General features: G+C 37.2%; 2 protein-coding genes and 1 pseudogene across 2 annotated transcripts; 2 read left to right on the top strand and 1 right to left on the bottom strand.

The window, feature by feature from the left end:
* The first annotated feature begins 10,958 nt into the window (after positions 1-10,958).
* On the top strand, positions 10,959-11,710 carry LOC136222604 (UDP-glycosyltransferase 88B1-like; annotated as a pseudogene).
* A 27,521-nt stretch (positions 11,711-39,231) lies between these two features.
* LOC136221592 (histone H4) lies at positions 39,232-39,791 on the top strand. The gene has a single exon (XM_066008972.1). The coding sequence runs from the start codon at positions 39,303-39,305 to the stop codon at positions 39,612-39,614; it is 312 nt and encodes a 103-aa protein (XP_065865044.1). The 5' UTR covers positions 39,232-39,302; the 3' UTR covers positions 39,615-39,791.
* Positions 39,792-41,254: 1,463 nt separating this feature from the next.
* On the bottom strand, positions 41,255-48,079 carry LOC136224162 (calcium-transporting ATPase 1, endoplasmic reticulum-type-like). The gene is made up of 9 exons (XM_066012425.1): positions 47,831-48,079; positions 46,156-47,614; positions 45,807-45,876; positions 45,588-45,709; positions 44,778-45,059; positions 44,274-44,651; positions 43,631-43,740; positions 42,134-42,362; positions 41,255-42,053 (listed from the first exon to the last, which is right to left on the bottom strand). Exons 2-9 carry the CDS (start codon positions 47,566-47,568, stop codon positions 41,469-41,471), a joined length of 3,189 nt encoding a protein of 1,062 aa, XP_065868497.1. The 5' UTR covers positions 47,569-47,614; positions 47,831-48,079; the 3' UTR covers positions 41,255-41,468.
* Positions 48,080-72,089: the final 24,010 nt, after the last annotated feature.

Raw genomic sequence — 72,089 nt, 5'->3', positions numbered from 1 at the left:
AAACTCTCTCTGATAACTGCATTTGTTGTTTGCCTTATTTACTCAGCATATAAATTGTTTAAGCTGATCCTGAGTAAGTAAGTGGTGCTGAGTTAGAAGCTGACCTTCAAGAGTGTCAATTCCTAACTCTCAAGGAAACAACCTTGGTCAACATCTGACTAAAGCTGTCCTGTGATATATCTCACCAAGCTGACCAAAGGTTGAGTTAATAAACTCTCAAAATAACTTCTGGTCAGCTCAGTTAGAACACGAAAAAATTATATTAGTTCCTAACCCCCCCTTGGAACTAATTACCAGGGACCAACAAGTGGTATCAGAGCTAAAGCTCACTACTCAAAGATTTAACAATCTTGAGCTGATCCCTAAAAATGGGTGAGAATAGCACTCGTTTCCTTCCTGGAAACCAAACAACACAGATACTCCCTGAGGGATTATCAATCACTAGACCACCCCTATTCTTTGGATCAAATTATACATTCTGGAAGAATAGGATGAAGAACTTTATTCAAGCCACAAACATGAGTGCATGGCTTGCAATTGTGCAAGGTCCACATGTGCCATACAAAACTATTAACAATGAGAAAATTGTTAAAAGTGAGGATGAGTGGACAGAGGATGACCTCAGAAAACTACAAAATAATGTTTCGGCTATAAACATGCTTCACTGTGCGTTAGATGCTGCAGAATACAATAAGATTTCAGGTTGTGAGTCAGCACATGAGATTTGGAAGAAGCTTGAAGTAACCTATGAAGGCACAAGCAAAGTTAAGGAATCTAAAGTCAATCAACATATGAGACTCTATGAGCTGTTTGAGATGAAGGAGAATGAAGACATCTCAGAAATGAACGCAAGGTTCACAAACATTATAAATGAACTAAAAAGGCTTGGAAAGAACTTCACTGAAGAAGAACAAGTGAAGAAAATTCTGAGAAGTCTGCCCAAGAGCTGGCAAGCAAAGAAAACAGCCGTAGAAGAAGCCCAAGACTTGACTACCTACAAATATGATGAGCTGATCGGATCCTTGCTGACCCATGAAATCTCTATGAAAAACTTTGAAACTAAAGAAAAAGAAAAATCAGAAGATAAGAAACAAAAATCTCTTGTCATGAAAGCAGACTCAACTGAAGCGGAGTCAACCGATGATGAGGAATTAGCCATGTTCACCAGAAAGATGAAAAAGCTATTCAGGAGAAATGACAGAAATGGCAAAAGATCATTTAGAAGAAATGATAGGTACAAAGCTGAGTCAAGTGACAAGTACAAGAAAGACAGTTCAAAATCTGTCACATGTTTTGAGTGTCATCAAACCGGGCACATCAAGTCAAGCTGTCCCAACCTCAAAAAAGAGAAGAAGGGAAGCAAAAAGGCTATGGTAGCTACATGGAGTGACAGTGATGAGTCAACATCATCTGAAGCTGAGCAAAATGAAACAGCCAACCTATGTTTTATGGCAGATGATGGAGCTGACCAATCCCAATCTGAGCATGATGACCTTTCTGATGAAACTGACCAAGAAAATCACAACAATGAGGTAACATCTTTACTTTTGCTTAGAAATGAAATGGTGAATGCCCTGAGTGACTTATATACACTAACTAAGAAGTGTAACGAAAAGATTAAGGCACTCAGCAGGTGCTGTGATGAGATTGAAGAGGTCAAGCTGAGTGACCTCCGAAATCTTCTCCAGGACAACTCTGACTTGCATACCAACATGCAAATCTTACATAAGTTTGTCACGGAGGTTCAATCTGAGTCAAAGAAACTTAGAAAGGATATCACAACATTACAGAGTCAAGGGAAGGGCTCAATCAGAAATAAAGCTCATGCTGAGTACGCAAATAATAGTCAGCATAAGCAAGTCACTCAATGTGAATGTTGTGGAAAACGGGGACACACAAAGGATGTGTGTTGGCATAACAAGCGGACTGTCCAATGTGACTTCTGCGGAAGAAAAGGGCATACCATAAAAGTATGTTGGCATGCCCAACACAATAATGTTGACTATACTCGGTTTAACCCACAAAGGGTACCTTTTTGTGACTTCTGTGGTAAACCAGGCCACACCATAATAGTTTGCCGTCATAAGTTAAAACATGACTTTGCACCTGTCTATACTAACAAGAAAGGACCCAAAAGAAATTGGGTACCTAAAAATGAATAGTTTAAACTGCAGGTCAGCTTGACATGCGTGGATAAGTCAAAACTATGGTATATAGACAGCGCATGCTCAAGGCATATGACAGGTGATGAAACTCAGTTCATCACACTAGAGCTTAAACGAGGTGGAAGTGTAAGCTTTGGAGACAACAAGAAGGGTAAGATAGTCGGCTCAGGTACTATCGGAGGTAACCCAACTATTGAGTCTGTCTCCTTAGTTGAAGGTCTCAAATAGAATCTGCTGAGTGTAGCTCAGCTTTGCAAGAGCGGCAGAAGGGTTGTATTTGATGATACTAAGTGTCAAATACTCGAGGGAAATACAAATGAATTCATTTTAACTGCCCCTCGTGTAGAAAATGTATACATGTTAAACTTAGAAAAACAGTTTTCTAAAAACATATGCTTAGTGTCTAAAGATGACAACTCCTGGCTATGGCATAGAAGACTTGGGCATGTCAGCATGGACCTTCTTGCCAAATTAGCTAGAAAGCAATTAGTTGAGGGATTACCCAAACTAAAGTTTGAAAAAGATCAACTATGTAAAGCCTGTCAGCAAGGCAAACAAACTAAAAAGTCATTCCATAGTAAAAACATCGTCTCAACCAAAAGGCCATTGGAATTATTACACTTGGATCTTTTCGGACCTATCCAGCCACTCAGCTTGGGAGGTAAGAAATTTTCCTTGGTTATTGTAGATGATTTCTCTCGGTACACTTGGATCATCTTGCTAAATAGCAAGGATGAAACCTTTGAGATGTTCACCACATTGATCAAAAAGCTTGAAAATGACAAAGACCTAAAAGTAGCTCACATTAGAAGCGACAATGGTGGAGAATTCAAAAACCAACAGTTTGATGAATTCTGTGAAACTTGTGGTATTGACCACAACTTCTCTGCTCCTAGAACACCTCAACAGAATGGGGTTGTTGAAAGGAAAAATAGAACCATTGTCGAAATAGCTAGGACAATGCTGAGTGAAAATAGGCTTCCAAAGTACTTCTGGGGTGAAGCTGTTCACACGGCATGTTATATACTGAATAGGGCTCTAGTAAGACCTATACTCAAGAAAACCCCATATGAAATTTGGAAAGGTCGAAAGCCCAACATTGGATACTTTCGTGCCTTTGGTTGTAAATGTTTTATACTCAATACAAAAGACAATCTTGCTAAATTTGATGCCAAAGCTGATGAGGCGATCTTTTTAGGGTACTCAGCAAACAGTAAAGCATATAGAGTATTTAATAAAAGAACCCAGATTGTAGAAGAGTCTGTACATGTTGAGTTCGATGAAACTAACCCTACAGGTAAGTTAGTTCAGCCTGAAGAAGATGAACCAGGCTCAGCTTCCGCTGATCAACCAGAAGCCACAGTGTCTAACATACAGGAGCTGACTCAAGGTAAGCAATAAATTGAAATATCATTTGCTGACCAATCTATTCCTGTAAAGATTGTAGAAACACCTCTTCCAAACAACTCAACATTGCCCAAGGAAGTAAAGATCCCAAGAGGTCATACAGAACAAGCCATTCTTGATGCCGCCAACAACAAACTGATGACCAGGGATCAACTTAGAAAATACCTCAGCAATGTTGCATTCGTATCAATACATGAGCTAAAGAATTTTGCTGATGCTGAGCAAGATGAGTATTGGATCAATGCTATGCAAGAAGAGCTTGATCAATTCACCAGAAATGAGGTATGGGCTTTAGTACCTAAACCTAGGAATCAAAAGCCCATAGGAACTAAGTGGGTCTTTAAAAATAAGCTAGATGAACATGGAAATGTGATTAGAAACAAAGCCCGACTTGTAGCCCAATGCTATAGTCAGCAAGAGGGTATAGACTATGGAGAAACATTTGCTCCTGTTGCTAGATTAGAAGCTATACGTATATTGTGTGCCTATGCAAGTTACATGAATTTTAAACTATACCAAATGGATGTAAAAAGTGCATTTCTTAATGGCTTTATAAACGAAGAGGTATACGTTAATCAACCTCCTGGATTTGAAGATTCAAAATTTCCAAATCACGTTTATAAACTCAAAAAGGCCCTATACGGTCTGAAACAAGCCCCAAGAGCTTGGTACGAAAGGTTGACCAACTTCCTGCTGACCAGGAACTATGTCAGGGGAAAAGCTGACAAAACCTTGTTCATTAAGAAAAAGGGTAAACATACCCTACTTGCACAGATATATGTTGATGATATAGTCTTTGGTGCTACTGACGAATCCTTGTGCAAAGAATTTAGCCAACAGATGAAAACTGAGTTCGAAATGTCCATGATGGGTGAACTCAACTTCTTCCTTGGACTCCAAATCAAGCAAGATAAGAATGGCATATTTATAAGTCAGTCTAAGTACACCAATGAAATGTTAAAGAAATTCAGCATGGAAGATTGCAAACCAATTTCAACCCCCATGGGTACTGATACTGTCTTGTGCAAGGATGAAAAGAGTAAGTCAGTTGATAGTAAACTCTATCGAGGTATGATAGGTTCATTACTCTATCTCACTGCTAGCAGACCAGATATTCAATACTCAGTATGCTATTGTGCTAGATATCAAGCTGACCCCAGGGAATCTCATCTAACTGTTGTAAAAAGAATTTTTAGATACTTGCAAAGCTCAGTTGATGCAGGTCTATGGTATCCAACCTCAAATGACTTCACACTCATTGGATATACTGATGCTGACTACGGACGAGATAAGCTAGAACAAAAAAGTAGTTCAGGAGGATGTCATTTCCTCGGAATCTGTCTAGTATCTTGGTTTAGCAAGAAGCAATCATCTGTAGCTCTGTCTACAACTGAAGCTGAGTACGTGGCTGCTGGAAGCTGTGTTGCACAAGTCCTACGGATAAAACAACAGCTTGAGGATTACGGAGTCAAAACAAAGACTATAGAGATCAAATGCGACAACAAAAGTGCCATTGATCTATCTAAAAATCTAGTCCAACACAGCAGGATGAAGCATGTTAGCATAAGGCATCACTTCATCAGAGATCACGTACTAAAAGATGAGATCAAGCTGACCTACTTGCCAACAAACGATCAGCTTGCAGATATCTTCACAAAGCCCTTGGCACGAGATCAATTCAACATACTAAGGAAAGCAATTGGTATGTCAAATCCACTCTAACCAAATCTGTATTGAATAATTGCCATGTAAGTGGAACTTTGAATGATTGTGCAAATACCGTGTTAAGTGAAATATCTATTCCCTACTAAAGCTTAAAAATGACTCTATAGTAACGATACTGAGTAGGCATAAAAGTTGAGTAAACATCCCATGCTGAGTAGATAAACAAATCACTCCATGCTGAGTAAAAACACATGCTGAGTATGTAACCTATGCCGAGTCAATAGGAGATAGAAAAATTGTCTTAACAAATGCTAGGCACTCAATATCATAGACGCTTCGAATCCCAGCAAAAACCCATTCGCATAAAGCAAATCTACACGTGTAAACTCTGACACATTGGGAAGACGCACATTAATGGCAAAAACCCATGCGCCGAAGATGTCATAATTAACAGGATATCTGTCGATTGAACGTCCCTAGGAGAAAGACGGCAAGATAATGATTTTGGGTCTTCATTAATATAAAATAGAAGATCCCCCACTCGTCTTTCCTCACGCTTAGAATCCCTGAAACTCAAACTTCTTCCTCTCTAAAAACTTCAAAATCATCAAAAATGTCTCCCAGCAAAAAGAAAACCCCAGAAGCTCAAAACACAGACAAACCCACTGACCACGCTGATCCTTCAATGGAAAGGGAGAGGACAATGATCAAGGTACACTCGAAGGTTAACAATCTGGAGGTGTTAAAATGCTGATGGTTCTCTCCAAGCTTCGTGCCGTCTGAAACACCATTCTGTGAATGGATCAAGAAAAACAACTGGAAAGGCCTCTTTTCTCTTCCAGGAACAGCCTACCCAAGGTTAGTTCGAGAGTTCTACTCAAATTTACGGGTTGATGCAGACGACTCAGATTATTTGGAGACCACTGTGAAAGGTCAGAAAATCGTCATAACTCCTGCCTATCTAGCCACACTATTAGAGATACCAGACGAAGGAATCCAATTTATAACAACAAAGGAGAAGATACCAAAAGCCACATCTGAGAAGCTAAAGGGGTTCTGTAAACCCAAGGATCATAAAGGGGAAATACCCAGTACCTGTATGGGTAAAGATCAAAAGATGGTCCACTTCATGCTGACTAACTTCATCTTTCCCAAACTCAGCTCAGCCTCCTCCGCATCTAACTTCGAACAGTGCTTTATCTGGCACATGTTGACCTCCACTCCATTCAATCTTCCTGTGTTTCTAGTTGGAGCCCTTCAACGAAGTGGTAGGAAACTACGTTTGGGTTCACTTATTACGAAAATTATACAGGACAAGCAAATAGAGACCGTGGAGTGACAGTGATGAGTCAACATCATCTGAAGCTGAGCAAAATGAAACAGCCAATATATGCTTCATGGCAGATGATGGAGCTGACCAATCTCAGTCTGAGCAAGCTGACCTCTCTGGAGATTCTTGTTGAAACACCTTTCCACAAGATTTTGATTTGACAAAATCATCCATGATTAAGAGGCAGTTAAATTTAAATGTTTTGATTTAATTGTACTAATGTGTTTGTTCAATATTGAATGCAAAAATATATATACAAAGTAAGACAAGTCAGAAGTCAGCATAAGCTAAAGCTGAGTTAAATGGAACTCAGCATGAAATTATGAGATGCTGAGTGGAGTAGAACTTAGCATCAGAAGCTTCCTTCAAAGTCGCCAGAACGAAGCTGACTAAGAAGGAACTCAGCATGGAAGTAGAACATTCGAAGATAAGGAATGAAGCTGAGTGACAGTCAGGACAGTATGAAAGATCCGTTCACTAAAGGACAAAGTCTGCCAATCTTCTGCACCAATAATTGAAGCCTAAAGAATACAAAGAAGACTAATTCCAAGAATCATGGGTCAATGGATTATTGGTAAAAGACAACTGGCACAAAAAGACAAGTCTGATGCAATAAGACAAAACCTGACGCCTGAAGAAAACAGAGGAAGGGAATGGCGGAACAGACTGAAGCTGACTAGAATCTGTCCCCCAAAAGAGCCGTTTTGGTATTAACGGTAACAACAATTCAAACGATCCAAATCTGTAGTTTTCCTTCTATAAAAGGACAATGAAGAACCTTGGATAACAACCGAAGTATTAAGAGAAAAATACAAAGAGAGAAAATCTTGAAAGCACTCAAATACAAAAAGATCTTACACCAACTTTTCTATTTTCTGTGTAAATGCTAGATTGATTGCTTTGTATTCATCTAAAGTGTTCTTTAGTTGAAAAAGAACAAGTTTGTGATCAATAGGAATGTTGAGAGTGTTAAGCTGAGTGCTTGCCTGTAAGCATTCAGTGGTAGTGAAATCTAGGTGCTGGGTTGTAGCACTTAGTAGGAGTTGAGTAGACGAATAGAGGAAGGTACTCTTGCATATTCAACTGCCTTGTAATTGGTTTGTGCTCTACCGTTAAAGAGCTCAATATTGGATTCAAAAAGCCCGGAGGACTCTGGGGACTGGACGTAGGCAGAGAGGCCGAACCAGGATAAGTGATACTGAGTAATCTCTGAACTCTCTCTTATATTGCATGTGTTGTTTGCTTTATTTACTCAGCATATAAATTGCCTAAGCTGACCTTGAGTAAATAAGTGGTGATGAGTTAGTAGCTGACCTCCAAAAGTGTCAATTCCTAACTTACAAGAAAACAACCTTAGTCAACATCTGACTAAAGCTGTCTTGGAACATATCTCACCAAGCTGACCAAAAGCTGAGTTAACAAACTCCCAACATAACTTCTAGTCAGCATAATTAAACGCGAAAAAGTTATATTAGTTCCTAACCCCCCCTTGGAACTAATTACTAGGGACCAACAAGTGGTATCAGAGCCTAAGCTCTCTACTCAAAGATCTAACAATCTTGAGTTGATCCCTAAAAATGGGTGAGAATAGCACTCGACTCCTTCCATGAAACCAAACAACACAGATACTCCCTGAGGGATTATCAATCACTAGACCTCCCCTATTCTTTGGGTCAAATTATACATTCTGGAAGAATAGGATGAAGAACTTTATACAAGCCACAAACATGAGTGCATGGCTTGCAATTGTTCAAGGTCCACACGTGCCATACAAAACTGTTAACAATGAGAAAATTGTTAAAAGTGAGGCTGAGTGGACAGAGGATGACCTCAGAAAATTACAAAATAATGCTTCGGCTATCAATATGCTTCACTGTGCTTTAGATGCTGCAGAATACAATAAGATTTCAGGTTGTGAGTCAGCGCAGGAGATTTGGAAGAAGCTTGAAGTAACCTATGAAGGCACAAGCAAAGTTAAGGAGTCTAAAGTCAATCAGCATATGAGACTCTACGAGCTGTTTGAGATGAATGAGAATGAAGACATCTCAGAAATGAACGCAAGGTTCACAAACATTATAAACGAGCTCAAAAGGCTTGGAAAGAACTTCACTAAAGAGGAACAGGTGAAGAAAATCCTGAGAAGTTTGCCTAAGAGCTGGCAAGCAAAGAAAACAGCTGTAGAAAAAAGCTCAAGACTTGACTACCTATAAATATGATGAGCTGATCGGATCCCTGCTGACCCATGAAATCTCTATGAAAAACTTTGAAGCTAAAGAGAAGTCAGAAGATAAGAAACAAAAGTCACTTGTCATGAAAGCTGACTCGACTGAAGCGGAGTCAACTGATGATGAGGAAATAGCCATGTTCACCAGAAAGATGAAAAAGCTGTTAAGGAGAAATGATAGAAACGGCAAAAGGTCATTTAGAAGAAATGACAAGTATAAAGCTGAGTCAAGTGAAAAGTACAAGAAGGACAACTGGAAGTCTGTCACATGTTTTGAGTGTCATCAAACTGGGCACATCAAGTCAAGCTGTCCCAACCTCAAGAAAGAGAAGAAGGGAAGCAAAAAGGCTATGGTAGCCACGTGGAGTGACAGTGATGAGTCAACATCATCTGAAGCTGAGCAAAATGAAACAGCCAATATATGCTTCATGGCAGATGATGGAGCTGACCAATCTCAGTCTGAGCAAGCTGACCTCTCTGGAGATTCTGAGCAAGAGGAAAACAACAATGAGGTAACATCCTTACTTTTGCTTAGAAACGAAATGGTAAATGCCCTGAGTGACTTATATACACTAACTAAGAAGTGTAACAAAAAGATTAAGGCACTCAGCAGGCGATGTGACGAGATTGAAGAGGTCAAGTTGAGTGACCTCCGATATCTCCTCCAGGACAACTCAGATTTACATACGAACATGCAAATCTTACATATTTTGTCACGGAGGTTCAAACTGAGTCAAATAAACTTAGAAAGGATGTCATAATTTTACAGAACCAAATAAAAGGTTCAACTAAGAATAAACCCGATGCTGAGTACTCAGGTACTAGTCAACATAAACAGCTTACTCAATGTAGCTGTTGTGGGAAGAAAGGACACACAAAAGCTGTGTGCTGGCATAACAAACAGACTGTCCAATGTGACTTTTGTGGTAAGAAAGGTCATACTACCAAGATATGCTGGCATGCTCAGCATAATAATGCTAACCACACTCATCATCACCCTCAAAGGTTAACTATGTGTGGCTTCTGTGGTAAAAGTGGCCATACTACAAATGTATGTCGTCACAAGTTAAAATATGACTTTGCACCTGTCTACACTAACAAGAAAGGACCCAAAAAGAATTGGGTACCTAAAAACGAATAGTTTAAAATGCAGGTTAGCTTGACATGCGTGGAGAAATCAAAACTTTGGTATATAGACAGCGTATGTTCAAGACACATGACAGGTGATGAAACTCAGTTCATCACACTAGAGCTTAAACGAGGTGGAAGCGTAAGCTTTGGAGACAACAAGAAGGGTAAGATAGTCGGCTCAGGTACTATCGGAGGTAACCCAACCATTGAGTCTGTCTCCTTAGTTAAAGGTCTCCAATACAATCTGTTGAGTGTAACTCAGCTTTGCAAGAGCGGCAGAAAGGTTGTATTTGATGATACTGAGTGTCAAATACTCGAGGGAAATACAAATGAATTGATTTTAACTGCCCCTCGTGTAGAAAATGTATACATGTTGAACTTAGAAAAACAGTTTTCTAAAAACATATGCTTAGTGTCTAAACAGGACAACTCCTGGCTATGGCATAGAAGACTTGGGCATGTCAGCATGGACGGGTAAATTACATACGTGGTGTACAGTCTTTACCTATTTTCACACTTTGGTGTACAACCTTCAATTTTGCACATTAAAATGTACAACCTTTTGGTGACCTCCCACTAAAGTGTACAGTAGGTAATTGTGACCGGTCAACCCGAAGTCAACGTGCCACCTCAGCAATTTAACTTTTCTAAAAATAAAAAATTAACCCAATAAATATAACATTACTTTTATATCCTTTATAAAATCTTCTTCTTCAACCTTCACCCTTATTTTCTTTCTACTTCATTTTCAAAAAATTATTTCTCTCTCTTCAATCTTCATACTTGTTTTCTTTGTACTCCATTTTCAAAAATTATTTCTGTCTAACTCTCATTCTCTCTCTAACTCTCATCTCTCTTATTTTCTCTCTCATCTCTATCATCACTTCTCTCTCTAACTCTTAATAAAGTTGACAAATTTGAATAATCTGACGCAGGATTAATCTAAATTTCTCAACGCCAATTCAATACACAAGAATATACTTATCCTATATAAAGCTAAACTACTGCTCTCCTCTCTCACTAAGCTTAAAAAACAATGGCACAAGACACCATTGTTTTATATCCTTCTCCTGGAAAAGGACATATTTTCTCTATGATAGAACTAGCAAACAATATAACCAAACACCACCCTTCTGTCTCAGTTACCATCATAATTTTCACTTCACCCGACGACACAACTAATTATTCATCCCCGACTCCATCAATAAAATTTGTTCACCTCCCCGCCGTCCCTCTCCCGGCAGCCGTATTCTCCTCTTTTAAAGACGTTGTAGCTTCCTTCTTCGAATTCCCTGAGCTCAACAACGATAATCTTCATCAAGCCCTGACTGAACTTTCCAACTCCACTAATATCAAAGCTTTAGTGATTGATTTCTTCTGCAACTCCGCCGTCGGTGTTTTCTCTAGCCTGAATTTTCCGATTTACTATTATTACACTTGTAATGCTGCAGCTCTCTGTTGTTTACTTTATTGGCCGAAAATCGATAAGAATGTCGCCGAGGGATTCAAAGTTGTGGATATTCCAGGGGCGCCGGAGAGACTTTCATCGGAAGATTTACCTGTGGTAATGCTGGATAGATCTCATAGAGTTTACGATTATTTCATTGATACGGCGAATCAGATGGCGAAATCTGCTGGAATCATCTTGAATTCATTTCAATCTTTAGAGCCTAGAGCTGTTAAAGCTTTAGTAGAAGTTAATTGCACTCCTGATTCGCCGATTCCCCAACTTACTTCGTAGGTCCTGTTGTGTCCATTAGGAAAGAAGAATATGAATGCCTGAGTTAGAGAGAGAAGTGATGAGAGAGAAAATAAGAGAGATATGAGAGTTAGAGAGAGAAATAATTTTTAAAAATGGAGTACAAAAAAAACAAGTATGAAGGTTAAAGAGAGATAATTTTTGAAAATGGAGTAGAAAGAAAATAAGGGAGGAGGTTGAAGAAAAAGATTTTATAAAGGGTATAAAAGTAATGTTATATTTATTGGGTTAATTTTTTATTTTTAGAAAAGTTAAATTGCTGAGGTGGCGCGTTGACTTCAGGGTTGACCGGTCATAATTACTTGTTGTACACTTTAGTGGGAGGTCACCAAAAGGTTGTACATTTTAGTGTGCAAAATTGAAGGTTGTACACCAAATTGTGAAAATAGGTAAAGGTTGTACACCACGTATGTAATTTACCCCAGCATGGACCTTCTTGCCATATTAGCTAGAAAGCAATTAGTTGAGGGATTACCCAAGTTAAAGTTTGAAAAAGATCAACTGTGTAAAGCCTGTCAGCAAGGCAAACAAACTAAAAAGTCATTTCATAGCAAAAATATTGTCTCAACCAAAAGACCATTGGAATTACTACACTTGGATCTTTTCGGACCAATTCACCAGAAATGAGGTATGGGATTTAGTACCTAAACCTAGGAATCAAAAGCCCATAGGGACCAAGTGGGTCTTTAGAAATAAGTTAGATGAGCATGGAAATGTGATTAGAAACAAAGCTCGACTTGTACAGCAAGAGGGTATAGACTATGGAGAAACATTTGCTCCTGTTGCTAGATTAGAAGCTATACGTATATTGTGTGCCTATGCCAGTTACATGAATTTTAAACTATATCAAATGGATGTGAAAAGTGCATTTCTTAATGGCTTTATAAACGAAGAGGTATATGTTAATCAACCTCCTGGGTTTGAAGATCTAAAATTTCCAAACCACGTTTATAAACTCAAAAAGGCCATGTACGGCCTAAAGCAAGCTCCAAGAGCTTGGTATGAGAGGTTGACCAACTTCCTACTGACCAGGAACTATGTCAGGGGAAAAGCTGACACAACCTTGTTTATTAAGAAAAAGGGTAAACATGCCCTACTTGCACAGATATATGTAGATGATATAATTTTTGGTGCTACTGACGAATCTTTGTGCAAAGAATTTAGCCAACAGATGCAAACTGAGTTCGAAATGTCCATGATGGGTGAACTCAACTTCTTCCTTGGACTTCAAATCAAGCAAGGTAAGAATAGCATCTTTATAAGTAAGTCTAAGTACACCAAGGAAATATTAAAGAAATTCAGCATGGTAGATTGCAAACCAATATCAACCCCCATGGGTACTGATACTGTCCTATGCAAGGATGAGAAGAGTAAGTCAGTTGATAGTAAACTCTATCGAGGTATGATAGGTTCTTTACTCTATCTCACAGCCAGTAGACCGGATATTCAATACTCAGTATGCTATTGTGCTAGATATCAAGCTGACCCCAGGGAATCTCATCTAACTGCTGTAAAAAGAATTTTTAGATACTTGCAAAGCTCAGTTGATGCAGGTCTATGGTATCCAACCTCAAATGACTTCACACTCATTGGATATACTGATGCTGACTATGGACGAGATAAGCTAGAACGGAAGAGTACTTCAGGAGGATGTCATTTCCTTGGAAGTTGTCTAGTATCTTGGTTCAGCAAGAAGCAATCATCCGTAGCTCTGTCTACGACTGAAGCTGAGTACATGGCTGCTGGAAGCTGTGTTGCACAAGTCCTATGGATAAAGCAACAGCTTGAGGATTACGGAGTCAAAACAAAGACAATAGAGATCAAATGCGACAACAAAAGTGCCATTGGTCTATCTAAAAATCCAGTCCAACACAGTAGGATGAAGCATGTTAGCATAAGGCATCACTTCATCAGAGACCATGTACTAAAAGATGAGATCAAGCTGACCTACGTGCCAACAAATGATCAGCTTGCAGATATCTTCACTAAACCCTTAGCACGAGAACAATTCAACACACTAAGGGAAGCAATTGGTATGTCAAATCTACTCTAAATAATTCTGTATGATTGAATGATTGCTAGACTGAGTGGAAATTTGAACGAATGTGCAAATGCCATGCTAAGTAAATTAACAATAAATATCTACTCTCTACTAAGTTTAAAAATAGAAAAATAACCTCATGCTAAATAGACATAAACATTGAGTGTTTATACTGAGTAGATACAAATGTTGAGTAAATATCCCATGCTGAGTAGATAGACATATTGAGTCTTCATCTTATGCTGAGTAGAAGCACATACTGAGTGCTCAAACGTATGATGAGTTATTTAGAGATAGACAAAACATTGACACTTAACATCACGAATGCTTCGAATTCTAGAAAAATAAAAAAGAAACCCACTCGCGTAAAATGAACCTACACGTGTAACCTCTGACACCTTGGAAAGACGCACATTAATGGCAAATCCCATGCGCCGAAGATGTCATAAATGACAGAATCTTTGTCGGTTGAACGTCCCTAGGTAAAAACGGCTAGTTAATGAATAAGGGTCGTCGTAAATTTATATAAAAAGTGGAAGAATCCCCACTCTTCACTCCTTACGCTTGAAATCTCCTGAAATCGAACTTCTTTCTCTCTCTAAAAACCTCAAAACCTTCAAAAATGGCTCCCAACAAAAACAAAACCCCTAAAACTCAAACCTCAAACAAACCCACTCAGGCTGACCACGCGGGTCCTTCGACGGAAATAGAAAGGAAAATGATCAAAGTACACACAAAGGTCAACAATCTGGAGGTTTTAAAATGCCGATGCTTTTCTCCAAGTTTTGTCTCGTCTGAGAAACCATTCTGTGAATGGATCGAGAAGAACAAGTGGAAAGGTCTCTTTTCTCTTTCAGGAACAACCTATCCCAGGTTAGTACGGGAATTCTACTCGAATCTACGTGTTGATGCAGATGACTCTGACTATTTGGAGACCACAGTTAAAGGTCAGAAAATCATCGTAACCCCTGCATATCTAGCCACCTTACTAGATTTACCAGACGAAGGAATTCAGTATAGAACGACGAAGGAGAAAGTGCCAAAAGACACGGCTGAGAAGCTCAAGGGGTTCTATAAACCTAAGGATCATAAGGGCGAGATACCCAGCACTTGTATGGGAAAAGAACAGAAGATGGTCCATTACATGCTGACCAACTTCATCTTCCCCAAACTCAACTCAGCTTCATCCGCATCAAACTTCGAACAGTGCTTCATCTGGCACATGTTGACCTACACTCCGCTCAATCTTCCCGTCTTCCTCGTTGGCGCTTTTCAACGAAGTGGTAAGAAACTCCGCTTGGGCTCTCTCATTACAAAAATTATTCAGGATAAGCAAATAGAGACGGTGGATGAAACAAGTACACTGGGGAGTGAAATCACTACAGTTCTACTGGATGGACTATTGTACAATCAACCCTTAAAGGGATATGAAGGAGCTGGAGATGCTGAGGATGATGAAGAAGCTGAGCAACCAGAAATTGAGCTTGAAACTGAGCCTGCAAAAGATGTTGAGACTCATGCTGAGTCACCTGAGACAGCTCAGCCTGAGAGAAGGAAGAAGAGAAAGGCTGTAGAAACCTGCTCAAAAGACATTCATGTTGTCCCAAAGAAAGTAAGGCTTTCATCAAAAGAAAAAGCTAAAGCTGACAAGGCTAAGGAGCAAGCTGAGTTAGCTGAGAAAAGAAAAAGGCAAGAAGAGCCTGAGGATGAGGAAGAAGAAACTTCAGAATCCTCCTTAAAGAAAAGGACAAAGGGTAACTCCTTAAAGATAGTGGAAGCTGTCCCACTAGCCTCTACTGAACCTGAAGGTCATGGAACTGACCAAGAAAAGGAAGCTGTAGAAGAAACTGAGCAACATGTTGAGCACCAAGAAGCTAATACTGAGCAGGAAAAATATCCCAATGTTGAGAAATCTCAGGATGATGCTGAGCAGAGAGAAAAAGAAAACAATGTTGTTGAGGGTCCTATTGAGCAACTTGTAGAAGAGGAGACAGTTGCTACTGAGTCCAGTGAAGGTATTCGAACTGATCATTCACCACCAAGATCTGAGACACGGCGAAGACTCAAAAAGAAAGCGCAAAAGCAAATTGATCTCATGGACGACTTTCCCATTGATGAGCTTGAAACTGACCTCTCTACAATCCAGTTCCAGTACTTCTCAAATGAAACTGAGTCACCACCAGAAAATCCAGCAGAAAAACAAGCCTCTGTTACTCAGGATGAGGAACAAGCCAAAAACCCTGCAGATCCAATTCAAACTACTCAAGTTGAGCCAACTCCTGCCTCAACTCCACCTCCAACACAACATGTTGATGACTCAGCTCATCCAATCAATCAAAGTCCAGGTACCAATCAAGGTACTCAATCTGGCAGAGAACCAACTCCTCCACCACCATCAAACTCTGTACCAGCCTCTGAGTCTAATACTGCTAAGTTTGCATACTTGAATGCTACTGAGTCTGGCCGACGTGTCATTGCTTCTGCTCAGTCCTTGCTTCAAGATTTCAATGCTACTCAAGCTGATGGTCACCAATCTACTCAAACTGAGTCCTCCCACCTGTCAAGTATTACTCATCTTCTGAATGAACTTCGAGGACTAAAGGATCTGGTTAGCGTTATCACTACGATTAAAACTCAGTAACCGAATCAAGGGCAAATAGCAAAACTAACTGAACTAGTACTTACAATGGCCACCCATATGAATTCGCTTGAAGGCAAAATTCACCAACTGTCAGAAGTCAATCCAGGGTATGTCACTTCCACTGAGCTTCAAAGCTATTTTGCTAAGCTAACAGCGGAACTGACCACCTCCAGTGCAACTGTCAATCCTGAGTCTGCTACATCTGCTGAGTTGCAAGACTGCTTTACCAAGCTGAATGCTGAGCTAACCAAATCAAGTCCACCCGGTAATGCTGAGTTTGCCACCTCTGCCGAACTTCAACAATGCTTCACCAAGCTTCATACTGAGTTGACCAGTACACGTGACTTAGTATCCTCCTCTTTTCAGTGTACTATTGACCAATTAAGTGAAGCAGTCAGACTACTCAACATCGACAGAGCCCAGATGGATGTTGATCCAATCTCCAACACTGAACTCATGAGCTTTTCACAAGCTATCATGAAGGCAATGCGCATCAACAATGCCCAGCACATGTTTTATGATTCTGCTCTGCTCAAACTGTTCCATCAAGCTTTTGGTCAGCTCACAAGCTCACTCACCTGCCTGAGCAAATCTCATGAATGCCTTCTCAGCATGATCAGCAGCTCCCTTCGGGTTCCTAGGCATATCCAGGACGATAGTGTACCAGTCATTGATGGCTTGGGTGAAAGTACCAAAAGGCTTCAGCGCTACTCCCATTATCTCTCCTCTGCAGCACGAAATGAAACCTTCCTCTACAAACCCGATGATGGCAAAACGGGGGAGACAAGTCAATGAGGAACTCAGCGTCAAGGAGGAACTCAGCCTCAGTCTGTAGGTAATGCTTCTGGAAGCAAAGAGAAAGAGAAAGGCAAAGGAATTGCCCAAGCTGATCATTCGGCTCAGAAAAAGAAGAAGTAGAACTAGCTCAGCCAATATCTAGGACTTAGCTTTATATCCTGTCTTTAAATGTATGTGTGTTTGTTGTTTAGGTCAATATGTTTTTTTGTTTAGATCAATATAACAAGTATCAGTTTCCTTCCTGACCTGACTAATAAAATTTGAACAAACAAATCAAAAAGATTAAACACACTCAGTATGCATTAACACCAAAACAACTTATGCAATAAACTGAGAGACAACATACTTCCAAAACTGACTTAAATCCAAACAAGCTGAAAACTAAAACTAAGTCAGTATACACAAATGTCTTAAGATCTTGGAAGGTTTAGAATTAAGTTAAAGACAATATGTGTGCAACCCTTACGGGGGAGTCATTTCAAAAATATCAATCATGGGGTAACTTATAACTGAGTTCCATAATTATGTATTTTGCCAACATCAAAATGGGGGAGTTTGTTGAAACACCTTTTCCACAAGATTTTGATTTGACAAAATCATCCATGATTAAGAGGCAATTAAATTTATATGCTTTGATTTGATTGTACTAATATGTTTGTTTAATATTGAGTACAAAAATATATAAAGTAAAGACAGGACAAAAGTCAGCATAAGCAAAGCTGAGTGGAAAGCAACTCAGAATGGAAGCTGAGTGGAGTAAAACTCAGAAGCAAAACGAAGATGACTAAAGTTGAGGATTTCTTCAGAAGCGGTTACACAGAACGGAGCTGACCAAGTATGCACTTAGCTTAGAAGTCGAACATCCGAAGATTACGAAGAAATCTGAATGTCAGTCAGGAAAGCATGAAGGATCTGTTCACTAAAGGACAAAGTCTGCCAATCTTCTGCACCAATAATTGGAACCTCAAAGACACCTAAAAGACTAATTCCAAGAGTCATGGGACGTTGGATTATTGGTAAAAGACAACTGGCACAAAAAGACAAGCCAGACGCAAGAAGACAAACCTGACGCCTGAAGAAAACAATGAAAGGGAATGGCGGAGCAGTCTGAAGACTAACCAGAAATTGTTCCCCAAAAGAGCCATTTTGGTGTTAACGGTAACAACAATTCAAGGATCCAAATCTGTAATTTCCTTCTATAAAAGGACAATGAAGAACCTTGGATTATCACCGAAGTATAAAGAGAAAAATAAAAAGAGAGAAAATCTTGAAAGCATTCAAATACAAAAGGATCTTACACCCACTTTTCTATTCTCTGTGTAAATGCTAGTTTGATTATTGTGTAATCATCTAAAGTGTTCTTTAGCATAAAAAGAACAAGTTTGTGATCAATAGGAATATTGAGAGTGTTAAGCTGAGTGCTTGGTTGTAAGCATTCAGTGGTAGAGAAATCTAGGTGCTGGGTTGTAGCACTTAGTAGGAGTTGAGTAGACGAATAGAGGAAGGTACTCTTGCATATTCAACTACCTTGTAATTGGTTTGTGCTCTACCATTAAAGAGCTCAGTATTGGATTCAAAAAGCCCGGAGGACTCTGGGGACTGGACGTAGGCAGAAAGGCCAAACCAGGATAAGTGATACTGAGTAATCTCTGAACTCTCTCTTATATTGTATGTGTTGTTTGCTAAATTTACTCAGCATATAAATTGGCTAAGCTGACCTTGAGTAAATAAGTGGTGCTGAGTTAGAAGCTGACCTCCAAGAGTGTCAATTCTCAACTCACAAGAAAACAATTTTAGTCAACATCTGACTAAAGCTGTCTTCAAACATATCTCACTAAGCTGGCCAAAAGCAGAGTTAATAAACTCTCAAAATTACTTCCATTCAGCTTAATTAAAACGCGAAAAAGTTATATTAGTTCCTAACCCCCCCTTGGAACTAATTACCAGGGACCAATAGTATTGACCACAATTTCTCTACTCCTAGAACACCTCAACAGAATGGGGTTGTTGAAAGGAAGAATAGAACTATTGTCGAAATTGCTAGAACCATGCTGAGTGAAAATAGGCTCCCAAAGTACTTCTGGGGTGAAGCTTGTTGGTCCCTAGTAATTAGTTCCAAGACAGCTTGGTGAGATATGTTCCAAGACAGCTTTAGTCAGATGTTGACTAAAGTTGTTTTCGTGTAAGTTAGGAATTGACACTTTTGGAGGTCAGCTACTAACTCAGCACCACTTATTTACTCAAGGTCAGCTTAGGCAATTTATATGCTGAGTAAATAAAGCAAACAACACATGCAATATAAGAGAGAGTTCAGAGATTACTCAGTATCACTTATCCTGGTTCGGCCTCTCTGCCTACGTCCAGTCCCCAGAGTCCTCCGGGCTTTTTGAATCCAATATTGAGCTCTTTAACGGTAGAGCACAAACCAATTACAAGGCAGTTGAATATGCAAGAGTACCTTCCTCTATTCGTCTACTCAACTCCTACTAAGTGCTACAACCCAGCACCTAGATTTCACTACCACTGAATGCTTACAGCCAAACACTCAGCTTAACACTCTCAACATTCCTATTGATCACAAACTTGTTCTTTTTCAACTAAAGAACACTTTAGATGATTACAAAGCAATCAATCTAGCATTTACACAGAGAATAGAAAAGTTGGTGTAAGATCTTTTTGTATTTGAGTGCTTTCAAGATTTTCTCTCTTTGTATTTTTCTCTTAATACTTCGGTTATTATCCAAGGTTCTTCATTGTCCTTTTATAGAAGGAAAACTGCAGATTTGGATCGTTTGAATTGTTGTTACCGTTAATACCAAAACGGCTCTTTTGGGGGACAGATTCTGGTCAGCTTCAGTCTGTTCCGTCATTCCCTTCCTCTGTTTTCTTCAGGCGTCAGGTTTTATCTTCTTGCATCAGACTTGTCTTTTTGTGCCAGTTGTCTTTTACCAATAATCCATTGACCCATGATCCTTGGAATTAGTCTTCTTTGTATTTTCGAGGCTTCAATTATTGGTGCAGAAGATTGGCAGACTTTGTCCTTTAGTGAACGGATCTTTCATGATGTCCTGACTGTCACTCAGCTTCATTCGTTATCTTCGAATGTTCTACTTCCATGCTGAGTTCCTTCTTAGTCAGCTTCGTTCTGGCGACTTTGAAGGAAGCTTCTGATGCTAAGTTCTACTCCACTCAGTTTCTCATACTTTCATGCTGAGTTCCATTTAACTCAGCTTTGGCTTATGCTGACTTCTGACCTGTCTTACTTTGTATATATATTTTTGCACTCAATATTGAACAAACACATTAGTACAATTAAATCAAAGCATTTAAATTTAACTGTCTCTTAATCATGGATGATTTTGTCAAATCAAAATCTTGTGGAAAGGTGTTTCAACAAACTCCCCCATTTTGATGTTGGCAAAATACATAATTATGGAACTCAGTTATAAGTTACCCCATGATCGATATTTTTGAAATAACTCCCCCGTAAGGGTTGCACATATTGTCTTAACTTAAACCTTCCAAGGTTTAATTGAATTATCTTTAAGACACTTGTGTATGCTGACTTAGTTTAATGTTGGATTTTTCAAGATCTGATCTTTTTGAATTTTAAGTCAGCTTTCAAAAATATTAGAAGTATGTTGTTACTCAGTTTATTACCTAAGTGTTTTAGTGTTAATGTATACTGAGTATTTTTTTACTTCTTAATTTGTTTGTTCAATTTTATCGACTATATTGAGAAAATAGTACTTGGCATAGATTGAACACAGAAAAGCAAACACATAAAAGCAAACACATATGTGGAGGTTTCTATGCTAAGTTCTAAACATTTACTACACTATATCTAGTTCTTCTTTTTCTTCTTCTGAGCTTGGTGGTCATCTTGGGCTATTCCTTTCCCTTTGTCTTTACTTCCTGAAGCATTACCTGCAGGCTGAGTTCCTCCTTGACTTGTCTCCCCTGTTTTGCCATCATCGGGCTTATAAAGGAAGGTTTTATTTCGAGCTGCAGTGGAGAGATAATGGGAGTAGCGCTGAAGCCTCTTCGTGCTTTCACCCAAACCATCAATAACAGGAACACTGTCATCCTGGACATGCCGAGGAACCTGGAGGGAGCTGCTGATCATGCTAAGTAGGCATTCATGGGATTTGCTCAGCCAGGTGAGCGAGCTTGTGATCTGACCAAAAGATTGATGGTACATCTTTAGCAAGGCAGAATCATAAAACATGCGCTGGGCATTGTTGATGCGCATTGCCTTCATTATAGCTTGTGAAAAGCTCAAGAGTTCACTGTTGGAGACTGGATCAACATCCATCTGTGCTCTGTTGATGTTGAGTAGGCTGACTGCTTCACTCAGTTGGTCAATTGTACACTGAGAAGAGGAAGATACAAAGTCACGTGTACTGGTCAGCTCAGCATTAAGCTTGGTAAATCATTGTTGAAGTTCGGCAGAGGTGGCAAACTCAGCATTGCCAGGTGCGCTCGATTTGGTCAGTTCTTCAGTTAACTTGGTAAAATATCCTTGAAGTTCAGTAGAAGTGGCATACCCTGGATTGACTTCCGTCAGCTGTTGAATTTTGCCTTCATGCGAATTCATATGATTCACCATTGTGAGCATCAATTTGGTCAGTTTTGCTATTTGATCTTGATTGGGTTGCCGAGTTTGAACCGTAGTTATGATACTGACCAGATCCTTCAGTCCTCTGAGTTCATTGAGAAGTTGAGTGATACCTGACAATTGGGAGGACTCAGCTTGAGTAGATGGATTAGCATCAGCTTGAGGAAGGTTGAAATCTTGAAGCAAGGACTGAGCAGAAGCAATGATACGGCGTCCTGACTCAGTGGCATTCAAGTATGTGAATGTAGCAGCATGAGACTCAGAGGCTGGTATTGAGCTTGATGGTGGTGGAGGAGTTGGCTCTTTGCTAGATTGAGTACCTTGATTGGTATCTAGACTTTGATTGATTTCAGGAGCTGGGTCGTCAACATGCTCAGTGGGAGGTGGAGTTTGATTAGGCATGTTGACCTGCTCAACTTGAATGGGTGAAGTGGAGGCAGGATTTGATCCATCGTGAGCAGCTTGGATTGGATCGTCAGGGGTTTTGGCTTGTTCCTCATCCTGAGTAACAGAGGCTTGCTTTTGTACGGGATCTGCTGGAGGTGACTCAGTCTCAGCATCATTCGAGAAATACTGGAACTGGATTTTGGAGAGGTCAGTCTCAATCTCATCAACAGGAAAGTCGTCCATAAGACCAATTTGTTTTTGTGCCTTCTTTTTGAGTATTCGTCGTGTCTCAGCTCTTGGCGGTGAAGGGTCAGCTTGAATACCTTCACTGGACTCAGTATCAACTGTTTCCTCTTCCACAGTTGGATTCTCCTATTGCTCAGCCTGATCCTCAACAGCAACACTTTTTCCTTCTTCAACTCTCTGCTCAGCATCATCCTGAGGTTGCTCAACATTAGTAGGTTCTTTCTGTTCAGTATGAACTTCATCCTCAGTATGAGTTTCCGCTTCCCTTTCTTTCTCAACTTGTTTTTCTAGGTCAGTTCCATGACCTTCAGAGACAGCCCAATCTAGGGGATCAGCTTCAACTGTCTTTAAGGTATTAACCTTCTTCCTGTTCATCAAGAGGGATTCTAGAGTTTCCTCTTTTTCATCTTCAGGCCCTTCTGGCCTCTTTCTCTTCTCTGCTGACTCAGCTTTTTCCTTAGCCTTGTCCGCTTTAACCTTTTCTTGAGACAATAGCCTCACTTTCTTTGGAACAGCATGAATGTCTTTGGAGCAAGTCTCAAGAGCCTTCCTCTTCTTCTTCTTCTTCTCGGGCTGAGCTATCTTAGGGGACCCAGCATGAGCCTCCTCTTCTCTTTCTGGCTCTGTTTCAAGCTCAACTTCTAGTTGCTCAGCTCCTTCATTTTCCTCAGCATCTCCAACTTCTTCATAGCCTTTCAAGGGTTGATTGTACAATAATCCATCCAGCAGAACTGCAGTGATTTCACTCCCCAAGCTACTTGTTTCATTTATCATCTCGATCTGCTTGTCCTCGAGAATTTTTGTGATTAGAGAGCCCAAGCGGAGTTTCTTACCACCTCGTTGAAGAGCTCCAACTAAGAAGACGGGAAGATTGAGCGGAGTGTAGGTCAGCATGTGCCATATGAAGCACTGCTCAAAGTTAGAGGCAGATGAAGCTGAGCTGAGTTTGGGGAAGATAAAGTTGGTCAGCATGTAGTGGACCATCTTCTGTTCTTTCCGCATATAGGTGCTGGGTATTTCACCTTTATGATCCTTGGGTTTACAGAACCCCTTGATTTTCTCAACCTTATCTTTTGGCACTTTCTCCTTTGTTGTTCTAAACTCTATTCCTTCGTCTAGTAAATTTAGCAAGGTAGCTAGATAGGCAGGGGTTATTGTGATTTTCTGACCTTTGATCGTGGTTTCCAGATAATCGAAATCATCTTCATCAACATATAGGTTCGAGTAGAATTCCCGTACTAACCTAGGGTAGGTTGTTCCCGAGAGAGATAAGAGACCAGTCCACTTGTTCTTCTCGATCCAGTTACAGAACGGTTTCTCAGAGGTGACGAATCCTGGAGAGAACCATCTGCATTTCAGAACCTCTAGATTGTTGACCTTTTTGTGTACTTTGATCATCTTTCTTTCTATTTGCGTCGAAGGACCTACGGGGTCAGCCTGAGTGGGTTTGCTTGAGGTTTGAGTTGTGAGTTTAGGGGTTTCGTTCTTCCCAAAAGCCATTGTTAAGGATGAAGGTTTTGAGGTTTAAGGGAGAGAGAGGAGTTCGATTATAGAAGTTCGTAGGCGTAAAGAGTAGTGAGTGGGGATCCTACCACTTTTTATATTAGATTTTCGGCGGCCCTATTCAATTAACTAGCCGTTTTGCCTAGGGACGTTCAACCGACAAGGATTCTGTCATTTATGACATCTTCGGCGCATGGGATATGTCATTAAAGTGCGTCTTTCCAAGGTGCTAGTAGTTACACGTGTAGGCATTTATTTTACGCGAGTGGGTTTCTACGGGGTTTCCCTAGAATTTGAAACATTCGCGATGTTGAGTGCCTGGCTTTCATGAATTTTCTATCTCTAAATAACTCAACATACGTCAATCACTCAGCATGTTCATCAACTCAGCATAGGGTGATTACTCAATATGTTTATCTACTCAGTATAGGATATTTACTCAACATTTGTATCTACTCAGTATAGTCACTCAATGTATATGTCAATTCAGCATGCGGTTATTTTTCTATTTTTAAGCTTAGTAAGGAGTAGATATTAATTGTTAATTTACTTAGCATGGCATTTGCACAATAATTCAAGTTTCCACTCAACATAGCAATCACTCAATCATTCAATTATACAGTTTTATTTAGAGTGGATTTGACATACCAACGGCTTCCCTTAGTGTATTGAACTGTTCTCGTGCCAAGGGCTTAGTGAAGATATCTGCAACTGATCATTTGTTGGCACATAGGTCAGCTTGATCTCATCTTTTAGTACATGGTCTCTGATGAAGTGATTTCTTATGCTAACATGCTTCATCCTGCTGTGTTGGACTGGATTCTTAGATAGATCAATGGCACTTTTGTTGTCACATTTGATCTCTTTTGTCTTTGTTTTGACTCCATAATCCTCAAGTTGTTGCTTTATCCATAGGACTTGTGCAACACAGCTTCCAGCAGCCACGTACTCAGCTTCGGTTGTAGACAGGGCTACGGAGGATTGCTTCTTGCTGAACCAAGATACTAGACAGCTTCCGAGGAAATGACATCCTCCCGAAGTACTCTTCCGTTCTAGCTTATCTCGTCCATAGTCAGCATCAGTGTATCCGATGAGTGTGAAGTCATTTGAAGTTGGATACCATAGACCTGCATCAACTGAGCTCTACAAGTATCTAAAAATTCTTTTTACAGCAATTAAGTGAGATTCCCTTGGGTCAGCTTGATATCTTGCACAATAGCATACTGAGTACTGAATATCAGGTCTACTAGTTGTGAGATAGAGTAAGGAACCTATCATACCTCGATAGAGTTTACTATCAACTAACTTACTCTTCTCATCCTTGCATAGGACAGTATTAGTACCCATGGGGGTTGATATTGGTTTGCAATCTACCATGTTGAATTTCTTTAACATTTCCTTGGTGTACTTAGACTGACTTATAAAGATGCCATTCTTACCTTGCTTGATTTGAAGTCCAAGGAAGAAGTTGAGTTCACCCATCATAGACATTTCAAACTCAGTTTGCATCTGTTGGCTAAATTCTTTGCACAAAGATTCGCCAGTACCACCAAATATTATATCATCTACATATATCTGTGCAAGTAGGGTATGCTTACCCTTTTTCTTAATAAATAAGGTTGTGTCAGCTTTTCCCCTGACATAGTTCCTGGTCAGCAGGAAATTGGTCAACCTCTCATACCAAGCTCTTGGAGCTTGCTTTAGGCCGTACAAGGCCTTTTTGAGTTTATAAACGTGGTTTGGAAACTTTGGATCTTCAAACCCAGGAGGTTGATTAACATATACCTCTTCGTTTATAAAGCCATTAAGAAATGCACTTTTTACATCCATTTGGTATAGTTTAAAATTCATAAAACTAGCATAGGCACACAATATACGTATAGCTTCTAGCCTAGCAACAGGTGCGAATGTTTCTCCATAGTTTATACCCTCTTGCTGACTATAGCCTTGGGCTACAAGTCGAGCTTTGTTTCTAATCACATTTCCATGCTCATCTAGCTTATTTCTAAAGACCCACTTGGTTCCTATGGGCTTTTGATTCCTAGGTTTCGATACCAAATCCCATACCTCATTTCTGGTGAATTGGTCAAGTTCCTCTTGCATAGCATTGATCCAATACTCATCTTGCTCAGCATCGGCAAAGTTCTTTGGCTCATATATTGAGACGAATGCAACATTGCTGAGGTATTTTCTAACCTGATCTCTGGTATCAACTTGTTGTTGGCAGCATCAAGAATGGCATGTTCTGTATGTCCTCTTGGGATCTTTATTTCCTTGGGCAATGTTGAGTCGTTTGGAAGAGGTGTTTCTACAATCTCTACAGGAATAGATTGGTCAGCAAATGATATTTCAATTTCTTGCTTACCTGGGGTCAGCCCTTGTATAGATGACACATAGGCTTCTGGTTGATCAGCGGAAGCTGAGCTTGGTTCATCTTCTTCGAGCTAAGCTGACTTACCTGTAGGGTCAGTTTCATCGAACTCAACATGTACAGACTCTTCTACAACTTGAGTTCTTTTATTAAATACTCTATATGCTTTACTGTTTGTTGAGTACCCTAAAAAGATCGCTTTGTCAGCTTTAGCATCAAATTTAGCAAGGTTGTCTTTTGTATTGAGTATAAAGCATTTACATCCAAAGGCACGAAAGTATCCAATGTTGGGCTTTCGTCCTTTCCAAAGCTCATATGGAGTTTTCTTAAGTATAGGTCTGACTAGAGCCCTATTCAGTATGTAACATGCCGTGTGAACAGCTTCACCCCAGAAGTACTTTGGAAGCCTATTTTCACTAAACATTGTCCTAGCTATTTCGACAATGGTTCTATTTTTCCTTTCAACAACCCCATTTTGTTGAGGTGTTCTAGGAGCGGAGAAATTGTGGTCAATACCACTGGTTTCACAAAATTCATCAAACTGTTGGTTTTTGAATTCTCCACCATTGTCGCTTCTAATGTGAGCTACTCTTAGGTCTTTGTCATTTTCCAGCTTTTTAATCAATGTGGTAAACATCTCAAAAGTTTCATCCTTGCTACTCAGCAAGATGATCCAAGTGTACCGAGAGAAATCATCTACAATAACCAAGGAAAATTTCTTACCTCCCAAGCTGAGTGGCTGGATGGGTCCGAAAAGATCCAAGTGTAGTAATTCCAATGGTCTTTTGGTTGAGACAATATTTTTGCTATGAAATGACTTTTTAGTTTGTTTGCCTTGCTGACAAGCTTTACACAATTGATCTTTTTCAAACTTTAATTTGGGTAATCCCTCAACTAATTGCTTTCTAGCTAATTTGACAAGAAGGTCCATGCTGACATGCCCAAGTCTTCTATGCCATAGCCAGGAGTTGTCCTCTTTAGACACTAAGCATATGTTTTTAGAAAACTGTTTGTCTAAGTTCAACATGTATACATTTTCTACACGAGGGGCAGTTAAAATCAATTCATTTGTATTTCCCTCGAGTATTTGACACTTAGTATCATCAAATACAACCTTTCTGCCGCTCTTGCAAAGTTGAGCTACACTCAGCAGATTGTATTGGAGACCTTTAACAAAGGAGACAGACTCAATGGTTGGGTTACCTCCGATAGTACCTGAGCCGACTATCTTACCCTTTTTGTTGTCTCCAAAGCTTACGCTTCCACCTCGTTTAAGCTCTAGTGTGATGAACTGAGTTTCATCACCTGTCATGTGTCTTGAACATGCGCTGTCTATATACCAAAGTTTTGATTTCTCCACGCATGTCAAGCTGACCTACATTTTAAACTATTCGTTTTTGGGTACCCAATTCTTTTTGGGTCCTTTCTTGTTAGTGTAGACAGGTGCAAAGTCATATTTTAACTTGTGACGACATACATTTGTAGTATGGCCACTTTTACCACAGAAGCCACACATAGTTAACCTTTGAGGGTGATGATGAGTGTGGTCAGCATTATTGTGCTGAGCATGCTAGCATATCTTGGTAGTATGACCTTTCTTACCATAGAAGTCACATTGGACAGTCTATTTGTTATGTCAGCACACAGCTGTTGTGTGTCCTTTCTTCCCACAACAGCTACATTGAGTAAGCTGTTTATGTTGACTAGTACCTGAGTACTCAGCATCGGGTTTATTCTTAGTTGAACCTTTTATTTGGTTCTGTAAAATTATGACATCCTTTCTAAGTTTATTTGACTCAGTTTGAACCTCCGTGACAAACTTATGTAAGATTTGCATGTTCGTATGTAAATCTGAGTTGTCCTGGAGGAGATATCGGAGGTCACTCAACTTGACCTCTTCAATCTCGTCACATCGCCTGCTGAGTGCCTTAATCTTTTTGTTACACTTCTTAGTTAGTGTATATAAGTCACTCAGGGCATTTACCATTTTGTTTCTAAGCAAAAGTAAGGATGTTACCTCATTGTTGTTTTCCTCTTGCTCAGAATTGTTGGTCCCTACTAATTAGTTCCAAGGGGGGGGGGGGGGGTTAGGAACTAATATAAATTTTTCGCGTTTAATTATGCTGACTAGAAGTTATTTTGGGAGTTTGTTAACTCAGCTTTTGGTCATCTTGGTGAGATATGTTCCAAGACAGCTTTAGTCAGATGTTGACTAAGGTTGTTTTCTTGTAAGTTAGGAATTGACACTTTTGGAGGTCAGCTGCTAACTCAGCACTACTTATTTACTCAAGGTCAGCTTAGGCAATTTATATGCTGAGTAAATAAAGCAAATAACACATGCAATATAAGAGAGAGTTCAGAGATTACTCAGTATCACTTATCCTGGTTCGGCCTCTCTACCTACGTCCAGTCCCTAGAGTCCTCCGGGCTTTTTGAATCCAATATTGAGCTCTTTAATGGTAGAGCACAAACCAATTACAAGGCAGTTGAATATGCAAGAGTACCTTCCTCTATTCGTCTACTCAACTCCTACTAAGTGCTACAACCCAGCACCTAGATTTCACTACCACTGAATGCTTACAGCCAAGCACTCAGCTTAACACTCTCAACATTCCTATTGATCACAAACTTGTTCTTTTTCAACTAAAGAACACTTTAGATGATTACAAAGCAATCAATCTAGCATTTACACAGAGAATAGAAAAGTTGGTGTAAGATCTTTTTGTATTTGAATGCTTTCAAGATTTTCTCTCTTTGTATTTTTCTCTTAATACTTCGGTTGTTATCCAAGGTTCTTCATTATCCTTTTATAGAAGGAAAACTGCAGATTTGGATCGTTTGAATTGTTGTTACCGTTAATACCAAAACGGCTCTTTTGGGGGACAGATTCTGGTCAGCTTCAGTCTGTTCCGCCATTCCCTTCCTCTGTTTTCTTCAGGCGTCAGGTTTTGTCTTCTTGCATCAGACTTGTCTTTTTGTGCCAGTTGTCTTTTACCAATAATTCATTGACCCATGATTCTTGGAATTAGTCTTCTTTGTATTTTCGAGGCTTCAATTATTGGTGCAGAAGATTGGCAGGCTTTGTCCTTTAGTGAACGGATCTTTCATGCTGTCCTGACTGTCACTCAGCTTCATTCGTTATCTTCGAATGTTCTACTTCCATGCTGAGTTCCTTCTTAGTCAGCTTCGTTCTGGCGACTTTGAAGGAAGCTTCTGATGCTAAGTTCTACTCCACTCAGTTTCTCATACTTTCATGCTGAGTTCCATTTAACTCAGCTTTGGCTTATGCTGACTTCTGACCTGTCTTACTTTGTATATATATTTTTGCACTCAATATTGAACAAACACATTAGTAAAATTAAATCAAAGCATTTAAATTTAACTGCCTCTTAATCATGGATGATTTTGTCAAATCAAAATCTTGTGGAAAGGTGTTTCAACAACGCTGTCCACACAGCATGCTACATACTTAATAGGGCTCTAGTTAGACCTATACTTAAGAAAACCCCATATGAAATTTGGAAAGGACGAAAGCCCAACATTGGGTACTTTCGTGCCTTTGGGTGTAAATGCTTTATACTCAATACAAAGGACAATCTTGCAAAATTTGATGCTAAAGCTGACGAAGCAATCTTCTTAGGGTACTCAACAAACAGTAAAGCATATAGAGTCTATAATAAATGAACTCAGGTTGTAGAAGAGTCTGTCCATATTGAGTTCGATGAAGCTGACCCTGTAGGAAAGTCAACTCAGCTCACTGAAGATGAACCAAGCTCAGCTTCCGAGGATCAAAATGGAGCCTCTGAATCATCAATACAAGGGCTGACCAAAGGTAAGCAAGAAGTTGAAATTACATTTGCTGACCAGTCTATTCATGTAGAGATTGTAGAAACACCTGTTCCAAACGACTCAACACTACCTAAGGAAATAAAAATCCCAAGAGGACACTCATAAAAGTCTATTCTTGATGCTGCCAACAACAAGTTGATGACTAGAGACCAGCTTAGGAAGTTCCTCAGTAACGTAGCATTCATGTCAATGCATGAGCCAAAGAACTTTGCTGATGCTGAGCACGATGAATATTGGATCAATGCTATGCAAGAAGAACTTGATCAATTCACCATGAATGAGGTATGGGATTTAGTACCTAAACCTAGGAATCAAAAGCCTATAGGAACCAAGTGGGTCTTTAGAAATAAACTAGATGAGCACGGAAACGTAATAAGAAACAAGGCTCGACTTGTAGCCCAAGGCTATAGTCAGCAAGAGGGCATTGACTATGGAGAAACTTTTGCACCAGTTGCTAGGTTGGAAGCAATACGTATATTATGTGCTTATGCTAGTTTCATGAACTTTAAGTTATACCAAATGGATGTTAAAAGTGCATTTCTTAATGGTTTCATAAACGAAGAGGTATATGTTAATCAACCTCCTGGATTTGAAGATCCAAAATTTCCAAACCACGTTTATAAACTCAAAAAGACCTTGTACGGCCTAAAGCAAGCTCCAAGAGCTTAGTATGAGAGGTTGACCAACTTCCTACTAACCAGGAACTATGTCAGGGGAAAAGCTGACACAACCTTGTTTATTAAGAAAAAGGGTAAACATACCCTACTTGCACAAATATATGTAGATGATATAATATTTGGTGCTACTGACGAATCTTTGTGTAAAGAATTTAGCAAACAGATGCAAACTGAGTTCGAGATGTCCATGATGGGTGAACTCAACTTCTTCCTTGGACTTCAAATTAGGCAAGGTAAGAATGGCATCTTCATAAGTCAGTCCAATTACACCAAAGAAATGTTAAAGAAATTCGATATGGAAGACTGCAAACCCATATCAAACCCAATAGGTACTGATACTGTCCTATGCAAAGATGAGAAGAGTAAGTCAATAGATAGTAAACTTTATCGAGGTATGATAGGCTCCTTACTTTATCTCACGGCTAGTAGACCTGATATACAATACTCAATATGTTATTGTGCAAGATATCAAGCTGACCCCAGGGAATCTCACCTAGTTGCTGTAAAAAGAATTTTTAGATATTTGCAAAGCTCAGTTGATGCAGGTTTATGGTATCCAACCTCAAATGACTTCACACTCATTGGATATACTGATGCTGACTATGGACGAGATAAGCTAGAACATAAAAGTACTTCAGGATGATGTCATTTCCTTGGAAGTTGTCTAGTATCTTGGTTCAGCAAGAAGCAGTCATCAGTAGCCTTGTCTACAACTGAAGCTGAGTATGTTGCTGCTGGAAGCTGTGTTGCACAAGTTTTATGGATTAAGCAGTAGCTTAAGGATTATGGAGTAAAAACCGAAACAATAGAGATCAAATGTGACAACAAAAGTGCCATTGATATGTCTAAGAATCCAATCCAACACAGCAGGATGAAGCATGTCAGCATAAGTCATCACTTCATCAGAGATCACGTACTAAAAGGTGAGATCAAGCTGACCTATGTGCCAACAAATGAACAGCTTGCAGATATCTTCACCAAGCCATTGGCTCGTGAATAATTCAACATACTAAGGGAAGCTATCGGTATGTCTAATCCTCTTCTGTAAATTCTATATGAAAATTTGAATGTTGAGTGATTGTCATGTTGAGTTAATTCAAAATTAGTAACTACTACGTACTGAGTTAGTATACATGTTAAGTGATTATCCTGAGTAGATACACATGCTGAGTAATCACCCTATGCTGAGTAGATACACATGTTGAAGTGATTATCCCATGCTAAGTTACTAAGAGAAGAACTTCATTTACATAGAACTAGGTACTCAGTATCACAAATGTTTCGAATTCTAGCAAAACTGAGTTAAAACCCACTTGCACCATTAAACGCTAACACGTGTAATAAATAGCACCTAGGATAACTCAAGCAATAATGGGAAAACCCATGCGCCGAATGTGTCATAAATGACAGAATCTCTGTCGATTGAACGTCCTAAGTTGAAATGGCTAGTTCAACGAATAGGATCGATTTCAATCTCTTTATATAGTGGAAGATTTCCCACTTAACCCTCTTTACGCTTGAATCTTTTGGCATTCGAACCCCACTCTCTCTAAAATTCAAAATTCCTAAGAATCTCTGAGAAAGAAAATGTCGAACCCTCAAAATGTCTCCGGTGGTGATTCCGGCAAACATCACTCCAATGAAAATCCCAAATCCCCTGTTCTTAACAAAAACCCTCAAGCTGACCCAGCAAGCTCCTCGAAACAATAGAAACCCAAGGCTAGAACCATGGTAAAGGTTCACAAGAAAGTCAATAATCTCGAAGTCCTAAAATGTCGGTGGTTTTCTCCCAGCTTCATCACCGCCGAGAAACCATTCTGTGAGTGGATTGAGAAAAACGATTGGGCAGGCCTTTTCTCTCTCCCCGGAACTACCTATCCTCGCCTGGTTAGGGAATTTTACTTCGGTCTGGTTGTGGATGAAGACGATGCGGACTACTTGGAAACCCATGTCAAGGGCCACAAGATAACAATCACACCATCCTACTTGGCAACTCTGCTAAATCTGCCGAGCAAGAACTCGAAGTCACCACTACTCAAAAAGGAGATCAAACCATGAATCCACCTGCTCAATTTCCACCTCATAAAGAACACTCAGCTCCTAGTACTGAATTACCTCAAGGACCAACTGTTGATCACTCAACTCAAGTTGATAAGCAGCCAACTCCACCACCATCCAGCTCAACTTCCATACCTGCTTCTGAGTCAAATCCAGCTGGTCAATTTGCCTATCTAAGTGCAACTCAATCTGGCCGTCGCACCGTAGAAACTGCTCAATCCCTTCTCCAGGAGTTCAACACTTCTGATGCTGCTGGGTCTGTTCATCCTGAGTCATCTAACATCTCATCCATCGCTCAACTTCTTAATGAAATCAAGGGGCTCAAGGATCTTATAAGTGTTATGACATCAGTTCAAACACAGCAACCCAAGCAAGACCAAATTGCGAAGCTGACCGAGCTGCTACTTCTCATGGTAAATCACATGAATTCGCTTGAAGGAAAAATCAACACTCTTTCTGTGGTCAATCCAGGATATGTCACTTCAGCTGATTTAACCCAACACTTTGCTAAGCTGACTGCAGAGCTGACCCATCTACAGTCTACGGGAAATCCTGAATCTGCCACATCTGCCGAGTTGCAAGAATGCTTTACCAAGCTAACTGCTGATCTTACTTGTACACGTGAGTTAGTTTATTCTTCTTCTCAGTGTACAATTGACCAACTAAGTGAAGCGGTAAGTCTACTCAACGTCAACAAAGCACAGATGGATGTTGACCCCATCACTCATGAAACCCTTTCGAGCTTCTCACAATCCATCCTTCGCTCAGTCCGCTACACAAATGCTCAAAGACAATTCTACGACTCAGCTCTGCTCAAAATGTACCATCAATCCTTTGCTCAGCTCATTGCGTCCATCTCTTGGATCAGCAAATCTCATGAATGTCTCATCAGCATGCTGAGCAGCTCCATACGGGTTCCTCAAACTGTTCAAGATGACAGTGTTCCAGTTATTGATGGCTTAAGTGAGAGTACAAGAAGGTTGAAGCGTTATTCAAACGCTCTGTCTAGTGCTGCTAGAAATGATACTTTCATTCCTCCTCCTCCCGATGATGGCAAAACGGGGGAGAAAAGTCAAGATGGAACTCAGCACGCCGGTGGTGCATCAGGGAGTAAAGATAAAGGAAAAGGCAAGTCTCAAGCTGATCACCAAGCTCAAGTCAATCCGAAGAAAAAGAAGTAGTCTAGTCCAAAGCTTAGAACCTAGCCCATACTTCACTTGTGTTTAATATTTATATTTCTTGCTGAGTAAAATTATGATAAGCATCACTTTATCCAACTTATCTTAATATCCAACTTGTCTTAATACCAATGATGATCTGTCCAAATTGAACAAACAAATAATAATGAAACATACTTAGTATACATAAAAACAAATCAATCAAACTAAGTACTCAAGCATTTCTGAAAGCTGACCTAGACTCGTCTAAATTATAACTTTATGCCTAGGACTGAATCTAGTCAGTACAAATATCCTTAATTTGTCTCAATTAAATCTTGGAAGGTTTATAGGTGAATTAATAGATGCAACCCTTTCAGGGGAGCAATTTCAGAAATATGAAAAATAATTCAATCATGGGGAATTTCAAAACTGAGTTCCATAATCATGTATTTTGCCAACATCAAAATGGGGGAGTTTGTTGAAACACCTTTCCACAATATTTTTATTTGACAAAATCATCCATGATTAAGAGACAATTAAATTTAAGTGCTTTATTTTAATTGTACTAATCCGTTTGTTCAATGTTGAGTATAAATATAAATATAAAAAGATATAAAAGTAAAACAGGACAAAGTCAGCATGAGATGACAGAACAAGCTAAGCGGAATAATACTCAGTATAGAAGTCTCATGATCAAGCTGAGTGGAAACGAACCCAGCATCAAAAGATTGAGGCTTAAAATCCAACAGAGCTTAGGGAGATAGAACTCAGCATGAGAAGCCGTCTTAACAACTGTCTTACGAAGATGAGCTAACTAAAACATAACTCAGCATAGAAGTTGCCAAAGACAATGAAAAAGCTGAGTGAATCCTCAGGACAGCATGAAAGAGTTGCTTGCAAGACGACAAAGATTGCCGACCCTCTGCGCCAATAATTGAAACCTTTGAATAACGTAAAAGACACATTCCGAGATGTATGGGTCAATGGATTATTGGTAAAATACAACTGGCACAAAAAGACAAGTCTGCAAGATAATGACAAACCTGGCATCTGAAGAAATCAGAGGAAAAGGATTGGCCTGAGAATTCTGAAGCTGACCAGAGGCTGTCTCCTAAAAGAGCCATTTTAACATTAACGGCTACATCATTTCAAAATGATCCGATTCCAGATTTTCTCCTATATAAGGACAATCAAAATCACTTAGATACAAAAAGAGATCTTACACCCATCTTCCGTTCTTTGTGTAAATGCTAGAGTGATTACTTGTAATCTTCTAAAGTGTTCTTTATTTGAAAAGGAATCAGTGTTTATCAATTGTAACATTGAGAGCGTTGTGTTGAGTGTTTGGTTGTAAACATTCAGTGGTAGAGAAATCTAGGTGCTGGGTTGTAGCACTTAGTAGGAGTTGAGTAGACGGATAGAGGAAGGTACTCTTGCATATTCAACTGCCTTGTAATCGGTTTGTGCTCTACCTTTAAAGAGCTCAGTATTGGATTCTAAAAGCCCGGAGGACTCTGGGGACTGGACGTAGGCGGAGAGGCCGAACCAGGATAAGTGATACTGAGTAATCTCTAACCCTCTCTCAATATATATATTTGCATGTGTTGTGTGAGAAGTTTACTCAACATATAAAATTTTTTAAAGTTGACTCTGAGTAATTTCAAGTGCTGAGTTAGAAGCTGACCTCCAAGAGTGTCAATATCTAACTTACAAGTAAATCAGCCTTAGTCAATATCCGGCCAAAGTTGTCTTGTAACATATCTGGCCAAGCTCACCAAAATCTGAGTTGACAAACTCACCAAATAACCAAGTCAGCACATTAATTAAACGAAAAAAGTTACATTAGTTCCTAACCCCCCCTCCCCTTGGAAATAATCACACGGGACCAACAAACTCCAATTAGATAGGTTAAGTGAAATATGTATTTCAAGTCTTAAGCTATCACCTTGCAAGGATTTAGAGTCAAGTATTCCACAAGCGATCCATGGGCTTATCTCCCATTTATCGGGAGTGATAAATGCTCAATCCAATGTATAACTATCCTGCAATTACTTCCTGTGATACCCAACGTCTGCCGTTCACACCCCAGAGTCATCTCTATTATGGATCGTGTTACAACATGATCAAAGCGGCACATTCCGTAATCCATAATTACTAATTAACGTTCCTTTGAGTCTGAGGATCACTTATACCTATTAATACCAATGAGATGAACAGGTGACAAGGATGAATCTACCCATCATGTTATCTCAAGTCGGGTCCCCAATCCTAATGAACTACTTTTCATTGGATCCACGTAACTGTCCAGATATCTGTATATATGAAGCTTGTGAGATCAGCTTTCTGTCTCGACAGAAGACATTGTTACATGCAAGTCTCAGCAGTGATATGTCAATCCTAAACATATTACTTGACTTGGGGTGGTTTTAAGTTTATTAGTTTATTATAAAGTTTCGTCTCACTTCATGCTTGTATGAACACTTTATAATCACTTTAAACAAACTTATGGATTTCCTTTTATTTAGACTTTATTTAGTTCTTAAAAGGGATTGCCTTTATATAGTTATGAAAACATATCTCATTAAAACAAATGATATAAAGAACACTTCATTAAGTTTGTATCCTAGAACAATTGTCTATAGGACACTAAACCCCAACAACCCTATGAGTTCTTTCCTTTTTGTTATTGCAATGGAGAGGTTATCGCACCTAATCCAAGAGGCTGTGAGCAATGAGAATCTCCATCCTGTGTCCATCAACAAATTCTGCCCTCATATTACCAATTTGTTCTTCGCTGACGATGTGATGATCTTTGTGGAAGGGAATGAGAAGCAAGTTGGTGTGGTTATGGATATCCTTAATTGTTTCTGCGCTGCTTCTGGCCAGAAGATCAACATCCATAAATCTCGGATGTTATGCTCTAAAAACATGGATAAAGGCGTTTGTAAAAGGCTAAGTGATTTATCTGGTATTCCTCTAACTCAGTCCTTGGGTAAGTATCTGGGGGTCCCCCTCCACAGTGACAGAGTTTCCAAAGCCTCTTTTAAAGAGACCCTGGACAAAACTAATGGGATGTGTGCCAGTTGGAAAGCGAAATCTCTTTCCTTGGCGGGCCTCCTTACGTTAATTCAGTCTGTCAATTGCGCGGCTCCTAATCATATCATGCAAGCTTGTAAGCTGCCTGAGCCTGTTCTTAATGAACTTGAAAAAATTAACCGGCGTTTTCTTTGGAGAGATTCTAGAGAGGGGAAAAAGATCCACCTTGTCCATTGGAAGGAGGTTTGCCAGCCGAAAAGTATGGGAGGCCTTGGGATAAGACAAGCTAATGATAACAACAAAGTCTTATTAATGAAGCTTCTGTGGAGAATGTGGCAATGCCCTTCCTCTCTTTGGGTTCGTCTTCTTTGTGGGAAGTATCGTAAAGACAATTTTTTTTGGGGCCCCAAGGAGAGAGTTACCAATTGTTCCTTTCTTTGGAAAGGGCTTAGCGATGTGTTTGCAAAGTTCTGCTCGGGGGTTGGCTTGGAGGTGGGTAATGGCAAATCCATCAGCTTTTGGAATGATATCTGGATTGGAGACAAACCGTTATTAGAAGTGAGTAGCTCCCCTCCGCCTAGTAATATCCGTAATTGGAGGATCGCCGATGTGGTTGACTCTGAGGGGGACTAGATTTGGTCTAAGTTTGACATTTTTTTTAGCCTGGATACCCTCATTAGAATTAGAGGAGTGAAGATAAGTAATAAGGAGGAAGATAAGGATAGTTATTGCTGGGCCTTGACTAATAATGGAGCATATTCCTGCAAATCTGCCTTTGAAGCTTTTAACCATAATAGGTCCGCTCCTCTCTCTGAAACTTGGAAAATCATTTGGGCCTTAAAAATCCCTTACCGCATTAGGAGTTTCCTGTGGCTGGGGGTTAAGGACAGACTGCTTACTAATTCGGATAGGCATAGACGGCATCTGGTGGAGTCAGGAGCTTGCAGTAGATGCAGAGGTCATGTTGAAACTTTATGCCATGCTCTTAGGGACTGCCCTAGGAGTAAAGAGGTGTGGAGGAAAACTCTTCCCCACAACCTTCTTTCTTCTTTCCTGGCCCACTCTGAGCTTGACTGGTTTTCTATTGGAGTTAGTGGGAAGTTACTGGCTAACCTGGAGCATGGTGATATTTTCTTTGCTATCATCTGTCATCAGATTTGGAAGTGGAGGAACGAGGAAATTTTTGGAGATAAAACTGTTTATATTCCTCACTTAGCTGAGTTCTTCTCGGAAAAACTTTCAAATATCACTGAGAGTTTCAAAGGGGACTCCCTTGCTAGGTCTACCCAGAAGAAAGATGTCCACCTCCTTGGTTGGAGTAGGCCGAGAGGAGGGGTGGTGAAATTAAATACGGATGGCTCTTGCCTCAATGATGGGAAGATTGCGGCTGGAGGTGTTCTTAGAGATGCAGGGGGCGCCTGGCTGTCTGGGTTCACTCAGAACCTGGGGTTGGGTTCCTCCTTTTCTGCAGAGCTTTGGGGGATTTTTTCTGGAATAAAGCTTGCCAAGAGTTTGAGTTTGAAAATGTTATCTGTTGAATTTGACAACCTGGAGGCTATTAAATTGATTTCTGATAATCATGCTATTTGTTTAAATAGCCAAAACCTTATTAAAGCTATTAAAAGGCTCTGTTCTTCCTTTGAGTTCATAAAGTTCAGCCATATCTTCAGAGAGCAGAACCGGGTTGCTGATCGTTTGGCAGCGGCAGGTCATGAGGGGATTTTGGGCGTCACAACCCTTTCTGATCCTCCTATTTTTCTCTCTTCTCTTCTTTTAGAAAATAGGATTAGAGTTAGCTTCTTTAAACTTATCCGAGACTAGGCTTCTTTGTTTTGGTTTTTTGTCTTTCTTTTACTGTTTCTAAAAAAAAAATAAAATAAAATTGACACACTTTGGAAAATTGCAATTTAGTGGAAGCGGCAGTTGAATTTGTAATTTAGGTGAAAAATTTGAGTGACCCGCGCATGTTTCGATTTCCAAAACTCAAAAAACACAAATCGTTCGCTCCAGCCACGTCATCGATCCTGCTGACAAAATCCGCTTAATCCAACACCGTTCATTGAAATTAAATCGACGACTCAGAATAATCATTTCCTTATCACACGGATCGACACAACCCTCTTTAAACAAACAATTTCTATCTATAAATAACCCAAACCTAATCCCCAATTTCACACTCACTCATCTACCAATCTAAACTTTCTCAGATTCAACTTTTAATTTACCCGATTCAAAGATGTCAGGCCGTGGAAAGGGAGGAAAGGGGCTGGGCAAGGGAGGAGCAAAGCGTCACAGGAAGGTTCTCCGGGATAATATCCAGGGAATTACAAAGCCTGCGATTCGTCGTCTTGCTCGTAGAGGTGGAGTGAAGAGAATCAGCGGGTTGATCTACGAAGAAACTCGTGGAGTTCTGAAGATCTTTTTGGAGAATGTGATTCGTGATGCTGTGACCTACACCGAGCACGCCAGGAGGAAGACGGTGACTGCTATGGATGTGGTTTATGCTTTGAAGAGGCAAGGAAGGACTCTGTACGGTTTCGGAGGTTAAGAGAGGGAAGAGATTTGTGGACGGAGAAGTCTTGCTGTCAAGAAAAAAAAGTGTGGCGGCGTGTTAGGGTTTAGGGTAGGGATGTGTTAAATGGTATTTGTGTAATTAGTTGCGAGTATGTGAAGTTTGTTGTAATTTCACTCATTCAATGAAATTTCGTTCAGTTTTTAAAATTAATGTTTCTCTTCTTCTTATTTTGGTTGAGCGATCCGATCATCATCGCATTTTATTTGAACTCAAAATCTACTTCCACCACAAATCAATTAATTTTTTTTTTTTGATAAAAACAAATCAATTAATTTTACAAGATAAAAGTAGTGAACAAAATAATATATTAATAATCCATTTTATTTATATCATGTTTGTTCATTGATTAGGTACTGTTTTGAAACTATATTATTAAGAAATGATCCATTTCTATTTACTTTAGCAAAAAGAGTCAAGCCCCCAGGAGGATTCAGTTATGCTATTTGAGCTAATGGTGGATTAGCTAGAAGAGGGCTCTTCAATTTCTGATTTACCAGAAAATGATTTAAACAATAAATTGGAGTGTAGTAGCTGGGTAAATTACATCAACATTAAATTTCAAAATGTAAGATAAGTCGAATTTTTACTTATTATACAATCTTTAACATCATGTTCATAATTTACTAATATTTTCCAAAGTTATTACTATTTGTGGAGCTTATGTCTCTAAACGATTATCTTCTCTTTTTTTAACAAAAACAACTTCAAAATTTTTCATCAATTCTTAATTTTTTTTAAGGTTATTAATGTTAATTTTAAAGTGTTAATTCAAGTTTAGCAAAAGTATAAAATTGAGTGATTTTTATTTTATGTTTTAAAGTTAGAGTGGCTATGACTGTAACAACTTCATTATAATCGAATTAGTCTTTTCCCAAAATTTATTATAAGTTGTAATGTAACTAGAACTTTGTGCTATCATACGTCCATATTGTCTAATTTGGAATGTCTGCTGCAGCCTGTTAAAAACCTTAGGCCTTTTTGTTTTGAAGCTTTTTGAGGGAAAGAGGAGATCTGCGAGCGATTATTAGAGAAACTTAAATTAGTGTTAGTTCAAGTATGGGGCAAGTGCCTGGTAACATGATGTTTCAGGTAAGATTAATAAGTGTGCTGCTACTACCACCAAGCATTTGGTCTCCGGGTGATTAAGGTATTAGATCAGTGTAACTTGATTATTGAATCTTGGAAAGAGAATAAAATTGTGATTAAAATACTTGGTGAAAGAGCTTTGACTCTCAAAATTTCAGCAGAAATTAAACGCAGCTCAAAAGTCAGATTGTCACGGTGCAGAGTTTTCCTTTCGTAGTTGATTTAGCTGATAAAGCTCAGACTACTGTGAATAAATTTGAAGAATTACAGGCTATAGAAGAATCTAAACGGATGAAGTCATAACTTTGGTTCTCAAATTAAGAACCTAGAGTACAGTTGGTAATTAACTCTAGTTTATCCAAAATAAGAAAGCTCGTGGCAACTTAATAAGAATGTTCTACCATCGACGTCAGAAGCCAGAGTATAAGAGAACAATTAGAATTTGACACAGCCATGTAATAATGTTGTTAACGTTCTCTTTGCATTAAGGTGGAAGCATCTAACATCAATTAATTGAAAAATTAAAAGAACTGAAATAAGGAAAACCATAAAATTATCGACTACTTGTCTGAAACTAATACAGTTTGCATCTAATAAATCTAATCAAATCTTTAATTAATGTCCAAACCGACCAGCCATTTCTAATGTTAAGAGGGTTTTAGCTATAAAGTCGGAGACTCAAATTAATTGTCCGACTGAAAATCTGCCCTTTCATAATATTTATCTGAAATCATCGACTGCTCATTCTGCCTTGTGTTTGGCGTGCCTGCTTGGTTGAGCATACCTAATCCCACTTGTACACCTTCCTACAAACTTAAGAACCTCGTCAATTAGAATAACAGGGAACGCAACTGCCAACACCAGAAGCCATTCGTTCAGGCTAAGCGGAACAATCCCGAAAATTTGAGCTAGAACTGGTACGTAGAGGATCAAAAAGTGCAAACCAAATGAGACAAACATTGCCACAAGGAGATATGGATTCACCCATGGTGGCATTGTCACGAGGCTACCATCCTCAGAGAGAGCATTGAGGGAGTTGAACATCTCAATCGCAACCAAAACAGAGAGGGAGAGGGTCGAAGCCTTGATTTTTCCCGAGTGGAAGTATTCACAGGGATTCTCATCAAACTTGAATACTTGAGACCCTGCACTGAATGGTGACACCTTAAAACCGTCCCAAGTAGAACACTGATCCCAGTGGGCGAGTTGCGAGTAGGTCACAAGACTGTGTCCATCTCCGCTCAGATCAATGTACATGAATGAGCTGTGTGTGTACCATATGATGAACACACCCACTGTTGCTATTCCGACATAAAGTCCAATCACCTGCTTCCAGTTAAGATTCTAGGTTAGCACAGTTTCACTACGCACAGCAAAAAATCTTAGATTTGTTTTAGAAAATGTACCAGGTAGCGAAATAAAATCCATGGACTTATCAATGAGTCATCACTCCTCCTAGGAGGCTTCTGCATCACATCTTTGTCTGGGGGGTTGAATCCCAATGCTGTTGCTGGGGGTCCATCAGTAACAAGATTTACCCACAGAAGCTGAACAGGAATCATCCCTTCCGGAATACCCAATGCAGATGTCAAAAATATAGAGGCAACCTCACCAATATTGGAGGAGATCATATACCTAAAATAACAATTCAAAGAAAATGAAACACCAACACTTTCCAAAAAGATATAAATAAAAAGCTTTCCAGGCACTAGCAATTTTACAGCAAGAAACATGGAAGAAGGACATCAAATTTACATGACAGATGTAAGTTGCTAATTGGGTAGACTACAATCATTTAACCTGAAGCAACATGCAACTCAGGGAATTCTTTGTTAAATCATAAAGCCATGAAGAAAAAACTCAAGAGTGTGTAGTTTTTCTAGCATCAAGGGAGTTTAACAAATAGGCAATCATCGGTTGCAGGCACTGCAGGCGCAATCAACAGCAGAAAGACCTTGGCATCTCCATAAGCACAATATTTAACACAACAGAACACATTGTAGCAAAACTAAATCAAATCATGCAAATTGATAGGAAAAACTGATCATTGCATTGACTGATAACCTGAATTTCATCCCAGAAAGATTACATTTGATACAATCAACTATAGAATATGAACAAGACAATGCAGCACTAAGACTTCTGAATTTAAAGGCCGGGGAATCACTGCATAAGACCTATTTGAAATAAAGTTAAACCTTGTCATGAAAATTATTGAGAATCCAGAGCAATTATATGGATAGTAAACCATAATCCCACCCAAGCAAGGTACATGAATATAAACATTAAAATCTTATATTGGCATTAGAGGAAGTCATTTATAATATGATTTAGTGAGAACCCTTGCACTCCACTACTTATGAACAAATGCCTTATAATTATCTGACCAGTTCCAAAGAAAATACTATTCTAATAAATGACTAGCCAAGCAAAACCAGCAACAATACTAAACTAAACTGGAATCTGCACAACGCTCTCTTTTCCTCTTCCCATGCATAAGCTGCTTATATAGATCTGGCAGTATCCTCACACTGAATGTCTATTCTTTTATGGTTCTACTTTTCTAACATCAAACGAAAAATAATTGCTCTAACTATTTTATTATATGATTGATCATGGGCAATAGCTAAAGTCAGTCATCAATATTATTTTCAGAAGTTCGAATAATAGTACAACAGAACAGCCAAACCTTGGTCCTATCCAGTAACCAACGACTATATTGGATTCTTTTCCCTTAATTTGTGTCCTTTATAAGATCCTCTAAAAGATCTAATAATGGAAGGTCAATTCCAATGAGAAGAATAAATCACAAGAACATGTCACTACCATGCCATGACACAAAAATGCAGATTAAAAAAGCTAAAACAAAGTAAGATTAGCTGAAGTTAAAAAAAACATCGAACCTTATAAAAGCCTTCATGTTGTTATAGATGGACCTGCCTTCACCAACAGCAGCAACTATTGTGCTGAAGTTATCATCTGCTAACACCATGTCAGAGGCTTCTTTTGCAACCTGGAAGGATAATTGAGTTTCAAAAAACTTAGCATTCAGACTAAGGAACACTTTTGCATTAAGCAAAGAAGAGTAGAAAAGTAAGGTAAAATGGTGTGGCATCTATTTGACATAGCTCTTGTGGTTGCTATTGGAAAAAGTAATATCTAGAAACTTTCAAAAGCGGACTTGCAATGACTTGGTCACAAAGACCCTAAAAGAGCTGAGAAGCTTTTGAAGCATCACCTAAACAGGTATTTTCACAAGAACAGTGTCAACCTTGACGCATAACACACATGCCATCAAGCAGTAGATGCAAGCATACGCAAGGTTAGACTTCTACAACTACATCACAGGTTGGGATTAAAAACATTCACTTCGATGTATGCTCAATGTTCATATATTCATATATTCCAAGCAACAACTAATACCTTAATAAGCACAGAGTTATTCACTTGATTAAAATAAGCCAAAATATATTCACATGCAAGCACACGCATCTTAACTGATTATACGAAGTCCTTCAAAAGAAAATCCCACCCAACTAAACGTACCTCTGTCCCAGCAATACCCATTGCTATGCCAATATCAGCCAACTTTAAGGCAGGTGCATCATTCACTCCATCTCCAGTCATAGCAACAACTTCTCCATCTTCTTTAAGCAACCTCACTATTTCTTGCTTATGCCTTGGCTCAGCCCTAGAGAACAGCAGCCCTCCATCTTGTCTTAAATGATTCTTTTGATCACGGTGGGTCATGAAATCTTTTCCAGTCAAGCTTCTAAGACTAATATCATCATGAGGTCCAAATACACCAATTTCACGACAAATAGCTTCTGCTGTATTCTTGTTGTCCCCAGTAATGACCATAACACGAATTCCAGCTGCTTTGCAGTCCTCAATTGCTTGACGAACCTCTTTCCGAGGAGGATCCTTTCAAGATTAAAAAGGAAGCATAAATGAAACGACGATGTTGATAGTAAACTCACCAAAAGAACCAAAACAATCATCAAAACAAGCAAATAATAAAAAAGAAAGAAGATTGAAGAACCAACTCACCCTTAACCCAACTAGGCCGACAAAAATTAGTGCGCTCTCAATAGTGGAATAATTGGACGGATTCAGTAAAAGTTGATGAGCTGGGTGGTCCTCATTACCATCATATGTTTCAAAACTAGGAAGTTCTGCTTTATAAGCGAAACCTAGACAACGTAATGCACTTGTTGACATGTCATGAAGGCTTTGTAAAATAAGCTCTCTTGAATACTGATCCAATTCCACAATTGAGCCATCAAGCAACTGAACATATGAGCTTCTCTCCAACAAGTTCTCTACTGCACCCTGCCATATATTAGATCATATAAAAATCTAAAATATAGAAGTGAACAATAATTCAGGAAAAGGATAGAAAACGTAAGTCATGTATCATCCTGCAATTGCAGGAAAGGATAATAGTTCTAGCAGCATTTGAACATCCACCTAACTTTGGAAGATGAAGACTAGAGTGAAATCTAACAAGCTTATATCAGCTGTTATTAGAAAAGATTCTGCTCTTTAGAGAGAGAACAGGTAAATAGCAGTTCTTAATTTTAAGATATGTGAGACCATGTGATATGCCTTCATCCTTTATTGTATAAGGAAAAGAATACAATAAATCTAATTTGAAGCACCTCAAAGGAATTTGGAATTACAATAACCATCAATTTAGAGAAAATATAATCCAATGCCCATTTAAGCAGATGCCAGTTTGATAAACAATGATCAAACATTTAAAGAAGCCTAACATTTGTATCTGATGAGATCATGACAGAACAAATACAAAAAAAAAAAAAAAAACTGCAAGGCAGAGAGAGAGAGAGAGAGATGAACCTTCACTAGCAGTGATTTTTTGCCTGAGCTGGTATTAACAATAACTCCCATAGATTTCCTATCTCGGTCAAACTCAAGAGTTGCAATACGCTGTTCCATTTTACTCCATAGTTGACAAGAATCTTTATGAGCCAAAACAATGCAGGGGAGATCATTTTAGTGCGCATTATAAGATTATTGAAAACAATTTAAACAAGAAATAGGGATCACGTGACATACGTAGAGCATCCTTATGACCTGAAGATGATTCGTTATGTCCACCAGGAAATCCCATTTTTTCAACAAGAACCTGGTAAAGAAAAGAGTGAGATCCAATGAGGATTCGACATCACATATCCATATTTCACAGACAAATAATAGCAATTGCAAAACTTTTTAAACAAAACAATGGTTCAAAGAAGGTGAACGCTTTACTTACTGCTCATAGAGTTGTAGCTAATTCAAAATGCAGAATACTCAACAGAAAATAAAAAATTGAAAGGTGAAACAAATTCAGTACATTTAAATTTTGGCACCTAGTTAACTTCTGGCACCATGCTAATTCATGACTATTGTTTAGGCATCTAACCTTTAATGCAGCTTCAGTAGGTACACCGGTTGCAACATAGTGCTGGCCAGATTGCTCCACTCCTGCATCATTGCAGATTGCAGCTACCTTTGCAATTGTCTGGAGATTAGAGTCCATTCGACCAACAGGCCAGTCTTCAATCTTCCCATCAAAAGGGTTGTAAGTTGTCCCTTCCACGTTGAAAGATCTAAGAGTGCCAATCCTAGATCCCATAGCAACAAGCTTTGCCACAGCCATTTGATTGGTCGTCAAAGTACCTGTTTTATCAGAACAGATCACAGTTGTACAACCAAGAGTCTCAACACTGGGCAACTTTCTAACTAGTGCATTCTTCTGTGCCATCTTTCTAGTTCCAAGAGCCAAGCATGTAGTAATTACTGCAGGCAACCCTTCTGGTATAGCAGCCACGGCCAATGCCACAGCAATCTCAAAATAATATGTGCACTTCTCAAAAGAGAACTTAAAGTTTGCTGGCCACCCATCAACATACTCCCAACTAAGAAAGTATTTCAAATTAATCAGCCAGACTAATGCACAAATAATCCCAATTATAATTGTCAGCTGCTCTCCAAACTCATTCAATTTCTTCTTCAAGGGGGTATCGTCTTCAGTTTGGGAGGCCTCATGAATCTGTGAATGCACCTTTCCAATCTCAGTATGCATGCCTGTTTGTGTAACCAAGCACATACAATGGCCATTCACCACAGTAGTTCCTGCAAAAAGCATGGATTTCTTCCCTTGTATATCGGTGTATTCAGAAACAGGCTTAACGGTCTTGCTCACAGCTTCACTCTCTCCCGTCAAAGAACCTTGTTCAATCCTGACTGTGGAGCTAATCAAGCTCAAAAGTCTCATATCCGCTGGCACCTTATCACCCACTCTTAATTCCACAATATCTCCTGGAACAAGTTCTTTTGCAGGCAAATTTGTGACCTTCGAGCCATCTCTTAACACTGTCGCCTGCTCGGACTGAATTTCCTTCAAGGCTTCCAATGCTTTCTCCGCATGGCTTTCTTGCCAAATCCCCACAATCGCATTCACAATCAAGATCAAGAAGATCACCAACGGTTCCACAAATGCCGTGATCTCCTTTTCCCCTCCTTCATCGCCATCATATAACGCCAGTACAAAAGATATAATAGCAGCTGCTAATAAAATCCTAACTAAAGTGTCGTTAAATTGCTCCAATATTAGCTTAAAAATCGACTGACCCTCGTGCTTCTCCAATTCATTATATCCGTGGATCTGTAGACGTTTCTCGACTTCAGCAGCCGATAATCCTCTATCACGACTCACTTGGTAGTGCTCTTCACATTCCTTAACCTCCTTCGACCAAGCAGGGAAAGTATCATCCTCCCGCGATTCCACACCAACTTTTTCTCTTTTTCCATAATCCTCCCCTCCTTTCCCCATCGAAGCCAACCTCGATCACACCACCAGTCCGTTAATCGGAGAAAGCCTGTAGCAAAATCATTCACAAACATACAAAAACATCACGATCTGGCGACTCATCAATCACATAATCATAAAAAGCGAAACACTCGACAAGCCACATCCAAGTTTTGAAACAGTACAAAACTTAATTTCATTGGAATTGCTTCCTCGGTGAATGAAACAGATAAAAAGAAAATAGATGAAAAATACAAAAGCGAATCAAAATTAGGGTTTAGCTTACCAGAATGTTGGAGCGTATTCTACAGAGAGCGAGACTCTTCCTTTTTCCTTCACTCTCAGTATCACCCACTACTCTCTCTCTGTGATCTGTTGCTCCTCCTCTGCCTAATAATAATACAGGATAAATTATAATGATTAACGTTAATAGTACGATTATGATTATTAGGGTTTCATTAGATTAGATTATAAGCAATCAGATCTATAGAAAGACAAGGAGCGATTCAATTGCGACCTGCAACTGTAAATTCCTTTCTCTCTCTCTTTTGAATTTTATTTTCAATTTTTCTACCTTTCCAGGAATCCATCCACATAAGTCCAACCAATAGAATACTGCCACGTACAACGACATGTCATCTTTTTGCAGAGTGGCATACCATTATAATTTCTCAACTTTTATGCAAGTTTGAAATTTTTTCACTGTATACCACTTCACCACACCATCCTATATTCAATTAATAAATTTAATTTCATATACTCACACCATATATTTTAATGTTTTTTATAAACATAGCAGTATATTTTTAATGTTTGAAATTTATATTTTTAAAGTTTAGAATTTTATATAAATAATAAATTAAAAATAAAAATAATTTATTAAACTCTAAATTTTACATATTATATTCACATTAATCTTTATATTTTTAAAAAATAGTATATAATTTCTAAATTTTGTTTGTTATTTTATTAGAAATAATGGTCAAATTAGATTATAATAATAACATTTTTTTATCGACATGATTAGTATACAGTTTTGATCGCATACACCTTAATAATCATGTAAAATTTGGCAATTTACCGTTAAATCTAGACTTATTAGAATCTTAAGGTAGAGATTCAAAACATCTTAAGATTCAGATTTAATAAGTCTGGATCTAATAGTGAATGATAAAATTCATTTGGTCATTAAAATCAATGTGATATTGCTGGTATATTGATTTATTAATTTTTATATAATTTTAAAAATTAGAAGTATAATTATATAAAATCGTAAATATTAATTTTTTTATTTCTAAAAACTTTATTAATTTTAGAAATATTAGTATATACATAAATTTTATTAAAAATATTGTAATTAAATTCGAAAACATGTTAGGTATAGTGAGAGTTCTAAAGTGAGTAAAAATCTAATTACGGTATTTTTTTGAATTGTGAGTAATTATCTTAATTAATTATGCAATGTATGAAATTGCCTTCATGTTTCCTTTATTAAATTATTATAAAGTAATGTAATTTATATTTGATTTAATAGAGATTATAAGGATGAGGTCATTTTCGTGTGGTGGGAACCGAGGCATATTCTGTTTTGTATTCGAAAGTACTAGTACTTGCCTTTATTATGGAATACAGTGCATAAAATAATTGGAATCTAGTTGTGGTAAGTTACAAACACATGGATGGTGTATAAATTAATGGAACTAGGTTTTTCTGTCAATACTAACAAACAAGGACATTTGAAGATAATCCCAAAGTTTTTGTTCACAATATTATCTTCTTAGGCAAATTTTATGCTGTAAATTTTCATAATTGTTGTAAGTAATTGGCTTCTAATATAATTGTAAATTCTTTATTTAAAATTCTTTATGAAATATGTTATCAAAAAAAAAAAAAAAATTCTTTATGAAATATGAGTTCCTGTTTAGCAGGAACGCAACTAGGATGATCGCAATATAAATTATTAGAGTTACTTAATTTTATTTGAATCAATACATACTTATCTATTAATTTTCATGTTCGGATAAAAACAATCGAATTGAATTTTCAAAAACTATTAACTTATAACGTGAGTATTAAAGAACCAATTGAACTAAAAACTCAGACCGATAGTTAAGATTCAATCGTAGATATTATATTAATCTCTAACAATGAGAACCAAAAATTAAGATTTTTTTTTTTAAAAAACAGACTTTAATTAAAATAAATGAATAGGAAGAACATACCCATGAACATATTTAGAAATAATAGCTTTAGTAAGAGTATGCACTATCAAATTGGATAAAATAGATAGAATAGTGATCTAAATCTATAAGAATATAAACACAAACAACTATGATATCCGAAAAGTAAGAAACACCAACTTTGGAGATTTTAATAGTTTGAATTATCTCAACGTAGTTCAAAGTCATCATTCATTTTAATTGGATTTCTTACCGAAGTTTTTTTCTTTACCAGTTTCAATTAAATATTTATATTAACATTCCATAACAATCGTGTTTAATTGTGTATGATTTATTTTTTTCTTTATTAATTTCAATCAAACATTTATTTTATCGGATATCAAATCTAACATTTCATAACAATCATGTTTAATTGGATCTGATTTATTTTATTTCTTTATTAACTTCAATTAAATCTTTATGTTAATTGGATTTTAAAGTGAATTACTATACCTAGCCACAAATTCCTACCTCTAGCCTCGGGAATTGACCGAACTACCCTTTGCACAAAAATTGAAAAAAGACAAAACCTCTCAAGTACCCTATACACTCTTCGATTAAATCCGGACTAATTTTTAAACCAAATCATGGATGGTGACAGAGGCCGTAAAGGGAAAGCGAAAATGGTAAGATTTACGATTTTATTTCGTTGATTTTCGGTTCGATTTGAGATATGTGGAATCGCAGTCGGACGTATGAACATCACGCCCGACCTGTGGTTCTGGCGTAAGAACATCACGCTCGACCTGTGGTGCGGGCGTGATAGCCACATGCCCGCACCATAGGTCGGACGTGATGTTCATACGCCCGACCAGTGGTTCGGGCGTGATGTTCATACGCCCGAGGGTGTTTTAATTTTTTTTAAATTATATTTACATTTAAATTAATTTAGTGTAATTTATAATTTATATGTTACAATTTTAGATTAACTTAGTGTAATTTTTTGTAGACGGAGCGACCTACTAGGGGTGGGAAATCCATCCCGTCATCTGCTCGTCGTCTAGATATGGACGACGAGGATGATACACCACGGCATATGAGATTGTGTGGTATTAATATATCTACTCGTAGGCGGAGAGGGGCTGCGATGGAGCAGGTGAGGAGGGGACCGATTGTGGATCAGCCCGATATTCATGGATCAGAGGGGGCGACGGATTTTGGTGACTGAGAGCCTGATAGCGATTCTATGGAGGACTACCTGGATGTGGTAGCCCAGGTACTGCAACAGTCTGCAGCTGCACGTGATCGCGAGGGTGAGGATATCGATGAGCAGCCGACCCTGGTTAGACAGCCGACCCAACGCATAGGAAGTCGCTTTGCGAGTACAGGTATTTTTTAGTATAATTTTAGCATAATTTTATAACTTTAGTATAATTTTATAACTTTAGTATAGTTTAGTATAATTTTAGTATAATTTAATAGTTTTAGTATAATTTTAGTATAATTTAAGTATAACTTTAGTATAATTTTAGTATAATTTAATAGTTTTAGTATAATTTTAGTATAATTTAAGTATAACTTTAGTATAATTTAATAGTTTTAGTATAACTTTAGTATAATTTTAGTATAACTTAATAGTTTTAGTATACCTTTAGTATAATTTTAGTATAATTTAATAGTTTTAGTATAACTTTAGTATAATTTTAGTATAATTTAATAGTTTTAGTATAATTTTTTTTTTATTAAAATTTTAGTATAATTTTAGTATAACTTTAGTATAATTTTAGTATAATTTAATAGTTTAGTATAATTTTAGTATAATTTTATAACTTTCAGGGACCAACAAACGTCTCAAAGCTAGTGAGGACGAGAGCTGGATAGTTAGTACACCGGTGGATGGTGGCCCCGTTGATGGTTTCATGATTCCTAGTTTTCTAGGACATGTTGCCTCATGGATGCTGGGAGGAGAGCTTCGGTCGTTTCTGACATGCTACAACAGATCAACAGCATGTCAGAATTTGTGGGTGTGGTTTTCTAGTGCGTCACCCGAGGTAAGAATAATTTAGTTTGTCAACATTTATTGTAATTTGTATTTTTAACTATAAACCTCAAAAACATTCAGTAATTGTATATGTGTAATTTTACAGCTGAAGGAGATGATCGAGAAAACTGGTTTGTCTCACCTTCCATATATCATGTTTAGGAACCTCGACACTCTGCTGTTGACTGCGTTCGTGGAGCGGTGGCAGCCCGATACGAACTCATTCCACATGCCGTTCGGGGAGATGACTATCCAGCTACATGATGTATGGCAGATTCTTCGGATCCCGATCGACAGTGCGATGGTGTCCGAGTCTCCCACTACTGACCGGCTGCATGCCATATGCATGATGATGTTTGGGATGGATCGGGAGCAGCTTCTGTGGCCGACCCGACATCTCTGGAGTGGTGGATGTGTATTTGTTGATGTTGTACACAAGCTTGTCATCCAGGGTAGGGATGACGCTACTCGGGCCACAGCGTGGATGTGGCTTATGCTCGGATCCACTTTGTTTGTTGACTATAGTGGAGATAGGATTAGACTGGCCCATCTTGCTGAGGTTTACGACGGTGTCAGAGGGGCAGCTGGATTTTTATGGGGGTCTGCTACACTTGTCATGTGGTACCGGCAGCTGGGGATAACGAGCAGGGGAGACTGTTCTAGTATATGCGGATGTTTGACCATACTACAGGCGTGGATATACGAGTATTTTTCGGTGTTCCGACCGCATAGACTAGCTCACGTGATCCCAGCTGACCATCCCCGTGCACTAAGATGGGAGATCGGGGTACCAGGCAAGACGACCGCCCGACTAGATACCATACGCGGGCAGCTGGACCGTATGACGGCAGCAGAGGTATTTTATAAAATTTTAGAATTAATTTAAGTATTATTTATAGTATATTATTATTTATTATTGAGTATTATTTTTTTAGGTGACGTGGTTGCCTTATGGTCCTGTCCCTGATGATGATCGGCTTCGAGTGTCCTACGCCGGTTGGATACGGTGTAGAGACATTGTTTTGCCGTATATGCCCGATCGAGCGCTGCGACAGGTCGGATATACTCAGCCTATCCCAGCTAGGCGTATTAGACCTGATAAAGCAGTACGACCATGGATGTCTTTATCGTACAAGCTCATGCATTCCTCTGTCACAGTTGAGGATACCTGGCGGAGATTTCCATCGGCTCGGGGCATTGATCGGAGGAGATGCCAGCCAGTTGGATACGATCCCACTGCCTGTGATCTTGCTTACATGGACTGGTATATGTGATATTCGCATCCTCATCTTCTTCATGCACCACAGGCTGGACCGGTCCAGTTTGCTCGCGTCAACAACGAATTTGTAAGTTTATTATTATTTAATATTATTATTTAGTATTAGTTTATATGTGTTTATTTTTTAATATTTATTTATTTATTTTTTGCAGTGGGTTAGCTGGTTGTGGCGTGTCACCCAACTAGCGGCTACCCACCGATCTGACGAGGATGCTCCACTCATTAAGAGGGAGATGAATGAGTTTATGGACGCGTGGCGTCGGGCGAACTAAATTATTTTAGTAGAACTTTATACATTTTAACACTTTCGATATTATATGTACTCTTTTATATTTATTAATTTTTATTTTAATGTTTATGTTGTTAAATTTTATTTGTTAAAGGGTAATCCGAGTTAAAATGTCGTAATTTTTATTTCTAAACGGATAATTCGAGTTAACCACAATCATCAACAATTTTTTTGGATTTATTCATGAGGGCGTGATAGCCTCACGCCTCACCATGTGGTGAGGCGTGATTACCTCACGTCCGCGTGCCGGGAGAGGTCTTTTTCCCCCATTTCCCACCTCAAAGCCTCAAAGGGTACTTTCATCCTTTCACGGGGCTAGAGGTGGAAAATTAGGGCTGGATTTAACAACACCCATTTTAAATCCAGCATTCCATGATGGTCATGTTTAATTGGATATTATTTTTTGTCTCATTAGTTTCAATTAAATATTTATGTTAATTGGATTTCAAATAAAATTAACATAAATAGCCATATTTAATTAATTTTTGAATTCCAAATTCAAAATAGGAAAATCATAACAGATTCATTAATATGATTAGTCAATCTAGATAATATTTGCATTTAATTCGTTCTTTGTATGTGACCCTACAGGTTCACATAACGTTGGCAGTATAACAAAAACATATTTTGTCCTACAAGTCACAAGCGACTTCTAGCAAGACATTATAACTACCCAATTTATCACTTATCCTATAGTTTATATCATAATCCATTTGTTTGTTGATATCTAGATTGAACATAAGGCATGGTCCTTGTCATCTTTATATTATTCAAATCATATAGTTTCTCGATCTCTAAGTAGACTATAAAAACAAATCAAATTGACATCCTTATCAATTTATTTAAGCACAAACATGTATTACTGATGTGTGGCAAACTTAACGTACGAAACTCTTAAGGACAAGTGTATCATATCGTATCAAGTAATAAACTGGAAAAGTCTCGATATTGAATCCATGAGAATTATAAAAGTAAGTAGTAGGCATATATAGTCTTAGTTGTTATGCAAACGACTCAATGAAGTGAAGAGTTTGTTTATCCTAAAATTATCCTAAATTAATATCTAACTGGGTGAGACATATTTTAATTTTTTTTATGAAAGATATAGAGATGATAAGTGTAAGGAAATGAAAGTCTTTAGCTAACTTTTTTTACAAAAGACACTTAAAAATGAATTGAGAAACCTTAAAGTTATAAGATTAATCATTCCTCAAATTGCTTAATCCTGAGGAGAAACTAATTCTATGTTCATAAATTAGGTCATGTTGAATCCCTGATTGTCAATCTACGGTCATGAGGTGTCAAGCTCGATAAGGCAAACTCGTATACGAACATGTAAGAGAATGGAATTATTAACATATCAATAACCGAAAGATGATGTGATTCAACTAAAATATCACAATTACGAAGTAAATAAACCAAATACCTCAAGAGTTTTAACCATGCAAGAATTATCCATGGTAACATACAATCAACTAAACTCATATAAAAGCCGCAACTATATTAAAGAAATAATCAAAGATAAGAAAGAATCCACTCTTTAATTACTCACTATAATCCAAAAAAATGAACATCGTTCTTGTTGATTGAATGACGAAGCTCTTATCAACTTGTTGGTTGAATGGAGGTTGATAACAAAATGATTACAATGGAAATGAAAAATTATAAGTTGAGAGAAAAAGAAAGAGATTAGAACTTCAATACATAAAATCTAAATGATAAAACAATAACACATATTCCATGTAGTTTATGGAGCTCTTCGAGCTAGATTAAAGCAGCTCGTCGAGCTACTTCAAACATATTTTTTGTTTATTTTTCGTTGATGGGTTTGATAGCCTTTCATATTTATAGGATAACCTTTCACATGACCTTGAATTGTGGTGATTCAAAATGCTATAAAAAGCTAAGATATAGATGAACAACTTTCATGATTTTCAGTTTTTGAGATTCAAAATAGATGAACTTTAAAATTGAATCCCAAGTGGATGGAGCTTCAAAACCTTAAGCTGCCAAGGCTATTTTAGAGCACCAACTCTTAGAGCTACTCCAAAGTAGATCTTTGAGCAGCTTCAGATTTGAGGTGAGAAATTTCTAAACTCTCCAGCCTTACTTGGCCTTTTTTTATTAGTGTATGTCGTAGTCCTCAAACATTGTAACTTGAATATTCTATTAATAGCTAAGGCATCAATTTATTCAGGTCATTTCTTTGGGAGCATTGAGCATTGTGAAGCTTATTTGTGGTTATTTCTCTTTCTTGACCCGTTTTTCTTTATCGAGGTGATATGTAGGTTTTCCTTTTATGGTTTTTGATCATCATATTCTCCCTTGGTTAGTTGTTTCACTTTGTCCGGCTCTATGAACTGGTTTTCCCTTTACACCAGCTGGTTCAAGTCTTTAGGCATTCTCAACACTAAATCTTCCATAAAGGGATCAAGAATAGGTGTTAGAAATGATAGCTTCCACAACAACTTGGAAGTCCAGGTTACAAATTTCTAAGCAATCCTTGTGGAAACGTTCCATGTATGGATACAAATTGAAATCAGACTTGAGGTTTTAATCGTAAACCTACAAAGATGTTTTTCTCAAGCCTATGCTTGAAGGAATGCATCCTAAGTGAACAATAAGATAGAGCTCCAATGGAGGCTAAATTTGATTAATATGATAAAAGTTAAGTTTTATCACAAATAAAAAGGCTTATATACCTCCCCTTAAGATAAGTAAAGATACTAAAATACCCCGACTAGGGTTACAAGCTAATAAGAGAGGATAGGGGTAGGATGAGGATAGGTAGTACAAATGGTAAAATGGAAAATAAGCCTAATAGAAAAACATTAAATAAGATAGTGGTAGAACAGTAATTCATGAGATGTCAGCCCTTATCTCCTATAATTCAGCTTGGTGATTAAGGCAACCCACACGCCATATCATTGCAAGTATGAACTGGGAGTTAATTTGGGTTGGCCTCACACGACGTGTGGCCTGATGCACACAATGTGTGAGACAATTTTACTGCTTTAGGCGTTTTGGCTCCTCCTATTGGGCTCGTGTTGGAGATGTCCACATCATTCACTCATTCTCTAAAGGAATTGGACCCCAACTTGTTCCTTGTAGTCTCAAGATGCCCATCCAATTTCCATAGGCTTAAATAAACGCACATTGAAAGGGGGTGGCATTTTCCCGAGCCAATTAGGGAGGGCTATGTATACATCGGTATTCACCTTCTTGGTCACCTTATAAGGGCCATACCTCATTGACTTGAGCTTACTACTCGGAGCACTAGCAAGTCTCTCATTGATTAGATATACCATCACCTCATCCCCAACTTCAAATTGAAGATCTCTCCGATGTTTATCCACACTAGCCTTTAATTTGTTATCCCGTTCTTCAATATTTTGCTTCACCTCTTGATGCACTGGGTGATAGTCATTGGCTAGGTGTTGGGCTGCTATGCTCTTCTTTTCTCCCTTCAGCGTGTCCCCAAGATCAAGCGTGTGGTTCAGAGTCTTAGTGTACACAACCTCAAAAGGCATCTTCCCCGTGGTGGAACTTACGACGACATTGTGTGCAAATTCAGCTTGTGCTAACACATAGTCCCACATCTTTGGCTTGTCCCGACATTTACTCCTTAATAGATTACCCAAGGTCTGATTCACCATCTATGTTTGCCTATCCATTTGGGGATGCACGATTGTGTTATACTTCAAAGTGGTTCTGAGAATAGCCCATAGGGTACGCCAAAAGTGACTAACAAACTTGGTGTCCCTATCCGACACTATGCTTTTTAGAACTCTATGCAATCTCACTATCTTCTAGAAGAACAACTTTGCAATTTTCGTGGCATTATTGGTCTTATGGCACGCTATAAAGTGTGCCATTTTAGAAAAATGGTCAACAACCACAAAGATAGAATCCATACCTCGTTGTGTTCTTGGTAGTCCGAACACAAAGTCCATAAAAAGAGGTCCTTCCATATTAATTCTAGTACCGACAACGGCATAAGAAAACCCGCATTGGATGCATGCCTCTTAGACATTTGGCAAGCTCCACATCGCTCCATAATATAAGCCATAACTCTCCATATCTTCGGTCAATAGTAGCGAGAACTCACCACTTCATAGGTCTTGTCTCTACCAAAGTGACCCCTAAAATCCCCCCATAAAGATCCCAGATCACTCTCTCTCAGATCGACGTGCCTGGTAGACACAATTGGGTTCCCTTCATGATATACCCATCAAGCAATTGGTACTCACCATTCTTGGATTGATCTTTGCTCTTCTCCCAAATACTACCAAAGTCTGGACCCTCCTGATAATCCCTCTTGATGTGTTCAAAGCACTCAAGTTCAAATGCTACTGTTTTTAGGAGTGCAACTCTCCTACTTAGAGCATCTGCCACCTTGTTTTATTGCCCCGCCTTGTGGAGGAGCTTATAGGGAAATTTGTCCATAAAAGCGGACCATCTAGCATGCATGGAAATCCAGAGCTGTTTTTTACTTTCCAAATATTTAAGGGCTTGGTGGTCGATATAGAGCATGAACTCTTTCCCCACAAGGTAGTGCTCCCAAGTCTTCAAAGCTCAGACCACCATATAGAGCTCTTTGTCATAGGTAGCCCATTTTTTCCTCGACTCACACAATTTCTTACTGAAATACATAATGGGCCTCTTCTCTTGCATCAACACTCCCCTAAATCCTACTCCACTTGCATTACATTCTACTTCAAACAACTTCTCAAAATCCGAAAAAGCTAACATCAGAGTCGTGCTTAGCTTTTCTTTGATCAATGCAAAGCTACTCTCTTATTCATCCACCCATTTGAAGCCTTTACTTTTGTTGAGCGATTTCCGCAAGTGCACGGTTTCGCTTGTAGTAATAAAAAGATATCGATCCCACAGAGAACGCTTTTTAACGAAAACTTATATTAATTCAGTTTAAATACAATTTAAGGTTTATAAAATAAATAAACGTTATTTGAAATTGGTTTGGTTTTGAAATTGATTGAACAAGAATTAGGGTAGAATGTGTAGAGTGTTAGAAATGTCTTCTGATTTAGGGATGAATTTACAAAACAGGAACATTTAGTTATTTTTAGAAAAACGATTAAATGTATTCATTTACATTAAGCAAAGAAGTCAACTTTAAACTTTGTACATTATGAAAATGTAATATCATAAGCTCCTTCAATGTATTGGGCTTTGAACTGCTTTCGATCTTAATCCAAAGTATCGTGCCCTAATCAACCTAGTACTAATCTTTAACATTAAAAGTACCAACTTGTTTAGGTTGTTCAACAAAGTTTCCTTGTAATGATTTTGAATTTAACTACGTTTTAATGAAAACACCAGAACTCACTTTAGTGGATTGGTTACCATAAGTGCTACTTAAAAATGAATTGAAGAGAACCAACTTTACTAGATGAAATATAAATTGAAACAAGTTTACAGAGAACAGAAAGCATGGAAACTTTTGACGATTGCAAGTGAAAGGTTGTCAATTCTTCCCTTGGGCTTCGTTAGAGTTTGTCAGACTCCGGGGCGGATCCTCTACTCAATCTTCTCGTTGTATCTTCGTTATAGGGATGCGAACGGCCTCTACCAAAATGTAAACTAATAAGACCGAATCTAAACGCTACTGTGTTTGTAATTATCTTATAAACAATGTGTGTACACCATATTGCTTTTTACAGAATCGAACTCTAATCTCTGACTCATTTCTGAGTCAGAGTTTCTACATAAACTTTGCTCTAATCTAACTCTCTCAATATTGCATTACATAACATAACATGACATGTTACATAACATAAAAACAACCACCTTTCTCTCCATATCAACTCTTTATTTATAGATGTTGAAGGGTTGTGACTGAAGTGATGTATCCGTTGGTTAAGAGTCGTGTCCGTTGTGAAAGGACGTCTTTATCCACTTGAACGAACGCGTTTCTTGGATTTTCAGCATGTGTAAAATGCTCTTTGTAAATTTTCTGCACTTACCGAGGATGGTAATCCGCGGCCGTGAATGACGTAGCATTGAGTTGAACGACGGACGAAGGGGAGAAGTGGCTAAACCACGCGTGTCGCGGTCGCGGGTGGTGAATTCACGGTCGCGGCATGCTGAGTTTTCCGTTTCTTTGCTTTCGTTCGTGTCCTCGACTTGGCGCTTTTGATTTACGTCGTCTTTGACTCCTTTTGTAGGGTTTTTCTTCTGTTTTTGAGCTCTTTTCGTTCCTATTTGGATTTTACCAAATATTTAGGTACCTTGCAATAAAGAAAGATATTTGGAAGTAAAAGTACTCTAAATAGATATAAATAACACGAATTTGTAACAATATTGATGTAAATATTAATGATATTTTAGGTATATTTTGGGCTTAACAAATCTCCACACTTAATCTTTTGCTAGTCCCGAGCAAAATTTCACTGAATTTATTCCTTAACTAATCTCTTTATGAAAATAAAACATATATCTTTGTGTTTACCTTTTAAATTAGTTAAGCCGAAAAAAGACTAACTTCGCATGGCAAATTTATACGCAAAATATCAAACTAACTTAGTATAAATACGATATATCATTCGTCTTGTATTTCAATGTTTAAATTGAAGTATTCGGGACGATGTAAGCATGCATGTTATTGAGTCTTTCATCTCAAGGCATTTCAAAGCACCAAATTTCCTTTCCCAAACGTAAATTATTATATATGATTTATGAATATTAAGTTTAACTTATTTGCTTAGTTACGCCCGTGATAAGGGTGGTCTCGATCGTAACTTTATATGCATTTGCTTTGTGTTCGCTTAAGAGGTACCGACCATGCCATGGGTGGACGCAATCGTTACTTTAAACTTTAAACACGCTTAATTTTTTTTTGTTTAAACGTTCCTTTCATACCTCGATTGTGATAAGGGTGGTCGCAACCGTGGCCAAAAGTTAAGAATATGATTTATTTGATATGAATTATAAATTGGGAAAAAGAAAGATAGCGCATTCATCCTATATTGACTTAAAATTCAACATGTATTATGGCTAAAGTTTCCTTAAAAACTTCAAATGGTGTTAATGTAAGACAAAATCAAAACCGAGTTAAAAAAATTGTTAGTTCAATTTAGTGCCTATAAACCTAATTGAAAATTTAAAATAAGATTTATTGTATCATGAATTTCATGATATGAAATAGAGATTAAAAATAAAGAATTTATTACTTAAATACATTCACTCGAGACAATTTTTACTTAAAATCGTGTCGAAGATTTGTGAAAAATTTGAAAAATATTACCCGTATAGAAATATTATTTCTATAGATAATGATAACCTAAAAATAATCATAAGAAAAATGTTAAATAAATTGTGTTGCAATATATGTTGCATTTGCATAAAAGAAGTGTTGCATTTATAAATTATTCTTATTCGTTGCATTTATTCGTACTGAAATAAAATGATATATGCAATATCTCCTCCCACACTTAAATTGGACCATGTCCTTATTGGTGCAAAAATTGATAAAACACGAAAAATGGTACGAAAATAAGTCATACGAATGAAGAAAGAAAAAGTAGGAAATTAAAGTATCCAAATTATGATATTAAAATTGTACCAAACATAATATAAAATAGGAGTATTGTAACAAATCAAAATAAATGAGTAAAGAAAAGATTAGATATAACCTGATTACGTGATCGTGAATCTGGTGGAGACGGTGTGGTCACTACGCCTTGACGACGGAAAAATGATAATAACCGGCGTCGGGTTGACGTGTGTTCTCTCCTTAAAATATGATATTGGTGCCCACCACAGATCATCTTTGGAATGCTTGTAACGATATCATCTAACCATACTTTTGTGCTTGTGTGTAGGAAACAACATGCCCTTGTGCTTTGCATCCTCTACATTTCCATCATCATAATGCATATCGTCATCCCCACCAAAATGGGTTTGCCCATTACCATCCTCTTTAATACGAATCTCTTCATCCCCAACTGCATAAATTGGAACCGCTGCCCTTCCGAATCTGAAATGATGCTGAATGGATCCATATTCAACATGCAACAAATTATTAGAGGTAAAGGAATCCTAATGAGTAACCTTCTTATGTTTAGGCATGGTGTGGAAAACTTTTAAAGGTGTGGTTGGGAAAGAAGTATATTGGGTAGGTAAAAAATTTGGTAAAAGTAAAGGTGATATGATGTGGATTTAATTGTACGGGGAAGAGTATGGAGTGTGTAATTTGGGTAAAATGGAAGGTGATGTTAGGTTTGTGTAAGGGATAGGTACATATAGGGGTGAAATATAGGTGTTTATGAGTTATTGAAGGAACAGGAAAAGGTTGAAAAATTGTGCAAAATCGGATCCTAATTCCGTCCTACAGATCGTGTGTCGTGACCGAGATTCATGACTCTCGATCGCTGAAATACGCGAACAAAACTCTGTTTGTGCAATTTTTTGAGTAAATATGTCCTATAAATGAAAACATGTATACCTGAAACTTAAAAGCACAAATGAAAACATTAAATTCAAGGTAAACCAAAGGTTTATCCTTAGGAAATTGGAGAAATGAAACAAATAAATGCCTTAACAGAGTTAATGTAGAATCAATGTTCATTAATTCACATAAGGTAAATTAATCTTCTAAAATATAATGAATGTAAATTCATATAGATATTTATTCATGCTTAAAATATGAACCTTATACAAAATAAACCATCATTTAAATAATGAAACATTTAACCGTAGGCATTAACCTTATTCTAATTGATACAGGTTTATATGAAAAATTTGTATGTTTTATTTTAATAAGTTCATACTGATATATGCAATAATCAACACAATATAAGTTCATGATTTCATAATTAAATTTAAACTCAATGATTGAATGAAAATGAAAATTTATTAGCATGTGCAATAATTGATAATAATCATAATTTATTAGCATTAAAGTGATTCATACAGATTCAGGTGTTATCAGTGTAAAATCTGAATAGGCATAAATCAGAATGAAATTTTTTGATATATGAAATGAAATGAAGTTGTATTGCATAACACATGTGTACATAAATGAACAAAAACATATGTACAAGAAAGATTAAAAACAAACATACATACAAAAACAAACAAATGAAAATGAAACAAATCAAATTATTAATCACTTATTTATATTAAATCTGAAACTTTGAAACTTATGTAGATGAATGAAATGATATACAGAGTCATTTTAACATCACATACACATTCATGTTTGAAGGTTATACTGACTCATTTTAATATTATATACAGATCCATTCTAATAACTTGCATAGTTAACATATACTAATCAAAAATAACCAAAGAATCAAAGTTGTATGCTATCAAAATTGAAAAATATATGTATAAAACAAAAATTAGAATTATCATATCAAATGAATGTTAATGAATTTGTTCAATATTTATTAATGAGTATACTGTATTAGTATGTAATATATATGAAAAGTCAGATTTTCAGAAACAGTTCTGAAATGAATACAGATTCATTAAAAATAATTGCAAATGCATGTTAAAAATTATATTGTTTCATTTAAACTTAAATTCGGATGTATTCGTATAACTTGATTGGTTAATGTATATTTAAGCAAAAAGAATCAAAGAATCAAACTTGACAATTTTATTAAAATTAGAAGACATATAAACTAGTTACAGAAAGAACAAACACAAAAACAAACCTATATACAAACGAAATATAACAAATAGGTTTATAATTTCTTCGTTCTTCATCATGTGTATGAATGGAAAACGGTGCACCATAGCATTCTGATAAATCAGGACGCTTGTTGCGTGCAGCAGTAATCTTCTTGGAAGATTTATGCTTGGTAGTTATGTGTTAGAAATAGGAAAAAGTCTCTAGAACTTTTTGAAAGGTTTGAATAATTGAGAAGAAATCAGAATGGTTTGAAAGAGATGAAAAGTATGGAATCTGATTTTCTCTAATTATTTATAATGATGTTAGGAAGGATTAAAATGTCTTTTGTTGGTTTTGAAAGGAAGAAAAAGTTTCTGTAACTTAATTTTTAAATGTGTGATAACTGAGAAGAAATCAGATTTTGTTTGATAAAGATGAATAGAAAATGTAAGTAACAAAAAAAATCTGATATTTTCCAATTATTTATAATCAATCCAAGACAAATCAATGTGTCTGTTGGGATTAAAAAGGTGTAAATTCACACCATTTGGACATGAAGAAACTTAATTTTTCAAAACTTTCAACAATGGTGCATGAATTTTTAAGGTACAGGTCTGATACACCCGTACCGCGACCGAGAATTCAGGAGCCGCGGTCGCGACACGCTAATTTTAATTTTTTTTGAATCGCTGAAGTTACCGAGAATTCTGATCCTCGACCGAGGATTCTGATCCTCGGTAAGTTCAGAAATTTTTCTTTTCTCTTCCTTTCCCTTGAAATTTTAAAATCCTGAATTCTCAACTGAGAATTCAGATTCTCTATAAGTTCAGAAATTTTCAAGGCTTTGAAAGTAAAATTCTCAACTGAGAATTCACATTCTCAGTAAGTTCAGAAATTTATTTTTCTTCCTTTTGCTTGGACAAACTTAGAACATGACTTAAATAAATTTTTATTGATTTTAAACTCGAAAAAACTAAAAATTAAAAATCATAAACAAATGTAAATTAAATTTAAAACAAGTAAAGATAAAAATAAAACAACAAACAAGATTAAGGATAAACAACAAAATGTTTGAAAACTTACCTGGAAATAATTTCAATTTGGAATCAAAAAGTAGAATTGCATCCCAAACTTTGAAATTATTTTTATATTATTTTTTTTTTCTTTTTGTTTTTCTATTTTTTTTTAGCATTTTCTACTTTTTTAGCGCTTTCTTTTTTTCATTCGTCTTCTCAATTTAAGGATCTAATGATTTCAGTTGAATGTCCGAACTTCTGGTTCAGCGCATGAAAAAAAACTACGCACATGAACCGAAACTTTCAAAACTATATTAAAAGTATACAATTCCTTCCTGGAGGATAAGGTAATTTCTTTCTACTTCCGGTATTTCTGTTGCGAAGATGTAGGAGTTTAAGGTAGTGATAAAAAGGAAATTATTTGGGTTTAGTGTAGGAATTAAATAAATTTCTTAACAAAGAGATAAGATTTTTGGTGAAGGGTTGAGTTTATAGAAAAGAGGTAAAGGTGTTTGGGAAAAGGTAAATTTTCTGGAAAAGTCATATGTCACGTCTGACATCCTGTTTCAAAAATTTTCTTTCCTCTCTGATGTATCTGCAAGCCGAATTTCTTTTCTATAGACTCCTTCTGTGAATATATTGATGATCAAATCTCCAGTTTATTGTTGAAAAGACTTGGATTTTTTATATCTGCAAACATCTAATTGCAAACGTTAAATATCAACGAGGATTTAGTCCTAGTGACCATCCTCAAAAACAAAATAAAAACTATAAAAATAAATAAATAGATGTATAAACCAAAATTCGAAATAAAACACGAAAAACATAAATTTTTGTTAAAAATTTGGCGTTCCCCGGCAACGGCGCCAAAAACTTGTTGAGCGATTTCCGCAAGTGCACAGTTTCGCTTGTAGTAATAAAAAGATATCGATCCTACAGAGAACGCTTTTTAACGAAAACTTATATTAATTCAGTTTAAATACAATTTAAGGTTTATAAAATAAATAAACGTTATTTGAAATTGGTTTGGTTTTGAAATTGATTGAACAAGAATTAGGGTAGAATGTGTAGAGTGTTAGAAATGTCTTCTGATTTAGGGATGAATTTACAAAACAGGAACATTTAGTTCTTTTAGAAAAATGATTAAATGTATTCATTTACATTAAGCAAAGAAGTCAACTTTAAAATTTGTACATTATGAAAATGTAATATCATAAGCTCCTTCAATGTATTGGGCTTTGAACTGCTTTCGATCTTAATCCAAAGTATCGTGCCCTAATCAACCTGGTACTAATCTTTAACATTAAAAGTACCAACTTGTTTAGGTTGTTCAACAAAGTTTCCTTGTAATGATTTTGAATTTAACTACGTTTTAATGAAAATACCAGAACTCACTTTAGTGGATTGGTTACCATAAGTGCTACTTAAAAATGAATTGAAGAGAACCAACTTTACTAGATGAAATATAAATTGAAACAAGTTTACAGAGAACAGAAAGCATGGAAACTTTTGACGATTGCAAGTGAAAGGTTGTCAATTCTTCCCTTGGGCTTCGTTAGAGTTTGTCAGACTCTGGGGCGGATCCTCTACTCAATCTTCTCGTTGTATCTTCGTTATAGGGATGCGGACGGCCTCTACCAAAATGTAAACTAATAAGACCGAATCTAAACGCTACTGTGTTTGTAATTATCTTATAAACAATGTGTGTACACCATATTGCTTTTTACAGAATCGAACTCTAATCTCTGACTCATTTCTGAGTCAGAGTTTCTACATAAACTTTGCTCTAATCTAACTCTCTCAATATTACATTACATAACATAACATGACATGTTACATAACATAAAAACAACCACCTTTCTCTCCATATCAACTCTTTATTTATAGATGTTGAAGGGTTGTGACTGAAGTGATGTATCCGTTGGTTAAGAGTCGTGTCCGTTGTGAAAGGACGTCTTTATCCACTTGAACGAACGCGTTTCTTGGATTTTCAGCATGTGTAAAATGCTCTTTGTAAATTTTCTGCACTTACCGAGGATGGTAATCCGCGGCCGTGAATGACGTAGCATTGAGTTAAACGACGGACGAAGGGGAGAAGTGGCTAAACCACGCGTGTCGCGGTCGCGGGTGGTGAATTCGCGGTCGCGGCATGCTGAGTTTTCCGTTTCTTTGCTTTCGTTCGTGTCCTCGACTTGGCGCTTTTGATTTACGTCGTCTTTGACTCCTTTTGTAGGGTTTTTCTTCTGTTTTTGAGCTCTTTTCGTTCCTATTTGGATTTTACCAAATATTTAGGTACCTTGCAATAAAGAAAGATATTTGGAAGTAAAAGTACTCTAAATAGATATAAATAACACGAATTTGTAACAATATTGATGTAAATATTAATGATATTTTAGGTATATTTTGGGCTTAACAACTTTTCTTCAAACATTCGGTTAGAGGTGCCACAATGGCACTAAAGTTTCACATAAAACTCCAATAGAAGGTAGCCAAACCATGAAAGCTTCTAATGTCACCAACATTCCTTGGAGTCGGCCACTCCCGAAAAGCCCTTACTTTCTCTTCATCGACCCGGATACTGTCCCCGCTCACCATATACCCAAGGAACACTAGGCTCTCTATGACAAAATCACACTTCTTGGCATTATTATACAATTGATTCTCTCTTAAAAAATCTAACACGACTTTCAAATGCTCGACATGGTCTTCCAAGGTCTTGCTATATATGAGTATGTCGTCAAAGTAAACCACTACGAATTTCCTGATCACAGGCCAAAGCACTTAGTTCATGAGCCTCATAAAATTGCTAGGTGCATTTGTCATTCCGAAAGGCATCACCAACCACTCATACAACCCATCCCGCATTTTCCATTCATCCCCGACTCTAATTCTGATTTGATGATACCCACTCCTCAAGTCAATCTTAGAGAAAACCTTAGAACCATTAAGTTGGTCTAGCATGTCATCAAGCCTTAGTATGGGAAACTTGTACCGAAAGGTGATCTTGTTAATAACCATATTATCCACACACATCCACCATGAACCGTCCTCTCTCTCATGTACCCCATCTTCACCAACTCCTCAACCTTCTCCCTTATGATTTCACTCTCTTTGGGCTCATTCGGTAATGTGAGAGACTAGGTAGACTAGATCCCAATACTAGATCAATATGGTTCTGAATTTCCCATAGGGGTGGTAGCCCATGAGGCAACTCTTCCGGAAAGAGGTCTTCATATTTTTCTAACATCCGACCCACTTCTTTCGGCACTTCCCTCTATTCTTCCTCACCATGTGACTTCCCGGTTTCTTTTACCATTATCATATAGACCATTTGGCTTTCCTCACACTCGTTGATAAACACCTTATGAGTTTGACAAATGATCAATGTAGCTTTCTTCTTAGCCTTTACTTCTCCCACCAAATATGTGAGCACATACCGAACGCCATCCTTCACAAATCGATACGTGTTCTGCCTCCCGATATGAGTAGCATCCTGGTCAAATTGACATGGCCGACCCAAAAGCAAGTGGCATGCATCACAATATTACCTAGCCGAACAACAACATCACCGGTTAACTTCACAGGCGACATCATCCAATGGCAATAGGGGTTGGTGGAAATTGATATGACATTTGCGAATTTCGACTAAAATCCAACATTTCATTTTGGAAGACTATGCATCAGATATTTCCGTGCTTGAGCAATCTGCAGCGAAGGGGAATTGCTGTTGATACCTCCTGTCGGACTTGCGGGTTTAGTTTCGATGATGAAGAGCATATTTTTATGAGATGCCCAAATGCGACTGAAATTTCAAAAGCTAAGTTAATGTTGCACCGAGTGGATAAAAGGGGTTTTAGTACGGTGCAGGATTGGGTCGATGATTTTCTGCAGGATGCGTCGATGTCGGAGCAGTCGATCTTTGTTGTTTTGTTGTGGTGGATTTGATACCGAAGGAATTGATTGGTTCATGAAGGAACCCATATTCCGTAGACCGTGTTCACTGGCAAGATCCTGGAGCTAGTGGAGGAATGGAATCAGCAGCAAGCTGCTATATCTCTAGCGGGCGAAAAATCCCCAGTGGGACATACCAATAACGCTGTAAGTTGGATTGTACCTCCATTCAGGTCTGTTAAAATCAATTGCGATGTAGGATGGATGTCGAACGGGGATAGGTGCCGTGTGGGAATTATTGCTCGAGATTCAGAGAGATAGATTATGACGAGGACTGGCATTCCTATTACCCCATGTGACACAGTTGAAGAATCCGAACTAATGGCTGTCGTTGAAGGCCTCAAGTTTGCTCGGGACTGCTGTTTCAACCCAATTATATTAGAGTCGGATGCTAAAGTAGTCGTTAAGAGACTTAAAAGTGGCTCCATTCCCCGGTCATATCTTTCGTTCCTTTATGAGGATGCTCTCCAACTAAGTCTGGCGTTCTCGTCTTATCATTTTACTTTTACTCGTAGATCTGGAAATAGTGCAACACATTCACTAGCAAACTGGATAAAAAGTTTTACCTTTCATTATTTTTATTATGGAGGATTGTCTAGTTGAGATTTAAAATGATAGTCCATTGGTCATTAATTAATTCAATTGCCCTTTTTTCATAAAAAAAAGAATAATTTATTTATTGAAAGAATATTTTTTTAGATGAAACTCAAAGAATAATTTGTAACTTGATATATAAAAAGATGCTATAATAATATTATAGGACCACAAAATAATGATATTCGTTGTAAGAAAAGGAAACTAACTTGTGATCCACAAATACCAAATCCTCAGAAAATAAAGAAAGTTATGATAAAGTATTTTTTGATTTTTATACTTTACTTTCTCACAATAAAATCTTTATAAGGTAACGTGTAGCAGTTGAAATGCTATATACTTGCTCAATATTCATTCATTAATTAATTATCCATATATGGAATGAGAAATTCACATAGATGATGATGCATTTAATATCACATCACTATCCATTATTAAAATATTTCGTAATTTTTTAATTTTTGAGACTTATGAAATTGACATCCAAATAGAAAGGTTTTTTTCATACCAATAATTAGTAAGCATTAGTAATCATTACTACATTTCAAAAGGGTCAAATCAAATCTCCCTTTAGCTTTAGCTTGTATATGAGAGCAACTCTAGTGGGCGTTGCTTGCAACTCCCAACCACTAGAATGGTTATCACAATTGTGTTCTCATAATTCGTGAGTTACCAACAGAGGTAACAAAGAAGAATGAGACCTAAATATTAAAAAATTATTGAAAAACTAAAGTAGTGACAGACCATTACTATTTCCTATTTTATTTTTATTTTTAAACTCATTTTCACTGTATATAACCAGAAACCTTCCCTTTTTTTTATATATAAAAAATCACCATTTTTTATGAAGTGACTTTGAATTATAGTGGTTTGTTTTTTTAGTCTTTCTTATGTCTTAGGTGGCAATACTTGAAGTTACAACCAGTAGTGATGCTCTAATACAATTACATGAATTAATCAGAAGGTGAGATCGGTTGATGTAATAAATAACGTTCTATTGATTAAATTTTATGCTAAAATCTGATTCTTTTTAGTTATTACAGACTTGATGTGACTATAAATAAATTATCACGAGTCTAATATATTGAATCTGTTAAAATTAAAATGATTAGAGAGTCTCAAGATTCCTTTTTGCATTTCTTTTTTCAAGAGAACTTTTATTATTAGATTGACTTCGATTTGCACATTGTATAACTTCCTTTTTCATATTTTGGTTTTTCTCTTTGGACATTATAAGACGATGTTATTGTATAGTAACTAAAAAAAAAGTGATTTACAGAACAAGAGTGTCTAGGATAAGTCCTGGATTAGATCACTCTCTTTAAAATATTTTTGTCACTGTCTTTAAAGTGTGCAAGTAGACTAGAAGTCGACCACCTCCGGGATGAAACAGCTCAACCAACAATTTAATTATGTATTACACAGTACGTAATTGTTGTAAATACACTAAAAAAAGGAACTATTGCTCAATTTCGTATTTTGAAGATAAAAAAATTTTGAAACAGGGAAAAGATGAATAATAGCCTCGAGAGAAAATAGAAGATGAATAATGGCTTTGGGAAAGATTATTGTTCATCATCTAGTTTTGAAGAAGGAAAAAAAATCTGAAAATTTTCTCCAAAAATTTTAAGTGTCCACCCAGTCCAGCTAATTGAATAATGACACCCGTTATGGTCAAGCATCATGTAGATCCACATTCTATTATAAAAGTGGTGTATTCTTGGGACACACTGAGTATATGAGATACCTCAATGTAAGCACTTGAAACAAGCCTAAGTTTCTCATATGAGATTTTTTTTTCTTTTTCTATATTCCTTTGAGGGATTAAAAAAAGACTTAAATATTTATTGGATTACGATTATGTCAAGTTAAAATTTCAACTAAGTAAATCATTATTTGTAATATATTTTAAGGATCGAGATTTATAAATTACTAGTTTATAATATATTTTTAAGGGGTTAAAATTTATGAATTAAAATTTTGAATTTTTAAATTAGAAAATATATAGAAAATAATAATATATTAAGAATTAAATTTTATAGAATGATTTAATTATAATTTTACAGTCAATTATAATTTTTATATAAAAAATCTAATATTTTTTTTTTGTCTCAATATGAAAAATTGACATTAGGGCCTAGCCCAACAATAGATGATATTATGAATGATTATAGCCTTTTGGGCTTTTTAAAATCATAATTAGTATAACATTACAATTAAATTATATCATTAAATTTAATTCTCAATATGATACTATTTCAACATTAGTATTCATACCGAATAACTAAAATTTAATCATCACATTCCATGTGAATATTACTATTTTTATATATCACAAATAAAATAACTTTTATATTATAAGTTAAAAATTCTATACCCTAATTCATAAATCCTAAACCTTAAAATATATATCTTACATTTTTAATTTATAAACTCTAATTCTTAAAATATATCAAAAATAATAATTATTTAATTTGATACGATTAAAATTAATACTTAACATAATTATAAATAATTTTTTAAAAATGAATTTCTTTATAAATTTTCGTTTTTTTTCTTTATCAATAACATTTTCAGTAATTCATAAAAGTTGTTGATTTTAAGCAATTTCTCGTAATTAGTAATAGTTAGTCTATTTATAATATTTTCCTTAAAAAAAAGTTAGATGATATATCACAATCACATATCAAATAAATAAAAGGGTGAAGGTGCAAAATTAGCTCCATATATATAAATATGAGTAATTTTACCTTTAATGTTTAAAAGGGTGTAAACTATATCTCTGCGTTGATAAGTTGGGTCAATGTGAGAAATAATTCATCAAACCATCTTCTCGGTCATGTATATCTACACTTTATATGTGCGTTATTCTATCATCATTAGTAACGGATCACAAACATATGATTAGACATGAAAAAATTTAAAAAGTATACTGTCTTTTGTACGAGTCAAACAAAAAAAATTCAAATATTTCACCGAATTTATAAATATTAATTTTTAATTTTATAATTGGGTTAAGGTGCAAAAATATACCACCTAATGTTTTGGGTCAAGAGCAATTTTATCTCTAACGTTTAAAATGGTGCAATTTTACCCTTAACGTTGGAAGCCAAAAGCAATTATACCTCCAATGTTGATAATTTGGATCAATTTGAGAAATAATTCATCAAACTGTATTCTCGATCATGAATCTTGTTATCTACATTTCACATGTGCGTCATTTTATCAGTAACAAATCACAAACATATGTTGAGATGCGAAAAAAATAAAAAAATATAATGTCTTTTGTACGAATTGGATAAAAAAATTAAAAAATTCACCGAATTTATAAATATTAATCTTCAATTCAATTATTAAATTATAAAAAAAATGAAATCTTTTTTTAGAACTAACTGATATGCAATTGATGCAGAATAAGGAACAAAATATTTGTATTTTATAATAGTGTCTGAAATTGACCAAAATTATCAATATTAGGGGTAAAATTGCTTTCGACTGCTAACGTTAGGGGTAAAATTGCACCATTATAGACGTTAGGGATAAAATTGCTCCTGATCCAAAATGTTAGGAGTATTT

The sequence above is a fragment of the Euphorbia lathyris genome, chromosome 3 (assembly GCF_963576675.1).
Source record: "Euphorbia lathyris chromosome 3, ddEupLath1.1, whole genome shotgun sequence".
Classification (NCBI taxonomy): Eukaryota; Viridiplantae; Streptophyta; class Magnoliopsida; order Malpighiales; family Euphorbiaceae; genus Euphorbia; species Euphorbia lathyris.
Note: the sequence above shows the minus strand (reverse complement) of the source record. Positions and strands in the feature narration are given on the sequence as shown.

Coding starts and splice junctions, on each gene's coding strand:
- LOC136221592 (XM_066008972.1), top strand. CDS start 39,303: ATGTCAGGCCGTGGAAAGGGAGGAAAGGGGCTGGGCAAGGGAGGAGCA.
- LOC136224162 (XM_066012425.1), bottom strand. CDS start 47,568: ATGGGGAAAGGAGGGGAGGATTATGGAAAAAGAGAAAAAGTTGGTGTG. Junction 43,741..44,273: donor TGGGTATTGCTGGGACAGAG/GTACGTTTAGTT, acceptor TTATCCTTCCAG/GTTGCAAAAGAAGCCTCTGA. Junction 42,363..43,630: donor AACATGAAGGCTTTTATAAG/GTTCGATGTTTT, acceptor TTGTTATTTTAG/GTATATGATCTCCTCCAATA.